Genomic DNA, 72,089 nt, shown 5'->3' on the forward strand with positions numbered 1-72,089 from the left:
ATGGCTGTAACCTTCCAGGCTCCTCTGTCCATGGGATTCTCCAAGCAAGAATACTGGAGTGGGTTGCCATTTCCTTCTTCAGTGAATCTTCCCGATCCAGGTTCAAACCCAGGTCTCCTGCATTGCAGGAAGATTTTTTACCATCTGAGCCACAGGGAAGCACCTACTCATCTTTAAAAGCCTTAGCTCACATGATCCCCTCTTCACAACTTTTTCTCACTACTGTCACCACTGTCAGAATTAATTTCTTCTTTAGAATGTTTTGAAATTACTTACAGTCTGCCCCTCTGACAGAATTTGATCTTTATAACTGCAATATCTAACAATACAAAGTGTACACTCAACAAATACTTATTGAACCACTTTAAATTTAATTGATGTCAATTGTGACATCATTTATTTTTATCTACTTCCAACTGGGCCATGTATCTCTTCTTTTTCTTGGCTTCCTGTTGTAGAAAATTATGATTTAGCCCCACCACCACCCTTCATGCCTTCTTTTCTTCTCTCCCCATTCTCCTAATATTATTATGTTACAACTATTTACAAAGTGAATATTCATTGTTTACTCTGTAACAATATATACATACATATACATATAGTAATGAATGAGTATGTCTCATTCCTTAATTTTTTTTCTTGTGGATAGATAATTTTGCTCTACCAAGTAAGCCAGCTGGACAATTTTTTTTTCTTATATATTTTTGATTAGCAACTACACCTTCTATCTGATTCATAGTTGGTCCTTGTCCCTCAAAACTCTTCACCACTAAAATTTCAACAATGCTAGCAAATCCTAAGTACAAATTTTGACTTTCTCAAAATCTACAGTGATCCTTTTGTTGAAGGATGAAATTTTCAAACACATATATGTGAAGCAAAGAAGCTAAATGTATTGCTTATTTAGCTATTCTTATGTCTCAATCTCTCAGTACAAAGCAAGACTTGATATCATAAAGGGTTTTAGGAACCATGGAGTTCAAGGATTGGCAGAGTTTCTGAAGCAGGAGTGTTTAGAGATTGGCTGACTTTCAGCCGTGGAGTTTAGGGATTAACTGACTTTCAGAAGCAGTTCCTGGAGTGATGCTGTTGCTGGCTGGCTGGCTGACCTTCAAAAGCGTGGGACTATCACTAATTGATTAGTATGGGTTTAATACTTGTTCTGTGGTTACTTGTTTATTACTTTGGACTAGGACCAAAGAACAGTCTTTCAATCCTCATTTCCAAATTAGGAGGCAAGATTTTTCCAGTTAGGGCATGCATCGGGATCACCTGGAGTGCCTGTTAAGACACAGATTGCTGGGCACCACCCCAGAATTTATTATTCATGAAGTTTGGAGTTGCAACCAACAATATGCATTTCTAACAAGTTCCCAGGTGATGACGTTCTGCTCCTGGAGAACTGTTCCCTTAGAACCATAAACAATGGTTTACTGTTGTTATGGGTTGAAAGAACAGTAGTGCTGGTAACCTACAAGATGAACAGGGCTGTGGTTGGATAGAGGAATGTCAAGGCAATGGATAGAGGCATGGACAGTGCAAAGGCTAACTGTGGGAGCTTTCTCAGGGGCTCAGGGTGGCAGGACTTGAGAACTGTCAGTGTGGAATGTCTGCAAGAAAGACACCAGAATGCCAGCTTTTGCTTTCCTCCTTCCACGTAATATACGAATGCCTTTCATTTCTAAATTGTTATTAGATAAAGGAAGTCACTTTACCATAATTTTTTTCCTTTTTGTAAACATAAAATACTTAAATAAAATAGAATTTTAATGTTAATTTCTCTTTTCTTCTCAGTGTATGTACATAAACTTTGCCCTTGCTAATTAGCAAATCCATTCCAGGTAGTAGACACCTTATACATCTCAGCAGGCAATTTAGTGCCTTAAGGAAAAGAAGATCTCAAGGGGGGAAAATGTGCATCATCAGTTCCTACCACATGAAAGATGTATGTTGAAAAATCAAGGTCCATGCCCAAATGTGCAATATATTTTTGTCTCAAATCCATTTCCAGCATAAGAAATATGGTTCCAACTAGATGGAGGATTTTTCTTCTCTTAAAAAATGTGATAGTTGCCAACTAGTGATGGAGTTTCCAGAATTCTTTTTCCAATACTTAACAGATGAATTTATTGGATGGAAAAGTTAGAGCAAATCCCAGCCTCTTTGGAAGGATGTCCAAACTCAGCAACAGTGATATCAGCTAAGTGTCACACGGAAGCGTGTACAAAAGGCAGGAAAAGAGTGGGGCAAGCATAAAACCACGAAAAAGGCAACAAAGCAGAGTGTCTTTAACCTTGATGGAGTATTGGAGTCAGAGTGTGAGACTCACCAACTCATCAGCGCTCTCGGGGGCTCATCAAGGCTCATCAATAAGGAGCAACAGTCTTCTCACTGAAGTAATGATGCTCAAGACCACAGCATGTGGTCCTCTCTGGTCTCTACAAAGCCTGTGACAATTCCTATCCTCCACAATACAGGTTTCCTCTACCAAGTATTACAAACCAATCATTTCTGAAAGCACCAGCAGCTTCAAGAGAAATTCCCCAAAATCGGAGACTGCCAATCTCTACATTTTGAAAATGTCAGAAAAAAAAAAAAAGAAAGAAAATGTTAGAATCTTTTGTAATGGTGGGAGAATATAAGGAATTGAGCCCAGAAATTCACACTCTTTCCTACTTTTAACTCTAAGCATCTGATCAATAGTTAGTGGCTTGCCCCAAGTTCGCTATACTGATTTCTGCCTCACTAATAGAGTGACTCATTTACCAAATGTGCACATTTTCAGCCAGAATGACATCTATTTTAACAACATTTTATTTTGAGTTTTTTTTTTTTTTCATGGAGAGTGAGCGAGCACTCTGTCAGTAGGATGTGTTTTTTAAGTTTCTCGAATGAATCTCCCAGAGAACTCCAGAAGGTTCACAATAGCACAGATTTTCTGTGCATGTACAATTTATACTCTTTCTTTTCACTGAGGGATGTGCTAGACTGTTCTGACTTCATTGATTCAACAAACATGTCTGTGTACCTACCTTGTCCTGGGCACAACCTTGTCTTGGTGCTGTGCTTACTAAATGAGTCAAGTCTACAGTCACCTTCAACTGTGGTCTCCTGTTTCCCTACTAGTTTCTTAAACTTGGCATCACACAATTAGAGTTCTGTTCTTTTGATTCAAAATAAACAGAGGCTTTCTTCCTTGTTTAAAAAATGCAAGCAGTATTGAACAAGTAACATGGTCATTTAAACTTCTCTACCATTAGCCCAGGAGTGTGAATACTTTCCAAGAAATAGACTTTTGGTTAGGGGAAGATGATGAGTCCAGGATCTAAAGGGTGGGAAGAAAAGCAAGCAAGTCTGGATGGAAGAAGGGGTCCATGTAATATTCATTTCACGTCTACCCTACTCAGGGCTTTAGTTGTGGTGCTTTTTTTTTTTTTTTTTTTTTTTTTTTTTTGGTGTATTGTCCAAATGTCTAGACTTGCTTCACAAAGTATGGTCCCTTAGCAAATGCTATCAACATACCTGGGAGTACTGGTTCAGATTCACAGAATGCAAAGTGTAACAGACAGGTGGAAAATCTATATGTGATTAACTGCCATCACCACCCCCATAAACCCAGCACTTTGCCAGTCCCTCCATCAAACATTTGTGGAATGTCTACCACACCTGCTATTGCCAGGTACTGCACACACAGTAGAATTAAACACACATGTCCCTCCTCCAGAGTTTATACTTTAGTGATGAAGATAGGTTTGAAAAGTAGTCATTTCACTATTTTGTGATGAGTGTTAAAAAAAATTAGAATATGTCTGTATCACAGGACAAAGTTAGGGTACCTAGCCTAGTCTAGGGAAGGCTATGAAAGAAGACAAGTAGGAATGAGTTAGATGGAGGGGATAAAGGTGAAGTGAAAATATCACTTGAAGCAGAGGGAACAACACATATGAAGGTCTAGAGTGAGAATGGGTGTGAAATAATAAAAATATATTGATCTCTGCCCCAGTTTCCTGCTAATGTTTGGCCTTTGACCCTACTTCCTCACATAGAGATCCCAAAGTCTTAGTAACTCCTAAAGTTTTGAGGGTGATAGAAGCATCTTACACAGGACTCCTAAATCCCTAAAACATTCCTGGGTTCTAGGAGCTTCTTTTGTTCTATAAAACAATTCTTAGTAGGCTCCAAGATGGCAATTGGTCACTAGAAAGACCAATCATGACTAGAAACTTGGAACTTTCAGCTCCATCTCCCACGTTCTGGGGAAAGAAAAGGGGCTAAAAATTAAATTAATAATGGATCGAGCCTACATGATAAAGCCTCCATAAAAATCTGTAAAGTACAGGATAGGCCATGCCTCAGTCCATTTAGAATATATCCACTGTATGCACAGAGAGATGTTTAGAACTTGACGATCATAATGAAACCACTTGGCAAAAAATCTACTCATAATTTTGAGGACTCAAAGAAGAAATTGAAAACTATTTTATTATATTAATGGGCAGGCTGTTAACTCTTTTCTTTCTAGTCCACACTACCTTTCTGTTTCCTTAGCCATCTGGAAGGCCTTCAGCATGTCTAGTGAAACTAACCTATATTTCTAGAAAACTACAATAAAAATCCAATTGAGTTCTGCTAGTCTGGCTCCAATGATGGACTGTTCTTCCTCCTATATTTCTTCTTCCTTCTGGCAATGTGTGTCTTCCCTAAAAATGGAGCTGAATCTTATTAAGTGAATGTAGAGTCTACAAAAGAGCATCCGCTTGTATCAGTAGGTCTATTTTGTTGGTGTTCGTCGTGTCCGACTCTTTGCGACCCCATGGAGTGTAGCACGCCAGGTTTCCCTGTCCTTCACCAACTCCCGGAGCTTGCCCAAACTCATGTCCATTGAATTGGTGATGCCATCCAACCATCTCATCCTCTGTCATCCCCTTCTCCTCCTGCCTTCAATCTTTCCCAGCATCAGGGTCTTTTCCAATGAGTCAGCTCATTTCCAATGAGTCAGCTCATCAGGTGGCCAAAGGATTGGAGCTTCAGCTTCAGCAACAGTCCTTTCAATGAATATTCAGGGTTGATCTCCTTTAGGATTGGCTGGTTTGACCCTGCTGTCCAAGGGACTCTCAAGAGTCTTCAGCACCGCAGTTTGAAGGCATCAATTCTTCAATGCTCTGCCTTTTTTATTGTCCAGTTCTCACATCCATACATTGGGAGGCAACAATCTCAACAGTTATTTTATTATTTTTAAGTTTTCAGTTGGAGGATAATTGCTTTGCAATGTTGTGTTGGTTTGTGCCATACAACAACATGAATCAGCCATAAATATACATATGTCTCCTCTGTCTTGAACCTTCCTCCCACTCCCCACCCCATCCCACCCTCTAGGTTGTTACAGAGCACTGGGTTGATCTCCCTGTGTTGTATAGCAACGTCTCACTAGCTATCCATTTTACATATGGTAGTGTAGACGTTTCAGCGCTACTCTCTCAATTCATTCCACCCGCTTCTTCCCCTCACTGTGTCCACAAGTCTGTTCTCTATGTCTGCCTCTCTATTCCTGCCCTGCAAATGGGTTCATCAGTACCATTTTTCTAGATTTCATATACATGTGCGTTATTATATGATATTTGTTTTTCTCTTTCTAAACAGTTATTTTAAAAGAAGGAATTTAATATTGACTATTGTACATTAGATATAAAAGAATTGTTACCTGAAAGAAAGCTCACAAAGGTGAGATAAAGTAACAACTGCAAGAAGCAGACATCACTTCTTGTTTAAACATAAACATAAATGAACATAAATATACATTTTTATTTTAAAAATGAAAGAGGTTGGAATAATCAAAACTTAGGCACCTGGAATAGGGGCTCTTCTGAAGTGGGAATGCTACTCAGCTAGTGCTGTGAGCATTGGAAACACTACAAACTGGATTCAATGCCAGTTACTGGAATGAACTGCTGTTGCTGAGATAAAAACGCTTCCCTGGGTAACTCTCGAAAGACATGGAGCTGAAAGGAAGCCCATAGCAAGCCAACAGGAAAAAGAAAGTCCATACTTCCTGCTCTAGCTCCGCAGTCCATCCACTCTAGCACTTCCTACTAGCAAAGCCAAGCAGAAATCAGGAGGCAAAGAAAAGATGATCTGCAGAGTTCCAGTCTCTGCATCAGAAAGAAGCGGGTAGAACAGTGAGTTTAAAGGTGAGAATAGTTAACACTTCTGCTGTTTGGTGGGGAAGAGGAGGTCTTTAGTGAAAAGTGAACTGTGCCTCTGAATTTCAAATCAACATCAGTGTTTCAAAACATAGAAAAAATAAAATGTCAACTATAAGTACAACCGATTTTATGTTAGCCATCCCTTGTACAGGCACAATAACCCATGATATAGCTCAATTTTCACTGAGATGGTGAATCTTTAAGCCAAATGTAGTAGATTTAATTACTGGTCCCAAGTGTTTCCTCCTTCATAATTGAATCATACAGCCACACCTCTGCCTAGCTTTATGGTGGACAGAATGTACTCTTTTACCTCTTGACTTTGTGCTCTGACATGTGACTTGCTTCAGTCTGTGAGATTTTAGGGAATGTGACCAGGCTAGAAATGAACTTGTAAAATTGAGCTTTTGTTCATTCCTGCTTACCATGAGAGTAACATGCCCCGGTGTAGCTGCTGCCCTTTCAACCTTGGCCCCAGAAAGAGATACAAAGATAGTACCCTATGCTCTGGGTAACCACAGGTCCAAAAAAGAGAGACACATAGGACAAACCTGAACTCAGCCAGAAGCCTGGAGTTCAGGCTAACCAGCCAAGCAACATTCAGCCTGCACACCCTTAATGTCAGAAGAAAATCTGTTATGTTAAGCTCTTGCGTTTTGGAGCCTGTTATGCAGCACTGTTATGGCAATAGCTGACTCAAGTATTAGGTTTCCCAGGTTTCACTGATGTATCACTAGATCTAATCAGGAAGCAGAAAACACACTGATTATTTAATAAAAAGAGATTTCATAAAAAGAATTGGTTATACAGTTGATTGAAAAGGCCAAGAAAGTCAACCAGAGGACATTGAGGCAATCCAGAGCTTGAGAACAAGAAACTGCTTCTATCCACCAGGCTGCAAGGAAAACCAGGGAGGTGAGGATCACTTGGTGGAAACTGAAACCTTGACAGGCTTCCCGGTGTTGACTGGAGCCAGAGAAGATACATGGCTACTGCCAGAGATGCCACCTAAGGCACAGAGAAGGTAACAAGAAATAGACAACCTGGCCTTATTAAACTTTGAGGTGATAATCTTTCTCCCCTTGCTTCTCTGAGTCCAAAACCTATTTGTTCATATCAGTTCAGTTCAGTTCAGTCGCTCAGTCATGTCCAACTCTTTGCAACCCCATGGACTGCAGCATGCCAGGCCTCCCTGTCCATCACGAACTCCCGGAGTTTATTCAAACTCATGTCCATTGAGTCAGTGATGCCATCCAACCATCTCATCCTCTGTTGTCCCCTTCTCCTCCTGCCTTCAATCTTTCCCAGCATCAGGGACTTTTAAAATGAGTCACCTGTTTGCATCAGGTGCCCAAAGTATAGGAGTTTCAGCTTCAACATCAGTCCTTCCAATGAACACCCAGGACTGATCTCCTTTAGGTTGGACTGGTTGGATCTCCTTGCAGTCCAAGGGACTCTCAAGAGTCTTCTCCAACACCACAGTTCAAAAGCATCAATTCTTCAGTGCTCAGCTGTCTTTATAAAGATCCAACTCTCACATCCTTATATGACTACTGGAAAAACCATAGCCTTGACTAGACGGACCTTTGTTGAAAAAGTAATGTCTCTGCTTTTTAATATGCTGTCTAGGTTGGCCATAGCTTTTCTTCCAAGCAGTAAGTGTCTTTTAATTTCATGGCTGCAATCACCATCTGCAGTGATTTTGGAGCCCAAAAAAAAATAAAGTCAGCTGCTGTTTCTGCTGTTTCCCATCTATTTGCCATGAAGTGATGGGACTGGATGCCATGATCTTTGTTTTCTGAATGTTGAGCTCCAAGCCAACTTTTTAACTTTCTTCTTTCACTTTCATCAAGAGAGTTTTTAGTTCCTCTTCACTTTCTGCCATAAGGGTGGTGTCATCTGCATATCTGAAGTTATTGATATTTCTCCCGGAAATCTTGATTCCAGCTTGTGCTTCATCCAGCCCAGAATTTTTCATGATGTACTCTGGATATAAGTTAAATAAGCAGGGTGACAATATACAGCCTTAACATATTCCTTTTCCTATTTGGAACCAGTCTGTTTTTCCATGTCCAGTTCTAACTGTTGCTTCCTGACCTGCATACAGATTTCTCAGTAGGAAGGTCAGGTGATCTGGTAGTCCCATCTCTTTCAGAATTTTCCAGTTTATTGTGATCCACACAGTCAAAGGCTTTGGCATAGTCAATAAAGCAGAAATAGATGTTTTTTTTTCGAATTCTCTTTCTTTTTCGATGATCCAGTGGATGTTGGCAATTTGATCTCTGGTTCCTCTGCCTTTTCTAAATCCAGCTTGAACATCTGGAAGTTCACAGTTCATGTATTGTTGAAGCCTGGCTTGGAGAATTTTGAGCATTACTTTATTAGTGTGTGAGATGAGTGCAATTGTGTGGTAGTTTGAGCATTTTTTGGCATTGCCTTTCTTTGGGATTGGAATGAAAACTGACATTTTCCAGTCCTGTGGCCACTGCTGAGTTTTCCAAATTTGTTGGCATATTGAGTGCAACACTTGCACAGCATCATCTTTTAGAATTTGAAAGAGCTCAACTGGAATTCCATCACTTCCACTAGCTTTGTTCATAGTGATGCTTCCTAAGGCCCACTTGACTTCACATTCCAGGATGTCTGGCTCTAGGTAAGTGATCACAGCATTGTGATTACCTGGATCATGAAGATCTTTTTTGTACAGGTCTTCTGTGTATTCTTGCCACCTCTCCTTAATATCTTCTTCTTCTGTTAGGTCCATACCATTTCTGTCCTTTATTGAGCCCATCTTTGCATAAAATTTGTTGATACGGGGGGTTTAAAAAATCTGATTAGTAAAACTATATTGAATAAGATAGCTAAGACTTGAGGCCAATATAGGCTTCCTAATAGTCTTCCCTCCCCCACTCACATACCCAAGAGCTCAGGCCTACAGAGCAGACACTCACCACCCACTCACCCCCAGCTGTGTAGAGGATCCTGGCCTGCCTCATCCTCTTTGAATGCAGCCATCCTATTAGTAGAGACAAAGTGAAGGAGGCCACCAGTGCATGCCACCCTTCACACATTACCTCCACCCAACAGCAGACCAGGGAGCACCCACCTCTCACCATCACACTGCATAGAGGCACACCATGCCTCTTTTTGTGGGAAGGAGCCAGAAAAGGGAGAAACACCACCAACAACAAAAAAATTTCTTCCTTTGCCTCAAACAGGCCCGGAAATGTCTACTTTATTGGCCAGGAAGAGGAGGGAAGGAGAGAAGGTTTCCGCCATAGGTCCACACCCTCCAAAAAACTCCTTCCAGCACCCCAGCAAAAGAGGAGGATTTGGCTTTGGGTGTACAGTGTGCTGCCTTTAGCTGTGTCCACTGAGGCTGCCCTGACAGGGCACCAGAGTGCATTGTGGAGTGGAGGCCATGGAAAAGATGTCAGTGGCTGCCTGAGCCTCAGTGGACCCAGCCAGGAGAAGCTGGAGGAGGAAAATCAAGAGAAAATAAACACCAGTTGACCAAAGAGCAGATGTCTAGGGACCCTAGTCATTTCCTATAAGGTTAACTGGAATTTAGGGTTTGGAAATAAAGTCCTTCCTCCCCCTTTCTGATAGATAAGAGAGTGGATCTTCACAATATTCAAAAGGGAGCAGCTGCCTGTTTTGGCAACCCTTTAGAGGAAAAAAGTGAATATGTGAAGTATTACTGCAAGAATATGAGGGAGAAATTTGAGTAGACAGCCAAGAAAGGGAAGAGTGGAGAACAGTAAATTTAGGAGCTCTCCATATGATGTGGTTTCTCAAAGATGGTGTATTAAAAAAAAAAAAAAGCAGGGAGCAAAGAGAGAGGGGCAGAAATGAAAGGCTTGGAACTGTGAGCATCAAACTGAGGAAAAACTTTTCTAAGAGACATTTAAAATGTAATCCAAGAAACAAGCCAAAGACCCAGAAAGGGCAGTTTATCTGGAGCTTGAAATGGAAAGAATCACAAGGAAATTCCCCTACTATATCAGACTCTCAATGGACCGAGAAATCTGCTGTGCTAATAGCTATGAACCAATTGCTTTGCATGAGATCCAGGCTAGTCCAAATGACTTTGTCAAACTTCAATTTCCCATTTTAAACACAGACCAAGTAATTTCAAGATGTATATAGCCTATTAGGTTGACTCATTGCAAAGAAGCCAAGTGAGTTTATACTCGCAAGGGTTTTCTCCGACAGTTCTGAGAAAGACTGAATTAGCCACGTCAGACACATGCTCTTCCCTCTTTGCCCTTCTCACCTTCAGGCTGCACTTTGCCTCCTGTCATTGCTCAATGCTGGAGAATGCTGTTACTGCGTCACTGTCCTTCTGCCTTATCTGGCGTATCTACCGATAGATTCGATGTAGCTGCAGAGAATTAATTGTTGATATAAATTTAAAAGTTTCTGTGACTTTTGATAACTCTGTTCTAGACTTAAGACTACTTATCACACTTGGATAAGGGCTGTGCCAATTCTTAGATAATCAAGCGGTATATTTTGCTGAAAGCAACCCTAAAAACTGCCATTTGGACTTGAAATTAAAACTAAATCAAATCCCAGCTGGTAAAAGCAACAATCGTTAAAAGGCATTAACGTTGAACTATGGCTAAGGAATCATTTAATCAAGCCTTACATATCTGAATTTCTAAATGATACCATCTGATAGCAGGGGGAACTCAGCCCTGTGCTCTCTGATGACCTAGATGGGTGGGATGGGGGCGGGGGAGTGATGGAGGGAAGCTCAAGAGGGAAGGGATATATTTATGCATATAGCTGATTCAAGTCATTGTACAGCAGACTAACACAACATTGTAAAGCAATCATCCTCCAATTAAAAATAAATATTTTTTGAAAATGATAACATCTGAAATAGATTGTCCTCTGCTCCTCAGTCAGGTGGAGGGATAGAGAGGCAGGCTGGTCAAAATATTCTGGACTGTGTTTTGGAAGCAAGGGAAAGAAACTACAATTTAAAGTGTCTTCCAAATGTTATACACTTTGCACACTGGTTTTTGTACTCTTTATCTCATTGTGTCATTGGTGTCACTACTGTTATTTTAAAAATACAGAAACTTAAAATCAAAGAGTTTATGTCATTCATTCAAGTTCATATAGCTGTTATATGGCGACTCCAGGATGTGTGTTCCAGGCTACGTAACTCTAAATCCATTTGCATTTTATTTTTCAGAAGTTAGTTATTAAACATTGTTCTGATGGATGTTTCTTTTCTCTTTAAGACACAACTCCTGGTCTCATCTCATTGAACCTCCCGGAAAGAAGTCACCACCCACTGAAACAAGAGATACTTCTCACAGATGTAAAAAACAAATTTATGTTTACTGGGGGTGGAGGGGAGAGATAAATTGGGAGATTGGGACTGACACATACATATACCGTTATTTATAAAATAGATAACTAATAAGACTGATAAATAGATTAAAAAGGCTGAGCACTGAAGAATTGATACTTTCAAATTGTGGCGCTGGAGAAGACTCTTGAGAATCCCTTGGACAGCAAGGAGATCAAACCAGTCCATCCCAAAGGAAATCAACCCTGAATATTCATTGGAAGGACTGATGTTGAAGTTGAAATGCCACTACTCTGGCCACCTGATGTGAAGAGGCGACTCATTGGAAAAGACCCTGATGCTGGGAAAGATTGAGGGCAGAAGGAGAAGGGGGTGACAGAGGATGAGATGGCTGGATGGCATCACCGACACAATGGACATGAGTCTGAGCAAACTCCAGGAGACAGTGAAGAACAGGAAAGCCCGGAGGACTGCAGTCCATGGGGTCGCAAAGAGTCAGAGATGACTTAGCAGCTGAACAACAATACCTACAGAGCACGGGGAGCCCAACGCAGCACTCTGCAGTGACCTGTACGGGAGAAGAATCTAGAATGGAGTGTGTGTATGTGTATAGCTGATGTTCCTCGCTGTACAGCAGAAGCTAACCCAAAGCTGTAAATCAACTATACTCTAATAAAAAAAAAAAAAAAAAACAGAAGAGACATTTCTGCAAGCCAGGAAGAATTCAATTAAGTCCAAAGGACAGCATGTCTAAGACACTATAATAGGTGTTGAGGACAGGGAACAGAGAATTAGGAACAGAAATGCAAATATGACATGGTTTCAGCCTTTTGTCTCAATTGTTCTTCCTGTGAAGTCTTTTCTGCACCTCCCTTCCTAGAATCTATTTTTCTACAGAATCTACAGTGAGGTCCTCACTGTCCTGGGACATCTTCTCCCATAGCATCTATAATATTTCATTACACTTTGAACCTATTAAACAAAGGAGAATCCAGCAATTGGTCCTCCTTAGGCAGGAGGAGAGGAAAAAATTGCAAATGAAGTTAACGCATTTTTCTCCCTACATTTGAGTGTCAGCTCCTTCAGGACAGGAATCGTAACTGTACTGAATGTCTAGTACAGAGTCTGGAGCGTTATCAGGGTTCAGCATGAACTAGCATGAACCAAAATGAATGACTTAAGTAATTCAATCTAGTAGTCTAGCAAAATAAACAACTAAGAAACAGGACAAATTAAACAAAGGACCAAGATGGTAACGATAACCCTGTATGCGAGACAGCAAGAGAGACACAGATGTGTTGAACAGTCTTTTGGACTCTATGGGAGAGGGCAAGGGTGGGATGATATGGGAGAATGGCATTGAAACATGTAAATTATCATATGTGAAATGAATCGCCAGTCCAGGTTCAATGCATGATACAAGATGCTCGGGGCTAGTGCACTGGGATGACCCAGAGGGATGGGATGGGGAGGGAGGTGGGAGGGGGGTTCAGGATGGGGAACACATGTACACCCATAGCGGATTCAAGTCAATGTATGGCAAAACCAATACAATGTTGTAAAGTAAAATAAATTAATTAATTAAAAAACAAACCAAATAAATAAATAAAAATAAAATGAAGATTAAAAAATAAAAAAATAAGCAAAGGACCAACTCAACAGATAAGATTTTTCCAAATGGGGGTGTGCTACTGAAAAAAAATATGCTAAAACAAGCCCCCCAAAGTTGAAATATCAGAGAGAAGAATCAATAACATATGCAGTATAACATTATCTGTTACCTTTTTCTGGTCGTCTTCTAAAAGCATCTTGTAAAGATCATAATTTATTCTGCCCCAGTGTTCCATAATCACAAACCACAGGCAAGGTACGCAGTGTTCACTGTAACAATATTTGTATTTGAATCTCTTCCCCTCAGCTCATCTTCTGTTATCTGGCTTCACATCTCCTGATGCTGCATCTGGGAATGCCGCATGAAAGGAATCAGACACCTTATTGTATTCATGGCAATATTAACGGCCTGGTGGCTCAGACAGTAAAGAATCTGCCTGCAAAGTGGGAGACCCAAGTTTGATCCCTGAGTCAGGTAGACCCCCCGGAGAAGGGCATAGCAATCCACTCCAGTATTCTTGCCTGGAAAGTCCCATGGACAGAGGAGCCTGGTGGGCCCCAGTGCACAGGTCACAAAGACTTAGACACAACTGAGTGACTAACACTCTCACTTTCTATTTATTGAGTACCTACTATGGGTCAGGCACCTGGTAGGTCCCTGACAGATTTTCTTATTTCATCTTCACAGTTCAGTTCAGTTCAGTAGCTCCATCGTGTTTGATTCTTCGCAACCTCATGGGTTGCAGCACACCAGGTTTCCCTGTCCATCACCAACTCCTGAAGCTTGCTCAAACTCATGTCCATTGAATCGGTGACGCCATCCAACCATCTCATCCTCTGTTGTCCCCTTCTCCTCCTGCCTTCAATCTTGCCCAGCATCAAGGTCTTTCTAATGAGTCAGTTCTTCGCATCAGGTGGCCAAAGTTTCAGTTTCAGCATCAGTCCTTCCAATGAATATTCAGGACGGATTTCCTTTAGGATTGACTGGTTTGATCTCCTTGCAGTTTAAGGGACTCTCCAGAGTCTTCTCCAACACCACAGTTCAAAAGCATCAGGGTGACAACACACAGCCTTGACATATTCCTTTCCCAATTTGGAACCAGTCTGTTGTTCCATGTCTGATTCTAACTATTGCTTCTTAACCTGCATACAGATTTCTGAGGAGACCGGTAAGGTGGTCTGGTATTCCCATCTCTTTAAGAATTCTCCACAGTTTGTTGTGATCCACACAGTCAAAGGTTTTGGCATAGTCATTAAGAAGAAATAGATGTTTTTCTGGAATTCTCTTGCTTTCTCAATGATCCAACGGATATTGGCAATTTGCTCTCTAGTTCCTCTGCCTTTTATAAATCCAGCTGGAACATCTGGAAGCTCACGGTTGATATACTGTAGAAGCCCGGCTTGGAGAATTTTGAGCATTACTTTGCTAGCGTGTGAGATGAGTGCAATTGTGTGGTAGTTAAAGCATTCTTTGGCATTGCCTTTCTTTGGGATTGGAATGAAAACTGACCTTTTTCAATTCTATGGCCACTGCTGAGATTTCCAAATTTGCTGGCATATTGAGTGTAGCACTTTCACAGCATCATATTTTAGGATTTGAAAGAGCTCAACTGAAATTCCGTCACCTCCACAAGCTTTGTTTGTAGTGATGTTTTGTAAGGCCCACTTGACTTCACATTCCAGGGTGTCTGGCTGTAGGTGAGTGATCACACGATCGTGGTTATCTGGGTCATGAAAATCTGTTTATTCATCTTCACAACAACCCTAAATACGCGTGCATCAGATTTCCTTTTACAGATGGTGATTTCAAAAACCAGGTTAAGTAATTTCCCCCCAAACTCCACAGTAACAGGAAGCAGAATGAAGAAGTGAATTTTAGTTTCTCTGACTTCAGGGCCAGGGCACTTAAAGACCCACCTGATCAATGGCCTTAGAATTAATTTTTCAGGAAGTAAAGGATATTAAACACCAACTCAAATTCTTCACTCTCAGAGAAAAGGGATCCTCCTCGTAGTGGGTCCTGCTGCTCTAAACTGCCCTTTTGAGGAGAAGTGGCAACTCTGGTATACAGTTTCAGCCCAGCTCATCTGCCTTCAGGAACAACATTTGTCCATAGGTACAGTTGAGAAGATGGGGCTGAAATGAAGTGTCGCTTTGCTTTGGAGGGCCATATTCTGTGTCAGAGAAAAGGGTCTGATATTTTGCACTGAGTCTACAGCAGGCTCAGGAGGAAGCATTTTCCCCTCTCACAGTTGTAAATGCTCTACCCAAATGCAGGCATGTAAATAACCAGAATAACTAGAGTCAAACTCAAGCCTCCAGGGAGGGAATTCATAAGCACTGTGCAAAGTGGTTTATAAATGTCATGTTATTATTTCTTAAAATGGGTTAGGCAGGTGTTTATCCACGCTTTTTTATAGACCAAAATGGTTCTGCATTCCAGAATCTTTCTCCCGTAGACTGGAAATGGTTACAGGCTGTCTCCAAAGGAGAAAATGAATGCATAAAAGCACATGGTGTGTTAGAGCTGGCAGGAGCCTCAGAGTTCAGCTCACCCAGCCATCAGCCAGCCGGGGCCAGGGGAGCCGGTGACTTGCCTCGGGACACATCCTGGACGCAGCAATAGATGAGCTCTGCCGGAAACCCAGCTCTGCTGCTCTCAATCCAGGATGACTTTTATCACACCCCTGGGGAAGCAATGTTAATTCAGGGAAGCAAGAGTCCGTGTGTCATAGACTGACTCGGAATGCTAATGCAAAGTCAATATGCCACGGTGTTTTTTTTTAAAGTATGTATAAAGATTTTTACATAAACAATGCAAGGTGATTTTTTTTAATTTAAAAATATAGATAAAGAAAATGTGAATGGACGGGAAAAAACAATCATCTTACCACGAGAGACAGTCACTGATGAAACCTTGGCATCCATGCCTCTGGACATTTCTATGCTTGTGTGTGCTTATAAAGTGATTCGCTTACACACATGAGACCACGTTATAAACATTCTTTGATAACCAGCTTAGTAGTGTATTTTAGACATCTTTCCAGGCGGATGTATCTTCATTTATGTTATTTTTTATGGCTGACTAGCAGTCCCTGGCATGACTACATAATTTATTAAGCCAGTTCCCTAAGGCAAGACTCTGACACTTTTTTCACTAACAAAAGCAACAAACACAGGATAACTAAATGGGCTCAGCCCCCCGCCGGCGCTGTTTCCTCCCAGCTGTGTCTGCACGGACAAGTGACTAACCTCCCAGCCACCTCCTCTAGCAGCCACCACGCCTCTCTTGCAGGGGTTGTGTGGTGTCTTAGTGGAGGGAACACAGCCAGCACGTTAGTTGCTTTCGTTCTTATTATTTACTTGTATGGAATGTTACTATTATCAACAAAATCTTTTTTAAAATTTATTTTATTGAGGTATATTGAATCATAATGCACTGCTGAATTCTGCTGTACAGTGATTCAGTTATGCTTATACTTACAGTCCTTTTTATATTCTTTTCCATGATGGTTTGTCATAGAATATAGAATACCATTCCTGTGCTATGCAGTAGGACGTTGTGATTTATCTATCCTATATATAATAGTTTGCGTCTGCTAATCCCAAACTCCCAGTCCTTCCCTCCCTCACCTCCCCCCCATCTCTTGCCAACCACAAATCTATTCTTTATGTCTGTAACTCTGCCTGTGTTTCATAGATATGTTCATTTCTGCTATATTTTAGATCCCATATGTAAGTGATATCATATGGTATTTTTCTTTTTTTTTTACATATTTCACTAGTATAATATCTCTAGGTCCCTCTATGGTGCTGAAAATGGCATTATTTCACTTTTTATGGCTGAGTAGTATTCCACTGTATGATATATATGTACCATGTCTTTATCCATTCATCTCCTGATGGACATTTAGGTTGTTACCATGTCTTGGCTATTGTGAATAGTGCTGGTATGAAGATTGGCTGCATGTATCCATTGGTCTGGATCTATGCCTAGGAGAGGGATTGCTAGATCATATGAAAACTCTATTTTTAGTTTTTTGAAGAACCTCCACACTGTTTTCCACAGTGGCTACACAAATTCACATTCCCACTGACAATGTAGGAGGGTTATAAAAATCTTTCTAGCTAGATTTTTGTCCATACTCTCAATTATTTCCTGAGAGTAAGTGCTAGAAATTGCGTGATTAAATAAAAACATATTAATAGATTTTTGCATTTAGTGCCAATTGCCCTCTTAAAAGATTGTACCTATTTACTTTCCTGTGGGGAAAAAAATGCTCATTACTTCACATCTTTTCCACAGCAGTCATTATGATTTTTTAAAAATAATTTTTACCAAATTGAGTGGTTATAAATCTAGATCATTACTGTTTCAATTTTATTTCTTTGTGTGTTGAGAAGTTAAACAATTTCCATCTGTATTTTGGACATAACATCTCTCTTCCTTTCCTTCTCTCTCTTTTTTTGTTTCCTTCATTTTTTAACTTGTCTTTGACACAATTTGATCTCTCTGAAATTGGTCATAAAGTTCAATTAGCAGCTGCTCTAGCCCTTCAGATAAGGGGGGAAAAAAAAAGTCTACTAGACTGTTATAAACACCATAAGGACAGAAACGTGGACTGTTTTCCTTCCTGTTATCACTCTCCATAACGCTTGGTTGTGAAATGTTCCCAGTAAACCCTGATGGAATGGCTGAATGAATGGATGCCTGGATGATGGGTGGAAGACCGTAAGAATTTTTTCCTAGAGCAGCCTGCAGCAACTGTTAGGGCCTAGGTACCAGCTGTTCCAAGCCTTCCCTTCAATTCATTTAAAGAATGATACCCAAGCTGGAGTCACCCCTCTCACTACCAGAAGCTCCTTCCCATCCCTCTGGGAGAGTTATCTTGTTATGAGACCACATATATCACCAAGCACACAAGCAACTCTGATTCAGTTTATCTGAGGAGGACAGCCTGAGTAAGCAGTAAGTATTCATCAGATAGCTGATCTTACCTTTCATTTTCATCATTAAATCTATATTGTGAATCTACCCAGTAAAGAAACGAGGGCCCAAGGAGAAACAAATATAGGAAGAACATGGAGGGGGGACAAGCTGTGATGCTGTCCCCATCCTCAAGGACAGGAGTCCATCCAGGTGTTACAGGAGCCAGCAGGTAAGTAACTGTGGTAACGCAGCCGAAAATGATGGGACACAACCTTGATCTTAAGGGGACAGTTACTCCACCGCTCTAGCTCATTGCTGCTATACCAAGAATGTGGGTGTAGAGTTGCCAGAATCTGGAATGTGGTGTGAAAGAGCCTGATTGAACGTTGGGTTAGTTTTGCAACCATTATGTAGGTCCAACAAAAGGTAAGCTCTGTCATTCATTTGCAATCTCTACCCAGGAAACCATTCAACTTCAGCTTCTTCAGTGTTACTGGTCAGGGCATAGACTTGGATTACCATGATATTGAATGATTTGCCTTGGAAATGAACAGAGATCATTCTGTCGTTTTTGAGATTGCATCCAAGTACTGCATTTCAGACTCTTTTGTTGACTATGATGGCTACTCCATTTCTTCTAAGGGATTCCTGCCCACAGTAGTAGATATAATGGTCATCTGAGTTAAATTCACCCATTCCAGTCCATCTTAGTTCACTGATTCCTAGAATGTTGACGTTCACTCTTGCCATCTCCTGTTTGACCACTTCAAATTTGCCTTGATTCATGGACCTAACATTCCAGGTTTCTATGCAATATTGCTCTTTACAGCATCAGACCTTGCTTCTATCACCAGTCACATCCACAACTGGGTGTTGTTTTTGCTTTGGCTCCACCCCTTCATTCTTTCTGGAGTTATTTCTCCACTGATCTCCAGTAGCATATGCCAAAGGCTTTGACTGTGTGGATCACAATAAACTGTGGAAAATTCTTCAAGAGTTGGGAATACCAGACCACCAGACCTGCCTCTTAAGAAACCTGTATGCAGGTCAGGAAACAACAGTTAGAACTGGACATGGAAAAACAGACTGGTTCCAAATAGGAAAAAGAGTACGTCAAGGTTGTATATTGTCACCCCGCTTATTTAACTTATATGCAGAGTATATCATGAGAAACGCTGGGCTGGATGAAGCACAAGCTGGAATCAAGATTGCTGGGAGAAATACCAATAACATCAGATATGCAGATGACACCACCCTTATGGCAGAAAGGGAAGAGGAACTAAAAAGCCCCTTGATGAAAGTGAAAGAGGAGAGTGAAAAAGTTGGCTTAAAGCTTAACATTCAGAAAACTAAGATCATGGCATGCAGTCCCATAACTTCATGGCAAATAGATGGGGAAACAGTGGCTGACTTTATTTTTTGGGGCTCCAAAATCACTGCAGATGGTGATTGCAGCCATGAAATTAAAAGACGCTTACTCCTTGGAAGAAAAGTTATGACCAACCTAGACAGCATATTAAAAAGCAGAGACATTACTTTGCCAACAAAAGATCATCTAGTCAAGCCTGTGGTTTTTCCAGTAGTCATGTATGGATGTGAGAGTTGGACTATAAAGAAAGCTGAGTGCTGAAGAATTGATGCTTTTGAACTGTGGTGTTAGAAGAGACTCTTGAGAGTCCCTTGGACTGCAAGGAGATCCAACCAGTCCAACCTAAAGGAGATCAATCCTGGGTGTTCATTGGAGGGACTGAAGTTGAAGCTGAAACTCCAATACTTTGGCAACCTGATGCGAAGAGCTGACTCATTTGAAAAGACCCTAATGCTGGGAAAGATTGAAGGCAAGAGGAGAAGGGGACGACAGAGGATGAGATGGTTGGATGGCATCACCGACTCAATGGACATGGGTTTGGGTGAACTACGGGAGTTGGTGATGGACAGGGAGGCCTGGCGTGCTGTGGTTCATGGAGTCACAGAAGGTTGGACACGACAGTGACTGAACTGAACTGACTGACTGACCCAGGAAACTGACAACTCAGAAAACAAAGCAGCCATGCTGCAAATGAGGGGTGCAGTTGGTAAAGAGAAGAGGATGCCAGGGAAGGAGCAGTGCTTACAAGAGAGGCAGCTGAAGGCAGAAGGAAGGCAGGAACCTCATTTTGTAGGGCAGATGTTCAGATAGGTTGAAAGGACCATTGAATAAATCCCTCAGTCTTTCAAAAGCTATAACCAACAAAGAACTGGTGTGCAGAGCATGGATGCTGAGTTAGGCAGAATGCATTAGGCCAAGTGGATCTATAACTATTGTGAATAGAGGACCTGGCAGATTCAGTAAGACCTTACAGGGCTACAGTTTGGGGGAAGTTGGCAAGCCCCAGTCTCTGCAGGACGGAAAGTCCTCTCCAACCTCCACCGAATCACAGGTGCACCTCTTATCCTATTTTTTCACCCTGAAAGTCACCAAGGATACCGCCAGTTTTGGCCACCCACAGGCAGGCATGCCATGGCAGCCTCAACCAGCCTCACAAAAATCAGAAGACTCGTGAGCCTGACATTGCAGAATATATACCGGGAGGCTCCCATTTTCAAAGCTGCTGCCTATCCTCTTCCACTTTAAACAACAAACTCGTGTATGATGTTCTATTTTTTGGTTTGAAAATGCTCCAGCTGAGTACTTGCATGGTTACCATGGCAACTATCAGGTAGCATCCTCTTGTGCCTGAAGCTGAGACTGCCAGCAAGAAAGCCAATACAGTAGTATATTGTTTCTTCCTGGACTAATCTTTTAAACTGTAGCCTGTAGAGTTCCCATAATATATTCAATCAGAAGCTTGAGTGGTTTATTGAATTTAATGTGGCATGGCTCTCCTCTGTCGGTGCAATCCATTCAGTAGCGGGCCTTTATTTTGCATTTTCTCCTTGGCAGTGAAAAGTGCAGAGCCTACTGTGGTGCAGGTTTTGTGATTTCGGAGATTTTAAGAAAGAAAATGGATTTGTACACACAAACAGACACTGTCTTTTTAATCTCACACTAGTTGAAGAATTATTCATCTTATTTTGACTGGACCCAGGTGGGCTATTTGCCAAACATCTGATTTCTAGATATTGTATATATCACCAGGGGAGAGCTAAAATATTTCTGTGATTGGTGAACCCTCTAAGGAGACAAGAAGTAAAAGTCAGCTGGTTCAGTCAAACAGTGGCTGGTCAATTCCAAGTCCTCCAGGGTGTACCCTCCATCTGTGTCCTAAGAGAGAGACCATGTTCCCCACCTCCCCACCCCAGCCTCCTGGGTGAGAGAGAGGCGAGGTAAACAGAGGGTGTGGCCACGCTTACTGAGAAAGGCCCAGCATAGTAGGACATCATGAATGGAAGTGCTCTTTGGGGTCAAAACAGTGAGAGGCTCCATTGTTCCAGAAGCTTGAAGAGCAGATGAGAGACTAGACTAGAAGATTTAATGAATTGCTGTGCACTTGTGCTCAGACCTTTAAACGTCTGAGAGAAGTGTGTGTAAACACTGGAATCCCTTTTTGTGTTATGCTTCTTCGAGTGTGAAACTGCTCAGGATGGGATTGGACTGAATGGACATAGCTTGGTACATATTACAATTTTTTAATTGAAATTTTAAATGTTTATAATAATTTAATACTGTTATCAAATTGCTGGGCTTAGTCACTCAGTTGTATCTGACCCTTTGTGACCCCATGGACTGTACCCCACCAGGCTTCTCTGTCCATGGGGATTCTCCAGGCAAGAATACTGGAGTGGGTTGCCATTCCCTTCTCCAACCCAAGAGATCTTCCCGACCCAGGAATCGAACCTGCGTCTCCTGCTTTGCAGGCAGATTCTTTACCGTCTGAGCCACCTGGGGAGCCCATCAAACTACTGACTAGTTATAAAATCTTAATATTAGGATTTCATTCAGTGGATGTTAACTGAACACCCCCACAGTTTTAATTTTTTTTAATTGAGAGGCACAAACACTTCCATCATTGATCCAAGCATGAACCTTTTTGGTAGTTTATTATTTACTTACTTACTAATAACTTAGGAATTCCTGTGCACCCATCAGCCTCTAGTCACAGTTCTAGATGTTGTGGGAAGTACCGAGATGAAGGAAACAGGTCACACCTTTCAAGATGTGAAATTTGATGTGATAGCTGTGATAATTTGGTGTGATAGGCTGATAGCGGTTTCCAAGTGAAATCACTCAGTCGTCTCTGACTCTTTGCAACCCCATGGACTGTAGCCTACCAGGCTCCTCAATCCATGGCATTTTCCAGGCAACAATACTGGAGTATGTTGCCATTTCCTTCTCCTACTCCTAGTAACCTGTGACTATCATTTCATTCAGGGAAAAAAAAAAAAGTCTTTGCAAATATGAGTACAGTAAGGATCTAAAAATGAGTAGATAACTGAATTCTCTATTGTTGTTGCTATTCAATCTCTAAGTTGTGTCCAAGTCTTTGCGACTCCATGGACTACAGCACACCTGTCTCCCTGTCTTCCACTGTCTCACGGAATTTGCTCAAATTCATTTCCATTGAGTCAGTGATGCTGTCTAACTATCTATCCTCTGCCGCCCTCTTCTCCTTTTGCCTTCAGTCTTTCCCAGCATCAGGGTGTTTTCCAACGAGTCAGACATTCTCATCAGGTAGTCAAAGTACTGGAGCATCAGCATCAGTCCTTCCAATGAATATTCAGGACTGATCTTCTTTGGGGTTGACTGGTTTGATCTCCTTGCAGTCCAAGGGACTCTCAAGAGTCTTCTCCAGCACCACAATTCCAAACCATCAATTCTTCAGCACTCAGCTTATTTTATGGTCCAAATCTCACACCCGTACATGACTACTGGAAAAACCATAGCTTTGACTATACAGACCTTTGTCAGCAAAGTGATATCTCTGCTTTTTAACATGCAAAGTTTGTCATAGTTTTTCTTCCAAGGAGCAGGCATCTTTTAATTTCATGGCTGCTGTGCCTAGCCCAAGAAAATAAAGTCTGTCACTGTTTCCACTAGAATTCTCTGAGTGGACCCTAAATATCATCAGAGAGAGATGGAGCTTTGTCTCACCCAAACAGAAGATAAGGCAATGTGAAGACAGAGGCAGAAATTTGAGTGATGTGAATACAAACCCAATGAACACCAAGAAATTCCAGCAGACATCAGAGGTTGGAAGAGGCATGGAGAAAATTCTCCTCTAGAACCTCCGGCAGAAGTATTGCCCTACTGCTACCTTGGATTCAGACTTCTGGGCTCCAGAATTGTGGGAGAATACATTTTTGTTGTTTCAAACCAGTATGGTTGTGATAATCTGTTACAGCAGCTACAGGAAACTAATACATGTGCATTATATCTTTAGTTCTCCAAACAATACTATGGGGCAGGGACCATAATCACCTCCATTTCATATATGAGGTGACTGAGTCTCAATGTGTTAGAAAACCATCCCAAAGTCTTAGATCGAATTAGGGACATTCAAGAGATTCAAACACTAAACACTGAAAAATACATCAACTCACACCTTAGGTAATGAAAACATACTCACACAATCTGATCTCTAAAGTACAGATCATCTATGTGTGCTGAAATCAAGGCTGCTCCTTTCTAGACTTTCTAATAGAAAAACTCTGAATAGTTTACCAGAAGCCTCACTTTTCTCTTCCCTTTGGGCCTTTATACTGGTACTCTAAGCCATACTGCATCTACCCAATAAGAAAATTGCTGCGTTTTATCTCTTTCTGGTATTCAAGATGTCAAAGTAGGGACATGGTAAGTTCTCTGGTGCAAAACTCCAGATTTCCTTGTCTCTTCCAGTTGGAGCCGTGACCAACCACTCTGGCAACACAGGAGCCAAAAATTTGTATATCATCTCTGTGAAAGGGAGCAAGGGATGACTAAATAGACTTCCTGCAGCTGGTGTGGGTGACATGGGGATGGCCACAGTGAATAAAGGCAAACCAGAGCTCAGAAAGAAGGTACATCCAGCAGTGGTAATTCAACAATGAAAGTCATACCGGAGAAAAGATAGTGTGTTTCTTTATTTTGAAGATAACACAGGAATTATACATAGTAAACAATAAGGGAGAGATGAAAGGTTCTGCCATCACAGGACCAGATGCAAAGGAGTGTGCAGACTTGTGGCCCAAGATTGCATCCAGCACTGACAGCATTGCATGATTCTTCAGTGTATTTGTAAAAAAAAAAAAGAATTAAAATTAAAAATGATTTGCTCCCTGCCTGCATCCAACTGAAAAGACAAGAAAAGAAAATAGCTTTGTTTGCCTAACACAAAAATGTGTAAAATACCTTCAGGAAACATGGAGTCAACCAGCAAAGCTGTTTATATCAGAGTCACAGAGAGGAAAGCAGAACTTTGTTCCAAGCCCAAAGACTGCAGAGAACAAGGGAAATCAGACCTGGACTTCATCCAGTCAGAAGCTGGTGGAGATGACTAGGAAAGAATATTTAGATTAGTGACCAGGGGTCATGGGTGACTTTGAACCTATGGGGTTTGGGTGAGGATAATGGTAGCTGAGGGACTTAAGGAAGAACTGGGAGGTGTGGAAACGGAAGCAGCTGAGATAAGCTTCTCCCTGGAGATGCCTGGCAGCAGAAGAAAGAGGACGGAATGAGGGTGAGGGGGCAAGTGGGTGGGTGGGCATCAGAGGGTCAAGCCTCTCCTCTGCAGGAGAGAACTGGTGAGGGAGGGCCCAAAAGAGACCGGAAAGGAAGACACTGATTTCTTTTAGCCCAGGGTGTAAGCCAAGTCTAGCAAGACCTAGATTCCAAAGCACATGGATCAAAATCAGCTCAGAAATTCTCAGAGTGTTCCAGGGCAGCACTCGAGGGCCCTGCAGGAGGCCTAAAGTCAGATTTCAGAAACACTAATGCTCTGATGATGTCTGTTCTTTAGTTTCTGCATGAGTCAATACCTTCATTCAAAAAATATTTAACTAATATTTAAAGTAGCTAAAACAGAAATCATGCATTTCCTTCTCACCCTGGCACAGAGGCTGTGTGTAATAAACATGAGCTGAAGGAAGGAGTGGTGTCTAATAGCACAATTCTGCCACATATGTGAGCTCTGTGACCTTGGGCAAGTTACCCAGGCCGCTTCCCTGATCTCCAAAGTGCAGACAGTAATATCTCAGTCACAGAGTACTCACAAGCACCAGTGGAGGTAATGGTGTGAAGCATGTAGCTGAACAGCCTGCAGCTCATACATGAAGGTCTTCTCAAGCTGTCGAGACCATGTCGTGAGAAGCTCTGCAGCAGAGTGGTCAGGGCAGAAACTGTGAGGCAAGCACACCTGACCTCCATCCAGTTCAGCAGCTCACTGGCTACATGATCATGGACCATTGACTTCACCTCCATAAAGATGGTCTTTCACTGATAAAATGTGGATAATAATATTCACGTGTTTAGGGGTATTGTGAGGAGTGAATGAGATATCACATGGAGATCTGGCCTCTCTCTCCTTTGACATAAATATGCAAATTTTAATGCAATGTTTCACTTTTAAATGGAAAAAGAAAATGAACTCTCCAGCAAAAGCTGTTTGGATGTGTTCTCTTATTTTTTAAATAAACATTGCTCTGATTTCTTTCTTTAGTTTAAAAGATAAATATTAATAGATCCGTACCCATAAATTTCATATCATCCCTTTCTAGATGAAAAAGCATTCCCAGTCTCTCTATTCTGAATGAGGTAGAACTTGACAAATTCACATGTATCTGTGACAACATAAAACTCCATAATGTTCCTTAGTCTAGTCTCTCTCTGGTTGGTTTCAGCAGCTCCAGGTGTGTAAAATGAAAAAGGTTCACACTTTCTCTACCCCAGATGATGTGAGATGAATTGGAAGGATAGCAAGTAAGACTTGAGAAGATTTGAGAATGTACCTTCTCACAGTTCACACAGCCCCCGAGTGTCAATCCATAATTTAATTTCTAGCTGCTTATTGAAGACATGAAAATGAAAATATAACAATTAGATCTGACACTTCAGGGTCTAAAATCCCACGAGATTCTGCTTGATTAGAAATGGTCCGTGCAGAAACTTTCAAAACATGAAATTAGTTTGACTATATTACAAACTCTTCTCACACATACTAATAACAGACAAATGAACTTGATACCAGATCACAGAGATAGTTGTAGCAAGCATGCTGATTCAATGTTCTGAGTAATAAACTGGAAACAGCCATGTGTCCTAACCACCACCCCATGCACATGTACAGTGCATAGTGACTGAGTGTTCACGAGACTTGGAAATGTTTAAAATAAGATCCCTGACATATAGAAGCTCAGGGCTCAGTGGGGAAGAAAAATTCATAAGGATTCAATTTACATGTTAAATAGAGGGGTCATGGGTGATTGGAATACACAGTTTATGTAGAATGAAGATCTTAAGCTGAATTCACTGTTTTGCAAAATATTTAATTATTTGGCTCTTAATTCACTAGCTACAGATTGAAAATAATGGTTGATGGAGATCAATTTTTAGCAAAATTGTTGTGTTTTTCAGCCGCCAAATCATGTCTTACTCTTTGTGACCCCATGGACTGCAGCACACCAGGCTCCCCTGTCCTCCACTCACTGTCCCCTAAGTTTGCTCAAATTCATGTCCATTGAGTCAGTTATGCTATGTAACCACCTGATCCTCTTCCATCCCAGTCTTCTTTTGCCTTCAATCTTTCCCAGTATCAGTGTCTTTTCCAGTGAGTCAGCTCTTCACATCAGGTGGCCAAAGGATTGGAGCTTCAGCTTCAGCATCAGTCCTTCCACTGACTATTCAGGGTTGATTTCTATTAAGATTGACTTGTTTGATCTCCTTGCTGACCAAGGGACTCTCAAGAGTCTTCTCCAGCACCACAGTTCAAAAGCATCAATTCTTCGGCACTCAGCCTTCTTTATGGTCCAATTCTCACTCTTGTATATCACTACTGGAAAAACCTATACGGATCCTTGTTGGCAAAGTGATGTCTCTGCTTTTCAATACGCTGTCTAGGTTTGTCATAGCTTTCCAAGGAGCAAGCATCTTTTAATTTAATGGCTGTAGTCACCATCCACAGTGATTTTGGAGTCCAAGAAAATGAAACCTGTCACTAGTTCCACTTTTTCTCTATTTGTTTAAAGTGGTGGCACTGGATGCCATAATCTTAGTTTTTTGAATGTTGAGTTTTAAATCCGCTTTTTCACTCTCCTCTTTCATCCTCCTCAAAAGGCTCTTTAGTTCCTCTTTGCCTTCTGCTACTAGAGTGCTATCATCTGTATATCTGAGGTCGATGTTACTTCTCCTGGCCATTTTGATTCCAGCTTGTGTTTTATCCAGCCTGGCATTTCACATTTAGCAAAACAGTAAGCCCTAATTCTGCATTCTTCTTTTTAAAGATATCCACCTCTTCTGCCTCTAATGGGAAATTGAGGTCTCAGTGCTACAACATTCTGAAAAATCTATTGAAAAATAGATTTGAAAAATAAGTATGATGAAAAATAGAAATTCAGACAACCTATTGTTTAGTTGTTCTCAACTGCACCAAAATAATAATTTGAGTGGTGGAGTGCTGCCAGGTCTGTTTCTCATTAACTTGGTTAGTAGGTACACTAATTACAAAATAAGTGAATTCAGAGATAGTAAAAGGCTGCAAGAAAATAAATCACTCAGAAATTAAGGAAACAATACCATTCACCATTGCAACAAAAAGAATAAAATACTTAGGAGTATATCTACCTAAAGAAACAAAAGACCTATACATAGAAAACTATAAAACACTGATGAAAGAAATCAAAGAGGACACAAACAGATGGAGAAACATACCGTGTTCATGGATTGGAAGAATCAATATTGTCAAAATGGCTATTCTACCCAAAGCAATCTATAGATTCAATGCAATCCCTATCAAGCTACCAACGGTATTTTTCACAGAACTAGAACAAATAATTTCACAATTTGTATGGAAATACAAAAAACCTCGAATAGCCAAAGCAATCTTAAGAAAGAAGAATGGAACTGGAGGAATCAACCTGCCTGACTTCAGACTCTACTACAAAGCCACAGTCATCAAGACAGTATGGTACTGGCACAAAGACAGAAATATAGACCAATGGAACAGAATAGAAAGCCCAGAGATAAATCCACGAACCTATGGACACCTTATCTTTGACAAAGGAGGCAAGGATATACAACGGAAAAAAGACAACCTCTTTAACAAGTGGTGCTGGGAAAACTGGTCAACCACTTGTAAAAGAATGAAACTAGAACACTTTCTAACACCATACACAAAAATAAACTCAAAATGGATTAAAGATCTAAATGTAAGACCAGAAACTATAAAACTCCTAGAGGAGAACATAGGCAAAACACTCTCCGACATAAATCACAGCAAGATCCTCTATGACCCACCTCCCAGAATATTGGAAATAAAAGCAAAACTAAACAAATGGGACCTAATGAAACTTAAAAGCTTTTGCACTACAAAGGAAACTATAAGTAAGGTGAAAAGACAGCCCTCAGATTGGGAGAAAATAATAGCAAATGAAGAAACAGACAAAGGATTAATCTCAAAAATATACAAGCAAATCCTGCAGCTCAATTCCAGAAAAATAAATGACCCAATCAAAAAATGGGCCAAAGAACTAAACAGACATTTCTCCAAAGAAGACATACAGATGGCTAACAAACACATGAAAAGATGCTCAACATCACTCATTATTAGAGAAATGCAAATCAAAACCACAATGAGGTATCATTACACGCCAGTCAGGATGGCTGCTATCCAAAAGTCTACAAGCAATAAATGCTGGAGAGGGTGTGGAGAAAAGGGAGCCCTCTTACACTGTTGGTGGGAATGCAAACTAGTACAGCCGCTATGGAAAACAGTGTGGAGATTTCTTAAAAAACTGGAAATAGAACTGCCATATGACCCAGCAATACCACTCCTGGGCATACACACCAAGGAAACCAGATCTGAAAGAGACACATGCACCCCAATGTTTATCGCAACACTGTTTATAATAGCCAGGACATGGAAGCAACCTAGATGCCCATCAGCAGATGAATGGATAAGGAAGCTGTGGTACATATACACCATGGAATATTACTCAGCCATTAAAAAGAATTCATTTGAACCAGTTCTAATGAGATGGATGAAGCTGGAGCCCATTATACAGAGTGAAGTAAGCCAGAAAGATAAAGAACATTACAGCATACTAACACATATATATGGAATTTAGAAAGGTGATAATGATAACCCTATATGCAAAACAGAAAAAGAGACACAGAAATACAGAACAGACTTTTGAACTCTGTGGGAGAATGTGAGGGTGGGATATTTCAAAAGAACAGCATGTATACTATCTATGGTGAAACAGATCACCAGCCCAGGTGGGATGCATGAGACAAGTGCTCGGGCCTGGTGCACTGGGAAGACCCAGAAGAATCGGGTGGAGAGGGAGGTGGGAGGGGGGATCGGGATGGGGAATACGTGTAAATCCATGGCTGATTCATATCAATGTATGACAAAACCCACTGAAATGTTGTGAAGTAATTAGCCTCCAACCAATAAAAAAAATAAATAAATAAGATAATAAAAAAAAAAAAAAGAAAAGAAATCACTCAAGAATTACAAAGAATAATATTACTGGAACAGAGGAAAGAGTTGGTTAAATGGAAATTTCCAAGAAATCAGCACTTTTTGTGGTTTTTTGTTTTTTTAAATTCAAGGTTTAGATGTACTTTGAAAGTGTTTGAACTGGAAAGCTCAGAAGCTGGTTCTAATCCTGCCTCTGACTTTATCTACATCTGGACAAGTCACCACCTTTGGTGTCATTTTCCAAAGCCTATAAAATGAGGAGTTGGTATTGATCAGAACTTTTTTGGATGCCAGTAAAAGAAATCCAATTCAAACTGGCTTAATTTACAAGAGGGGAGGCATTATTGATATAGACTACTGAAAAGGGCTTAACAGCTTCAGGCATAGCTGGATCTAGGAGCTTTAAATTATGCCACCAGGGAATGATAGCTCTCCTTTGGTTAGCTCTAATTTGTATTGTGTTGGCTTCATCCTCAGGCATGTTATCCCTCTATGATGACAAGATCTCTCCTCTCAGCTCCAAGCTTACTTCCTAAAACTTAAAACCCAGAGAAAAGAGTTTATTGTGCACCATAGTTCCAGGGGGGGGAAAAAAAATCCCAGAACTGAGTTTCATTGAATTTGATTGACTTGAGTCACATTCCTAAACCACTCACTGTATGAACAGGGAATGCAGTGTTTCAACTGGCCAGACCTAGGTGACATGCTGGGCTCTGGAGCCAGGAGTAGAGTCCATACCTACAGAGCCTGAGAGTGAGGGAAGATTGATTTCCGGAGAAAAACCAAGGGTCAGCTATAGAATAGAGGGAAAGTGGGGTTTGAAAGTTCAGAACAACAGATGTCCACTGTAGGATAAAACAACTGCCTCTAAGGCCCCTTGAACCCCTAAAATTGCCCCTTGAAACTTTTTCTTTATTAGGTAAGGAGATCATTACCCAGAAAGTTGGAATAATTCACCCATCTCACAGCTAATTAATGATAGACATTGAATCCTGATCCCTTAACTCACCATATTGTGTTTTAATATCTTTTCAAGGGTTCTAATTCCAGGGATCACAATACACTCAACATAAAACGGTTCACAAAGTGTGAACTCTACCACCTCAGGCAAGTATCCTAATGAAGATCATTTCCTATATTTCTTCTGAAGATGCTCTGATCACTTATCGTAGGTGTAGCAGAAAGTCTCAGCCTTGCCTAATTTGGTTGGCTGAGCCTACTCCAAATGCTGGCACCTGGTTCTAGTCCAGCTGAAGATGCCTTGAGTTCTCATTTTAAATGTCTAAGAAGAACACAGTTTGTGGTTACCATAGCAACAGTCTAGCGGTGACTCCTGTGTGGAGATGGGAATACTCACAACAATACTGTTTCTTCTTCTTGATCTAGACTAGCTCTGCAGTGGACCCAGGCAAGGATGATTTTCTTTTTTAAGCTTCTCAGATGATAATGTTTGATCAGTGTTAGGAGCCCTGATCTAGCCCTTTAAATTCTTATTAAGGCAGGTTTAGCTGAGAGTTCAAATAGTTCATTCAATCCCACACCTTTTGTTTCACTTCAGAGCTTCCCCTAGTGCATATCTGGTGACTTATTTTAAATTGCATTTTTTCTGTCTTCTCAAAGGAAAGGATATTGTCCACTCTGGGATATTGTGTGATTTCTGGCTTTCCAAGGTGCAAACTCATGAATATTCTTAATTAGAACTGTGGTTTCTCCATCTCTTTCAAATTGGGCTGTGTTGGAACTTAATTGCAGCAAGAGACTTGGAACATCTGGCAGGTCTGAAGCAGCCATGATCTGTGGTTCTGAATATACCGTATGAATTACCAGCAGAGTGATGCATCACTATGATTGCTGATATGCTGTGGAGATGCGGAGGAAGAAGGAAGCAAAGCAAATAATGACCTCTCAATTAAGTTTTCCAAAAGGCTCAGATGATTAACTGGCTACAGGCAAAGTTTACTTCTCAATCACAGACATAAGCAACAACATAAAACAGGCACACCTGCCATCTCAATAATTTGGGGATGGTGAAAAGAAACATCTCATTTTTTTTAACATTAGCAGGCTGTCCAATGTTTGGCAGCTCTTTTTTAAGGGATTTTTATTTTTCTTCCTTCATTTGTGTGAGCTTGAAATAAGTTCTATTCAGTCTCTTATTATTGACTTGATTTATGTCAAAACATTGTACTGGTGATGACCTTGGCAGGAATAGACATCTTCAAGAGAATATGGCTTGTTATTTAAGATGTGATCCTTAGAAACTGGGTGAGAAATGTTTAGTAGAGAGATTCCACCTGATTTTTTAGTTCTTAATGGATTAAATTTAAATGTTTATGATTGAAAATCATGTTGAGAGTTTTGGTAAATAATGAGAATTTGTTCAATAAATACGGAGCATACACTATTTGCAAACTTTTAAAATGCTACAAGGAATATAAAGATGCATGTTCTTGGGATGTTTACAATATGTAAGAGGAGATGGGAGAGCCATTATTAGTCAGACTACTAGGCCAGATGTGATAATGTATGATAGTATTTCAAAGTAAGTAGACTTTGAACTTGGCAGGGGAGAGCAATCATGTAAAAGGACCAGTAGAAGCAAAAATTCACAAGAGACAAAGAGTGTGGCAAGAAAATTCACAAGACAAAGGGTGTGGCCAGAAAAATTCACAAGAGACAGGCAGTGGCAGCTAAGACCCATTGAGTGCCTATAGGGTGAGAAGCAAGGCACAGATTTTTTTACATGTTATCACAGTTCATTCTTGAAACAACCTCCTGAGCTTATTCCCAGATAATTCTCACATAAGTAGACTGAAGCTCTTTTTAAAAATTTATTTATCATTCTTCACAACTTTGTGTTAATTTCTGCTATACAAAGAAGTCGATCAGCAATATGTATACATCCATGCCCTCCCCCAGGGACCTCCGTCCCCACCACCATCCCGCCTCTCTAGGTCACCACAAACACCAGGGTGAGCTCCCTGTGCTATGGAGCAGCTTCCTAGCAGCTACATTGCCCGTGGTGTTGGTATATGCCAACGCTACTCTCCCAGTTCATCCCACGCTGCCCTTCCCCGCCACGTCCTCACTTCTGTTTGTTATGTCTGCATCTCTGTCCTGCCCTGGAACTAATTCACCTGTACCAGTTCTCTAGATCCCACATACTTGAGTTAATATGCAATCCTTGCTTTTCTCTTTCTGATTTATTTCACGCTGTATGACAGACTCTAGCCCTGTCCACATCTTGACTCCCTTTCTGACACAAATCCATACCCTTGGGTGGGTCTTTGGTGCTTTGTCTTCTTCCCCAATACCTTGTGAGATATCTTTCCTAAACCAATGCAGGGTTCTCGTTGGGAGGAGGTCAAGGAGGATAGATCAATGCAATTGAGTGAGCCTGGAAGTGGGAAGATACGTGTTGAGGCCATGGCCCAGGCGCAGCATGAGCTGATAATGACTTGACCTAGATTCCAGCAGTAAACGTAGGAGAATAGAGGGAACACATGAGACCTTAAGGACAAAATATTTTTCAAAAGATAGCAAGGAGAGCTTTTCTAGCTTGTAGATTTGTTTGTACCATGAAAACCACTTCTGTTCTCAATGAGGTTTAGGGTAATTTTTTCCTTCCTCTTCCAAAAGCTATAGTTCCATCTAAGTTTTGGCCAGAAGGCTGTATTCTCTCTAGTTATAAAATAGAATATCAGCAGGTGGTCTCAGAAAAGAATTTTCCTAACATGCTGTACACTTTGTCAGGAAAATTTTTTCAGACTGCTAGCTTTTTTTTTTTTTCCTTAAATCATAACTTCGTTTCCAGATATTTAAACCTTTATTTCCATTTAGCTTGCTTTGAAAAGCAGCAGATTAGCTGGAGCCCAAGATTGTCTATGATGAGCTGAGCGGCAGAGAACACGGCCACAGTAAGGGAGCTGAGAACGCGAGTCATTTGTCTTTTCAGCAGGCACACACAAATGATCCTTTCCTGCCATATGTTCCAGAGAATTCTTTTATTTCCCTTCAGGTATTTGACCCCCTATTGAATAGCGGCATTGATCAAAGTTGAAGCTGCCAAGTGACTGATAGAATAGCTTCAGTTTTCAGTAAATCAAATGTTAAAAAAGAATCAAAAGTAAAATTCTTGATGTTTAATTCCCATTCCTGAGTCCCTGGCTTATGTGAACATGAGGATATTGCTTAACAATCTTATGCTTCTGGTTTCTTTTCTTCCTTTCTTTTTAAAAAATGCACACAGCCAAGGAATTCTACAATAAGAAATTTTTTTGACTTCTACTGACCTTGGAGATGGAACTCCTTCAGTAAAAATGGTGATTTGAAATAAAGCTCCTTGTGTCTATTTCTAAAGAATTATGACTTGGAAGGTTCATGTGAGGTGAAGGGGAACAAGAAGAAATAGACATCAAGTTGAGACGCTGTGCCAAACATCTGGAGGAGTGAGAGCATTATGGGAAAACAGATGGCGGGAAGCTTGGCCAGATAAAATTAAAGGCAAGGCCGCACAGCATCTGATTAGCTAAGAGAATTCTCTTTGAAAGGAAAATATCTATAAAACCTGTACTTTGAATAGTCTCTTGACACAAAAAATGCTTAAAAAAATTATACAGTTCTTATCAGGCCTTGAGGTTTACTTTGAAGGTTTTCATTTACTAATTACTATATGTATTGTTTTGTTTGCTTTTTAATTAGAAACAAGATCCTAATTGATTACCAAAAGGCTTATAGATAAAGACCTACACTAAAAATTATTTCTATGCTATTTTAATTAACCTACTGAAATCCTGTTTGAAAACTCAGGGTCTAAGTCATTTTTGGATGTGAGTGAAATATCTGTGTTTGTCAAGGAAAGCTGATAACACTTCTTTGGGAATTGGCTTTACCTCTTCAAGAAAGAGCTTACTTTCACATATGAACATTTTATCCATTAGCTAAAGCAAGCAGAGGGCTGAAGGCTCGTAAGCCTTGCAAAGGTAGATTAAAATATTTAAGATCTGATTTTAAGAAATGTGTTGGGTCAAAAAAAACACTATAAAAAGTAAATTAATAATTATGTCAAGAATGTATAATAATATCAAAACAAGATTACCAAGATGGCTTCACATTTATATAACAAAATACAGTGCTGTATTTATTGTGACAATATAACTTGAGCCCTCCAAAATCAAGATGCCCAAGATTTAGAGATGTCTTAAAATAGCGCTGCTAGTAAGAAAGTACACACATTCTTCTGCAATACAGTACATCCCTTTTGTTGCCTGAAAGGAAAGAAGTGCCCTTTCCTTTAACATCCAAATGAAATAGTTGGCCTCTTCAATCCATGAACTGGGAGATGAACAGCCTGCTCCTCCAGATTTCAGGGTATCCCCCAGTGGTCCCCCAGAGGTAGCATCCTAATTACCTCTTGCTCAGACTTCCTGCTTCTTCTGAATTCTTGATACCTATAAGGCTGGGAGGGATTGGGGGCAGGAGGAGAAGGGGATGACAGAGGATAAGATGGCTGGATGGCATCACCGACTCGATGGACATGAGTTTGAGTAAACTCCAGGAGTTGGTGATGGACAGGGAGGCCTGGCGTGCTGTGATTCATGGGGTCACAAAGAGTCAGACACGACTGAGCGGCTGAACTGACTGACTGACTGACTTGTCCTTCTCCTGTGACTTCTCTCTTCTTCCAGTGCTATGTGCAGCCACCTTGGTCTTCATTTCTTCCAAAATACACTGCTAATGAAAAAGCCATTGTGCACAACAGACTCTTCTGAGTGTTTGGGAAGAATGAAGAGGAACTGGCCTCCTGTGGAATAATAAACAACTGAACATCAGCTACAGGACACCAGTGCACTTGCAGTTCCTCAGCCATCTCCACAGGGGAAATTTTTTTACCATCACTTTCTCCCCTTGTGGCACAACTGGTAAAGAATCTGCCTGCAATGTGGGAGAACTGGGTTCAATCCCTGGGTTGGGAAGATCCCGTGGAGAAAGGATTCTTCTGGCCTGAAGAATTCCATGACTGTGTAGCCCATCCGGTCGCAAAGTGTCAGACACAACTGAGCAACTTTCACTTTCACTTTTTCTTGCCTTGGGTATCAACGCCTGCTACCAAATTGGCAGGACTTTCATCCCTATCAAGATTCCCATTTTGTAACTCTCCTCTTCCAGCTCCCAGCATCTTGCCTACCAGAGAAAAAGTGAGCATTCCCGTTACAGACCACCTGGCTCACCCCACCTGGTGCTGTCTTTTGCACACAAATGATGCCCATTATTGGACGCTCTTGGCAAAGACATCTTTTGCCCTTCGTTAAATTCTGCTACATCCTTGAAACGTAGAAGATGCTAAATAATCTTTTTTGGAACCGTAATCATTACCTTCCTGAAAGATTTCCAAAGAAGAACCACGTGCTCAAATTAACAAATGGCATATGTTCCAGTAAGCCTTCTTCCTCTGATTTTTTTGCAGGGGAAGGGCTAAGGCAAAAAAAAAAAAAAAAAAGCCCTAGGAGATTCAACTCCTTTGTTGCCTAACAGAAAATACAGAGTGGAAAGAGTCACAAGACACAGCTTTTGCTTTCCCAGATCAACATATTTCAACTCAAAATACTGATTGAGTGCAGGGTAGGGAATTAGAGAATGGGTTATACAGTAAAGCCAATCATCATTAGAAGAGTTAAATAAAAAGAGACAAACACGGGAATGAGAAGCCAACTAAAGCCCCAGGGAGAAGATGATGCATGAGCTGGGCCTTGATGGAGAAGTGGGATCATTTCCCAGAAATGCTGGGGAACCATTTTCTTCCATTTCATTTGATTCTGGACATCTTGACTGAAACTATAGCCTTAAAAGTCCATTTTATCTAGATGTGGTTTAAAGGACAAAACCACAGTGTTGGTTTACTCCACAAAGACTAAAGAAAATATTCACTGATTTTCACCAAATTTGCTAAACTCTCTGAGACTCAAGGTACTCTTTGACTCCAAAGTGAGCTAAGTGCACTGATTTTTCCCATTTAATCAATGATGATCATTTACAACCGGCTACAGACGAGCACTAGGCTAGGAGATAGGATATGAGGGAACATATGCAGTAAGACATGGGCTCTCTGAGAGCTGAGTGACAGGTGATATAGATGCATGTTAAAAATTGCAAGACAAGGCAGTAAACGGTGACTTGGAGACGGGCAGGGAGATCACAAAGGGTGGACCAAGCCCTCCTCAGGGACGTTGTGATGGTTCTAAGAGGAGGGGACATCTCAACTCCTTCTCAAAAGATCAGAGGAGATCATTGGATAGAGATGAGATGGAGAGCATTCCAGAAAAAAGAGGCAGCCTGGGCAAAGGTGGAGCGCACGTTGAGGGCTCTGCAGTTGAAGCTGTGCGGGAGGAGAGCTGAGAAGGAGGCTGGAAGAACTGGGCTGTGTGCTTTAGGGTGCTCATGCTCCAAACAGGTTCTAGAGGATCCTGTGGATGCCCCCGAGAGGACCAAAACTGGTCAAGGTCAACAAGGTGAATGATTTCAGGAGATAGGCTGAGCGTGCCCGGACCCTGTCCACACCCACACCCACTTCCACAGAGCAGGGCTGCTTCAGTGTTTCATAGAAGATTCCATATTACATTTCATTTAGGGGGAAAAGGAAACCAAAAGACACCAACAAAGCAGGTGACAATGACAACTGTAGATGTGTGGTTGAGAAGGACAATTCCAGCATCAGTCACAAAGAGAAGGGAAGACACAGAGACCAATAAGTTGTTTATTCCTGTGGTTCAGGCAAGAGATGATGAAACCTTGAATGAAGGTGTATCAGAGATCAGAAACAGAATGCAATCGTTACAGGATTGTCAAATGTATTTCAGGGCCACCTTGTAGAGCAGGAAAATGTTCCAGAGGGCTAAGATTGTGCTGGGTGAGGAGGGAGAAGTGCATAGTGCGCAAAAGGGCTTATTCATTTCACTTAGACCTATGCACAGGAGAGGCCATATGGTTTTACGGTCAACTGGTTAGATGGTCCGTTTAGGACTGTCTTCATGACCCGGGCTCCCTTACTGGTGGAATCCAGCTGACAGCTGGTCACTGGGGATGGAACAGTCAAAATGTATCCAACATGGATTGGGAATCCCGCCCCTCAAATTTAGTCAATTCTCTGCCTCAGATGCAAATAAGGTTCTCCATGCAGAACCAGGGGATAACATGCTCTGGTGAGTGGCCTCCCGAGTCTCTTTAAGACACCCCTGAGTTCACAGGTGTGGCCGTCCTCTGCCTGCTCCAGGAGTACCACGTGCCTGCCCATGGCCTGCTCTAGGCCTGTGCTCTCTCTCTTCCTCAGTCCCTCAACCTTGCTGCCTCACATCCCCTTCCCCAAGATCCCTGACCTTGTGTATTACCAGTCATCCTCTCCCACACAGTCTGGTAAAGACTCCAGAACTAAAGGATGGAGGAGGAAAAGGGAAGGGAGCCCATCACTGTAGCCGAGCTAAGGTTAGAACTGTGAAATACAATTAGACACTCAGTGAACTACAAAGATTAAATTGCTAGCCAGCCTCCTCTAGTTCACCATGCTAAACAGTGTTTCTCAAATTTGTCACATTTCAACATAGATACAGTTATAGAAGTTGATATACATGTACATGGAAAAAACTGAAATGTAAGTCAGTCAGTCATATATGACTCTTGTGACCCCCATAGACTGCAGCTTGCCAGGCTCCTCTGTCCATGGAATTCTCCAGGCCAGAATACTGGAGTGAGTTGCCCATTCCCTTCTCCAGGGGATTTTCCTGACCCAGGGATCAAACCTGTGTCTCCTGTGTCTCCTGCATTGTAGGCAGATTCTTTACCCTTTGAGCAAGTAAAATCTAAAATAGAGCAAAAGAAATCTGGAAACCAAAAAAAAAAAAAAGAATCACTATGCAATATATCTGAAACTAACACAATCCTATAAGTCAATTATACTTCAACAAATCCATATATGTGTGCAATCAGAAAAAAATTTTCTAAATAAAATAGAGCCAAAGAAACCAAGACCCAGGATACTACGGGAGATTCATGGAGGGGCAGGAAATGTTTTTGACCTACAGAGCATCCTTAGTGATCCATATCCTTCATCTGCTATGTCTTCTTCACTGGAGGGAAGATGAGTCTGGTTGACAAGAAAGTAACCCCAGAGGTAGTATTTGGTAAAGGGGAACATTTTGTTAACTTAAGAGATCATCCTCCATCAAAGCCAACAGTCTCTATTTCTTTTTCAATAATTTCTACTCCATCCTTCAAATGCTCTCACATTCTCTATAAATCTCCCCCCTTTTCACACTAATCCATAATGATTTACTGCTCTCTGAACTACCATTATGCTGAAGTGGTTAAGATCTGCGGGTCTTGGGATCACTCAGGTTTGAGTTTGAATTCTCGTCCTGATGTAAATTTATTGAGTGAATGCTGGCAAGTTATTTAACCTCTCTGAGCCTCAGGGTCATAAAACCTAATATTCATAGACCATTGACTCCACATCAGGCACCGTTTCAAGCAGGATACTTACTTTTTCTCATTTAAAATCAACTCTGTAAAGTAAGTTCCATGATGATTCTTATTTCACAAATGAGGAAATAGAAGCAAAGGGAGGGATATCAGTGCTCCAAGAGTCCCACTGCCAGTAACAAAGGCTGGATATAACAACCACATATCTGGGGGAAATGGTTCTCTGCAGCCGGGAGAGGCCAGGCCACAGCTGGACCCAGGACCTTGGGATCTGAATCCGGAGTCTGGCCCACCCACCGTGCCCTACTGCCTCTGCACACCTATGCACCTTTGGTTGGTGGTTAGGATTCAAGAGGTATGCGCGTGGCATCCTTAGTCCTTAGCATGGGGCCTGGCACATAGCAAATACTTTTTAAATGGGAACCGTAATGACTAGGAGTCTGATTGTGATGATGATGGTTATTTGCTCAGTCATGTCCAACACTTTGTGACCCCTCTTTGTGACTATAGCCTGGCAGACTCCTCTGTCCATGGAATTCTCCTCGCAAGAATACTGGAGTGGGTTGCCATTCCCTTCTCCAGGGAATCTTCCCAACCCAGGGATCAAACCCACATCTCCTGGGTCTCCTGCATTGCATGTGGATTCTGTACCATCTGAGCTACCAGGGAAGCCCTTGTGGATTTTGTTTTCGACCACTTAACACTTAGATGTTTTCTTCGCTCTGTATCTGTTCCGTCATCTTCCCATCTTGTAGTGTCCCTGGAGAAGGAGCCAGTCTCCTATCTAATCCCCATAGCACAATGCTGGGAACATATGTGCCAGCATCCATGGATTATCGATAATTCTAGATTGAGGCAGTGTGTGTTGCTGTGGGTTTTCCCCAGTTTAATCCAAAAGGATCAGTATTATGGCAGAGTATGGGCCTATACACATTCCTGTCTTTATGTCTTCATAATACGCCCTGGCTTGAAAATGTAGATGAGTCACTGACCCTGCCATAAACCCAGAAGGAGAGAAAGACAGAGAACAAGAAAGGAGACGGCAGTGGAAGAGGGAGGAAGAGAGAGAGGTAGAGACAAAGAGAGGAAAATCTGCCTCCTTTTGAAGTACCTTTAAGCATCCTTAAGAGAAACTGATACTCTGATGACGCTTCCTCTATCTGTCCCAAACCCTGCCTTCCAAGGGTGATTGCAGTTTGTACTAAGAACATGTAGAGAAAACTTTGATCCCTTTTAAACATCAGACAGTGGTTAAAAAAAAAAAAAATCAAGACCGTGGCAGTCATGAAACTGCCATTCTGCTCTAACAGAGTCAGTATTGCCACCTTAGGAATTGAGGACGGAAGTCCTCTGCGAAGTTGTCAAGGAGGTTCTATTTTTGGCCCCCAGTCTGTTTCCGCAGTGATTAGAAAAAGCCAGCCAGAACACAAAAAGTGGTTGAGGGCATCTGAAATATCCATGAAAGGGACACGGAAAGCACTTACATGTGTCAGATGGAGGAGACAATTTGAAACAAAGGGAAAATCTGGAGGCAGATTATTTAACATTCATTTATGCATTCATTCAACAAATATTTGCTGAGTGCCTGTTTGGTCCCGAGCCCTGCATGGGGTGATCCTATGGAGGGTATAAATATTAAACAGGTTCAACTTCTGCCCTTATCTTACAGTCAAGTGGGGGAGATAAGACATGCACATATTTATTATTTAGTGGTATCGTGTAAATGTCTGAGGTGGAAATCTGTGGGCTAAAGGGCTATATTAGTCATTCGACCGAGAGTGAGGACACAAATCAGCCTGGCCCACGGCATCATCAGCCAGCACATGGCCTCAGCCTTCTGGCCTTTCCATAAACGAACAGCACACAGGTCCTCACTCCTTCAGAGGAAGCAACGGCTGCATGAATTACACTCAAAAGGCTGTATTCAGTGGCCAAGGATTTTAAGACCCTTAAAGGGGCAGATTCAGAATTTCAGAGAGGCGGGGTCCCGAGGTGGTTTAGCACAGAGGCTTTGGAGGTGCCGTCCTGGGTTTGCTCTCAACCCTGCCTGCTGGCTTCTTGACAATGGACCTCTTGAAACCTTTGTCTCCCCTTCAGTAAAATGTCAGTTATGAAGATTCCATGATACAACGTGCTCTGAAATAGAGTACGCAGGAACAGACTCCTGGTCGGAAATGGAGTGCTCTGAAGACAGACGTTAAGTTGACAAGGTCATTTTGGGTTCACAGCATTCTGTCCTACCATACTAGGCTCTAGTCCTGCAGTCTATTCTTAGTTCCTCCTTTTGTGATGTGTGATACTAGTTTAGCCATCGCATTGTTCTCTTCCCCATTTTTTTGTTGCGGTAGCAAAATATAGCTAACATAAACTTTGCCATTGTAGCCGTGTTTAAATGCATAGCTCAGTGGCATGGTGTACATTCACACTGTGAGTGCAACCATCCCCGCCACTCATCCCCAGAACGTTCATCTTTCAAAACTGAAACAGTACACCCATTAAATGTTAACTCCCCATTCCCCTCTTTTTCCAGCCCCTAGCAACCATCATTCTACTTTCTGCCTCTATGAATGTGACCATTTTAAGTACCATATACAAGTAGAAATGTACAACATTGATCATTTTGTGTCCATCACTTTTCACTTAGCATAATGTCTTCAAGGCTTATCCATGTTGTAGCATGTATAATAATTTAATTCCCTTTTTAAGATGGACTAATATTCCATTGAATAATATATATCACATTATGTTTATTCATGCATCCATTGGTGGGCATTGGAGTTATTTCCACCTTTTGGCTCTTGTGAATAATGCTGCTATGAACATTAGGATACAAATATCTGTTCAATCTTTCTTCATTTAAAAAATATATTAATGCTGTATTTTAAAAATCTCTTTTATCCCTTGGAGTGACAATATATGGGTTGTTAAGGTAGTTTCTCATTAAACCATTCTGTGATCTTGGTGGGAGTATTAGGAAAGTTATTTTATTTTGGTCCTATAATGTAATTCTTCAATAAATCTCTATAATTGTAAGGCAAACACCCTTGCAACCAGCATATTTTGTCAATACAGATTGGCTATATTTTAAAATAAATTACTAAATGTAGAAAATGTTGAACAGATACTATTGCTGAACTTTAAGAAGCAATACATGTTTTCTTTAGCAGTAAATAAGGCTTGTAGAAATAGGAATTGACTAACAATGTCCCACGGGCCAGAATCCAGCCCACTGCCTGCTTTTTCACTGGCTTGCAAACTAAGAAAGGGTTTCATACTTTTCTAATGGTTGAAAAAAATCGTAAGAAAAGTAGTACTTCATAACATGAAAATTTCAAAAATTCAAATTCAAGTGCCCATAAAGAGTTTAATCAGGACGCACCGACACGCGCTCATTTCTATATTGTCTGTGGCTGCTTTTGAGCCACAGTGGCAGAGCTGAGTAGTTGTGACAGAAACTGTAAAGCCCTTGAGTCCTAAATATTTATGATCTAGCCCTTTAGAGAAAAAGAATTTGCCAACCACTGATATAAATCACTGATCTACTCTCACTTCCTCATTTGTAATTGAGCAAACCAAGGCCCAGTAAGCTTCCTGTCGGACTGGCGATCACAAAGCATAGAGTCACCGTGAGGAGTCCAGTGGGCCCAACAGCCCACCCCACGTTCCTAAACTACACCCCAGTGTGTTCCTGGGGTAAAGCCCAGCGTCTTACCTTCCAGCTGCACATCATGAACCAGTATCATCACTGCATCACATTAACAGTGCAAGAAATTGTTTCTCTGTTCTTAATTTCCTCTGCTGAATGCTAGGGGGAAAAGAGATATATGCTTAGTTATTAACTTCTTTGTGAGAGTCACACCGGTTCATATCTTTCTAGGAGGACCTTTGTCTTTAATTTCTTAAGCACTATTTCATTTGATGAAATACTTCCCAATTACTTTCAGGATAAAGCTTAAGTGACTAAATGTGTTATAAAGCTCTTCCTGACCCTGCTCCAACTTAACCTCCTCAGTCTTATTTCTCTATCCTTGCCTTCCGTGCTGCTCTCTTTGTCTTCCGCGCTCAGAAGAATTCAGCAAACTCCCAGTACCCACTGCAGATGAATCTTACCTTTGCGTCTTTGTTCACGCTCTCCCTTGACCAGGGACACATGAGTCTGCTCATCCATCCAGCAAGGTCCTCTTCATCTTCCAAGATCCACCTCAAGTGCCTCAGCCCTTGAGTGGCCTCCCCAGGTCCTGCCACAGGCAGAAGTAGTAACTCTTTCTCTCACTGCAGATGGTGGTCCAAATCATTTGAGGAATTCTGTACTAAAACATCTGAATTTATTATGGGATTAGACAAGAAGTTATCTCTATAGATCAGCAGACAATATGACATCAAAGGGGTGGGCCCACAGACATTTTCCAAGCTTTTAATTCACAGAGATATTATTTAATGTATATGCAGAGTACATCATGTGAAATGCCAGACTAGATGAAGCACAAACTGGTATCAGCTTGTGGGAGAAATATCAATAACCTCAATATATGCAGATGACACCACCTTTATGGCAGAAAGCAAAGAGGAACTAGAGAGCCTCTTGATGAAAGTGAAAGAGGAGAGTGAAAAGCTGGCTTAGAACTCAACTTTCAAAAAACTAAGATCATGGCATCTGGCCCCATCACCTAATGGCAATAGTGAAAGACTAATATTTTCTTGGGCTCCAAAATCACTGTGGTTGGTGACTGCAGCCATTAAATTAAAAGACGCTTGCTCCTTGGAAGAAAAGCTATGACAAACCTAAAGAGCATACCAAAAAGCAGAACATACCTTTGCCAACAGAGGTCTGTATAGTCAAAACTATGGTTTTTCCAGTAGTCATGTATGGATGTGAGAGTTGGACCATAAAGAAAGCTGAGCACCAAAGAATTGATACTTTTAAACTGTGGTGTTGGAGAAGACTCCTGAGAGTCCCTTGGACTGCAAGGAGATCCAACCAGTCCATCCTAAAGGAGATCAGTCCTGGGTGTTCATTGGAAGGGCTGATGCTGAAGCTGAAACTCCAATACTTTGGCCACCTCATGTGAAGAACTGACTCATTGGAAAAGACCCTGATGCTGGGAAGGATTGAAGGCAGGAGGAGAAGAGGATGGCAGAGGATGAGATGGTAGGATGGTATCACTGACTCGATGGACATGAGTTTCAGCAAGCTCTAGGAGTTGGTGATGGACAGGGAAGCCTGGAGTGCTGCAGTCCATGGCGTCCCAAAGAGTCGAACACAAGTGAGTGAGTGAACAACAACAAAATGACTCAGTGCCGTTCGGTCATCATTAGTCACAAGAGCTTGGACTGGCCTCATGTGCTCCATAATGTGGAGATATCGTAACTACAGTTTCTGAGTCATGATGCTTTATACTAATATGTACAAAGCAGTATGTTATGAAAATAAAATGTTTTGTAATGTTTATTTTGAATAAACATTCTAAAAGTTAGAATAATAAACTCAGAGCCTCATTTTGTTTGATTCTCACCCGATAAATAATCCTGCCAGAACTGAACTGTGCATTTGAGTTTTCTTCATTCTTTTTAAAAATTATTTATTTATTTATTTACTTTGACTGTGCTGGGTCTTCGTTGATGCAAGGGCTTTCTCTAATTGTGGTAAGAGGAGGCTACTCTATAGTTGTGCGTCGGCGTCTCATTTAAGTGGATTTTCCTGTTGCAGAGCACGGGCAAGAGGGCACCGCTCAGTAGTTGTGGCTCCTGGGCTTACTTGCTCCGAGGCATGTGGGATCTTCCCGGACCAGGGATCGAGCCCATATCTCTTGCATTGGCAGTTAGATACTTTACCATTGAGCCACCAGGGAAGCCCCATGAGTTTTCTTCATTCTTGTTGAGCTGATAAGACTTCAATGTCAACACAACTCAGCTCATAAAAAACTTCCTAAAGATGGCATAACATACAAGTGAGACTACAGGGAGGTTTGGGTTTTTTGTTTTTTTGGTTTTTTTTTTTTTTTGGTATAAATTATGGATTTAGGTCTTGATGTGTTACAATGAGTTATGTCATTATAGTGACTGGAGGCTTCCCAGGTAGGGCTAATGATACAGAACCCACCAGCCAAAGCAGGAGACACAGGAGACTCAGGTTCAATCCCCGGGTCGGGAAGATCCTCTGGAGGAGGGCATGGAAACCGACTCCAGAATTCTTGCCTAGAGAATCCCATGGACAGAGGAGCCTGACGGGCTACCGTTCCATCTACAGGGTCACAAAGAGTGGGACATGTCTGAGCTGACTTAGCAAACAAGCATAGGGACTGGAGGGAAAACATCCGTAGTATGTTCAATAGGCTCTTCAGGTCATTTCTAGCATCATTTCATTGCCACCTTCTTGATTGTCTTTCTCTTCCCTTGTGTGCGTTGACCACAGAGACAATGGAATTCCCACTGGGGTGAACTTTGGAATGGCCATCCATGTGTCACTACTCCTAAAATTTTCTCTAAAGATAATTGTAAAGGTCAAAAAATTGACTTCTTGTCAGAACACCTTGGATCCAGGCTTTTATTCCTACCATTGATGGTTATTTTGTCAAGTCAGTCTCTTTTGGCTATTTTCTTACCAGTAAAATAGTCATAGCAATTCCTATCTCCCAGTTTGTTTTTTGAGAATTAAGTTGTGTGATTTTTTTTCAGAGTTGGGCACACTTAGGAGTATGACACTTGTTCAGAGAGTAATTCATCTCAAACACATCCTGCCAAATGGTCACTGAGTCCCGATGAAGTGCCATTCTGCATTATGCCCAGTGACGAGGAAGCGACCACCCCACCTCCAGCTGGCAGAAAGACAGAAAAGAAATAAATGTCTAAGAAGAAATTGTGGTGGATGACACAAAGGAACAGATGAGCACCTCTGAGGGAGAAAACACCTTTGAGGGGTTGACCTGTAAGCATCAACCACAGAAAGGAGATGGGTTCCAAGTGAATGATTAAAAAATAATCAAAGCCATCCTCTAGCGGGACCAGAAAGACACTGTTCTCTCTGACAGCAGAGGTGTCTCCTCGTCTATGCCACATATAGAGGGAGGGCCTGCATGATGTGTCTGCTTTTTCTAGGTGAGACTTCAAGGCAGGAGTGGGGAGTAGAAGTATTGAAAACATCAGGAAGCACACCATCCTTCTATGGCACTGTCTAGGAATCATGAGTGAAGAAGGATTATATATACATTATATATATACTCTATGTATACATATGTACACATTCTCTATAGCATAATTGTTGAGAGTAGAGAGTCTGTCTTTCCCAAGCAACCCCAAGTCATTACTCCATTTGGGATAGTGGAGCTACACTTTCTAGATTCACTCAGTAAACATTTATTTGGAGGCACACATGATGGATGCCTGGGACTGTGATTGGCACTGGAGAAAGACAGAACCCCTGCCTCCTGGTAGCTCAGAACCCAGCCTAGAGTAGACGAGTCACAGAGGGATCCAGGGCAGGACCAGGGATCCGGTGGGACACAGGGCAGCATGAAGGAGGAAGTGAGTTCAAAGCTGATGGACCCACAGAGAGAACTGGCTCAAAGCAGAGGGGATGGCCGCTGGCAGGCTTCCCAGAGCAGACGTGTAAACATCAGCGAGCACAACCATTCAGGATACTGTAGCTGGTTCCATACAGTTGGAGCAGAATCTTTGCATTTCAGAAGACAAAGAAGAAGAAAAAGCAGCTCATAGAGATGGGCTTTGCATGCCCTTCTAAAGATCTAGGATTATGTCCTAAGGGTTATGGATTACTAATAAATCATTCTAAACAGAGGAGCGATGGATCACTTTTGTATCCATGAAAATGTTACTATATTTTACATTTAATTTTTAAAATTTCTATGTACATATAAATGTATCAACCATAAATGTGCAGCTCAATAATCTACAAATTATTTTGTAGGAGGGGATTTTGTGATTCTATAGTAATTTACGGTCATTTTGGTCCTGGCTGCTTGCTAAATCACTTCATTCGTGTCTAACTCTTTGCAACACTATGGACAGTAGTCTGCCAGGCTCCTCTGGTCATGGGGTTCTCTAAGCAAGAATACTGAAGTGGTTTGCCATGACCTTCTCCAGGGGATCTTCCTGACCCAGGAATCAAACCTGCATTTCTTACATCTTCTGCATTGGCAGGTGGGTTCTTTACCACTAGTGCCACTCTGGAAGCCCTGTTATCTCCTTATTTGTTACTATAGGTGTTTAGTTCTTCCTCTGAGAAAGTGAAAGTGAAGTCGCTCAGTCGTGTCCGCCTCTTTGCGACCCCATGGACTGTAGCCTACCAGGCTCCTCCATTCATGGGATTTTCTAGGCAAGAACACTGGAGTGGGTTATCATTTCCTTCTCCAGGAGATCTTCCCGACCCAGGGATCGAACCTGGGTCTGAAGACAAGCTTAAATCTGAAGCTTCAACTGCCAATGAAGACATTTATTCTGGTCAAAATTATGATAGATTCCTCCTAAATCTGAAGGATGTAGAATTCAGTAAACATGATATTCCTAAGGGCAGTGTGGTTGTCAGATTTCATTCTGGCAAAGGGGTAACAAAGGTGGGTGGGGGAGGCACTACCCTGTTTGCTGGGGGATGGGTAGGACAAATGAAGAAATGAGACCACCAAGGCAGAGAACCCAGGAGGTGTCCTGCATCCAGGCCTTCTGGAAACGGATCACCCTGGAGGACCCTACTTTCCCCTAGAACTAGGTCCTTTTGGTTTTTTTCAATTCCACTTCCCAGTGGCGTGAATTAATTGACTCCACTGATAAAGGTCAGTGTCTTTTTGCCGTGGCTCCCCCTCTGCCCTGGGCATCTTCCTCGGCCTTTTATGTTTACCTCTAAGTTCTGCTCATTTCTAACCACCCTTACAGTGTTACTCTCTCTGTGAGCTCCTCCTCCTGCTACCATCTGCTGCTGCTTCAGCCACGAAACACACTCCCTTTGGAGTGGCTTGTTGCTCTCAATCACTGACCTTGTTGGGCTAGGTGGGCCACTTCCCTACGCGCTGGCCAGCCTGTAGTCTGACTTTGCTGGTGCCTCTCTTGGTCCGGTCTCTGGGACCAGGGTGATAGGACAGGTGAGGCAGAATATGATTCCTCCATGTGAGGGGTTGCTTGGGCTGCTCCCCACGCAAGGTCTGTGAGCACGACTTCCCTCCAGATCTGGGATCGATGCAGAAATTCATAGATCCGTTTTCCACAGAGGCTACAACCCACCTTAAAGTAGTTCTATGTCAGCTTTAGAGTCCAAAAAAGAGCAGGACAAGAGTCTAGGGCTGATGATTGCTTCAAAGCAAGAAGTAGAATGAATCCTATTACTGCATTTTTATCCCCTTACAAGGCTCTCTGAGCATTGCTTTAAAAGTATGTGAGCCAGGTCAGGTTTCCCTGCTTAAAGCTTTCTAAAGCTTTTGCACTGCACTCAGAATAAATCTACCCTCCTCCCCATGGCCACTCAGGTGCTGCCTGATCCAACCTTTCCTCTTCTTCAACATCAGCATGGGAGTCGTCTCCGCTCACTCACCAGCCTTCAGCCAGGCCGGCCTCCCTTCTGTCACTCAAACACGAGAGCTCAGAGAACTTATACCTGCTGGTCCCTCCATCTGGAACCCTTCCTTCAGCTCCCAGGGGATTAGATCCTTTATGTCCCAACTTGAATGTCACCTCCCCCAGGAGATCTTCCCTGACCAGCTGAATCAGAAACTCAGAGGGTGGTGTGAAATGACATCCAGGCTTGACGGCAAGACAAGAAAAATTTAAACTTAAAAAAATATTGTCTCTGCCCTCTGGCCTCCTCTCACCCCTCCACTGTGCATCGTGTTTCTCCATTATGCATCTACTCATCAGCAGAAATTCCTGCTCAACCATGTCTCCTAAGACAATTCCCTAAAGATGACATTCCTTCTTGATAAAAGATCACTGGCACTCGGATCTGGATCATGCAAACTGTCAATAGGAAGTCATTTGATGTACAGCCCTCTGTCTCAAAAAAAGCTTATATGACAGTGTCTTGACTTCTAACAGGCGGTACACTTCTCAGAGTTTTCTGAGTTGCTGTTCCTGGGTTATAATCTTCAAATTTGGCTCAAATAAGAATTCCACTTCTTTCATAGATTGACTATTGATTAATTTTCATCAACAACGGGCACAACACACACTGAATTTTGAGAATCTTGTCTAAGAGAGCACATGGAAAGAATTCTAGTTAAAGTCAGGGAGAGTCTGAGTTCTAAAGGATGCACTACTACAAATTTATCAGATAAGTAAATATATATAGATAGATAGATAAAGATATATACATATATATCTTTATGCACTGTTTATGTGATAAGTGCTATAAAGAAAACAGGATAAAAACAAAAACCAATGATGCTAGTGTGCTGTGAACCCTGAGTTTCCCCCAAATCCATTCATTCATTTGTTAAAGAGGCCCTGGCCTTGGCCAAGTGTAATTGATGTAGGATGGTCAGAGAAGGCATTCTGTGGTCCTGAATCTGCACTGATTTGAGATGTGAGTCAGGAGCTGTCTGAGGATCTGAAAGGAGGGTGGTCCAAGCAGAAAGGTTTAAGCAGAAAAGAGCTCAGCATATTTGAGAAACAAAAAGGAGACTAGTGTGTCTAGAGCACAGAGCTGGGATGCAGAGAGAAAGCTGAGAGTGCAGAAGGAGGCGTGAGCTATATGGACATGGCCGGCGGGTAGCTTGCATTTCATTCTCCTTGCAATAGGCAGTCCTCAGAGTATTTTAAACAGTCAGGTGGCATGAATGGATTCTTGGTTTTAAAAGATCACTGTGGATGCTCTGTGGAGAATGGATCATTAAGGTAGAAATGTAACTGATAATTTTTGCTTAAATATTTAACTGTTTAACTTTGTTTTATTGAAGTATAGTTGACTTACAATGTTTCAGTATATAGCAAAGTGATTCAATTATATGTATGCATATATAAAAATATATACAGTATTTATCAGATTCTTTTTCATTTTAACTTAGCATAAGATATTGAATATAGTTCCCTATGCTATACAGTAAGTCCTTGTTGTTTATCTATTTTATCTAGAATGGTGTGTATCTGTTAATCCCAAATTCTCAATTTATCTCTCTCTCGCCTTCTTTCCCTTTCAGTAACCATAAATCTTTTTCTATGTCTGTGGGTCTTTTTCTGTTTTGTAAATAAGTTCCTGTGTATCATCTTTTCAGATTCCACATATGATATCCTATGATATTTTTAATAACACATTCATGAGGCTTGCAGTGTACTCAGCACTACTTTAAACCCTTTGTAAGCTGTTACTCACCAAATCCTATAACACCCCATGAGGTAGATACATCACTCATTCCATTTTTTGAATGAGACAACTGAGATTCAGAGCGCCAATAACTTTTCTCAGATTGGACAGCTGGTAAATGGCAGACGCAGGACTCAGACTTAGGCAGCAGGAATTCAGAGTCTGGGCTTGTAACCACCATGCTTTAAATAGGTATACTATTCACGCCTTCCCTCCTGACAAAGGATGGCTTTGAGCTTAAAATAGTATGCTCTGGTAAAGTGCTTTGAATATTAAGAAGGGTACTATATGACTTTAACAATGCCATTATATTGTATAAATGTAACTCATTAAACAAAGTATAATGAATTGGCTGCTAATCTTCTGTATATTGTGGTTAAAAGCAGCACTAATATTTGCAGCAAGAAAAACAATTAGCACGTTCATTAAGTAGAGTCCTGCTCATACACTTCACTCATTAACTTTAATCATCTATGAGATGCTTAAACTAAACTAACCTGTCAGCCCCAGAGTCATTAGTGTTTGTCTTCAAAAGATGATGCTTTAATTTTTAGGGTATGTTTTAATTTTACAGACTAACAAAGAAGCCAGCACAGTCACTAATTTCCCTTAATGGTACTCATGATCAAGATATTGAATATTATTTAAGCTAAGAAATCATTATCCTTCACAATAGCACCATTAACTGGATCCTAATTAATAGCAGCATTTCTTTCCCTTCTCTTTTCCAAATCTTCTATCTCCTATTTGGCCTTTAAATAGTAATATACATTCTTAAACAGAATATATCAATATTTCTAAGATGGTATAATTCTTAAGTCTAAATCAACACAAAGAGTTCCATATATGACACCAGATAACAAAGAAAATTTAGGAAAGTAGTTCTTAATGTTTTGAGTATGATAGATACGTTTGGTGGACTTCCTTATAGCTCAGATGGTAAAGAATCTGCCTGCAATGCAGGAGATCTGGGTTCCATCCCTGGGTCAGGAAGATCCCCTGTAGAAGGAAATGGCAATCCACTCAGGTATTCTTGTCTGGAGAATGCCATGGACAGAGGAGCCTGGTGGGCTACAGTCCATGGGGTCACAAAGAGTCAGACATGGCTAAGTGACACACACAGATACCTTTGAGAATCTGAGTATACTATGGACCTCCTTCCAAGAAAAAAATGTACATGTATACAATTTCACTAGATTCACAAAACTTCTAAAGTGTATCCTTGCATCACTAGGAATCCCAGGGTAAGAATCTATGCTCTAATTTAACTTGCCTGTTTAGAAGCAACTGAAGTTTATATTTATTTGATGATAAAAGCGAATCTTAGAAGAATACTAACTAACAGACATAGAAGGGAGAAGTAGAAAACTCACTGCTAAGAAAATTTGAATATGGAGTTGATATGGGATGGTTTTAGGATAGGAATGCTCTTATTTTTAGGAGATATTTGTTAACGTATTTGAGGATAAAAGGTCAAAAGACTGAAATTTACATTGAAAAGTTTTAATAAGATAAACAGATGATAGATGGATAGAGACATACGTATATACATACAGTTATGGACTGAATTGTGATTTCCCCTTTAAATTCATATGTTGAAGCCATAATCACCAATGTGACTATACTTTGAGATGGCTTTTAAAGAAGTAATTAAGGTTATATAATGCCATAAGAATGGGGTCTTTCAAAAAATGGGCCAAAGAACTAAACAGACATTTCTCCAAAGAAGACATACAGATGGCTAACAAACACATGAAAAGATGCTCAACATCACTCATTATCAGAGAAATGCAAATCAAAACCACAATGAGGTACCATTACATGCCAGTCAGAATGGCTGCTATCCAAAAGTCTACAAGCAATAATGCTGGAGAAGGTGTGGAGAAAAAGGAATGCTCTTACACTGTTGGTGGGAATGCAAACTAGTACAGCCACTATGGAGAACAGTGTGGAGATTTCTTAAAAAAGTGGAAATAGAACTGCCATATGACCCAGCAATTCCACTGCTGGGCATACACACAGAGGAAACCAGATCTGAAAGAGACATGTGTACCCCAATGTTCATCGCAACACTGTTTATAATAGCCAGGACATGGAAGCAACCTAGATGCCCATCAGCAGACGAATGGATAAGGAAGCTGTGGTACATATACACCATGGAATATTACTCAGCCGTTAAAAAGAATTCATTTGCATCAGTTCTAATGAGATGGGTGAAACTGGAGCCCATTATGCAGAGTGAAGTAAGCCAGAAAGATAAAGACCAATACAGTATACTAACGCATATATATGGAATTTAGAAAGATGGTAATGATAACCCTATATGCAAAGCAGAAAAAGAGACACAGATGTACAGAACAGACTTTTGGACTCTGTGGGAGAAGGTGAGGGGGGGATGTTTCGAGAGAACAGCATTGAAACATGTATATTATCAAGGGTGAAACAGATCACCAGCCCAGGTTGGATGCATGAGACCAGTGCTCAGGGCTGGTGCACTGGGAAGACCCAGAGGGATGGGATGGGGAGGGAGGTGGGAGGGGGGATCGGGATGGGGAATACATGTAAATCCATGGCTGATTCATGTCAATGTATGGCAAAAACCACTACAATATTGTAAAGTAATTAGCCTCCAACTAATAAAAATAAATGGAAAAAAAAAAAGAATGGGGTCTTTATCAAGTAAGACTGATGTCCTTACAAGAAAAGAAAGAGACAGGAGTATACATGCACAAAGAAAAGACCATGTGAGGACAAAACTGGATGGCAATAAACTTCACTACTGAAGAAAATAAACTTTTTTGTTTAAGCCACCCAGTTTATGGTATTGTGTCATGGCAGTTCTAACAGAGTAAGATAAATTGGATGGATAGATAGAGATATTAAATGTAGGGAAATGTTAATAACTAAAGAAACTAGATTGCAGGTATGTGGTTGTTACTTTACTATTGCTGCAAATTTTCTGTTTGGAAGTTTGCTAATAAAAATTAAGAGGGGGGACCTCCTTGCTTTTGAGCATTTGGGATATTGGAAAAGAAAGCATGAATGTAATATTAAAGTCTAGGGGGGAAAGTAGGATTTACATGGATATTTATTCTTGAATAGAAGCTGATATGAGAAGATTCCACGGAAAAGAAGTTTCAGAGTTGTTCTAGAAATAAGATTGGGGAAGAGGTTAATAAAAAAGGAATGCCTCAGGTTAGAATCCTCATTGTCTCAACCCATTTTAATTTCAAGTAAACGGAAACTTATTACAGATTTTCTTTATTTAATATGTTCTGTGTACAGCTATAACTATCAACTTTGATCACCAGAGTATTAAATTTTGAAGAAGCTGTTTAAAAATATTGATTTGATTTATGGCTTGCCAGAGTTTGAGGATATTACCAGTAGATAAGGCAAGCAGAACTGATGTGGAATGAGGCCCTTCCACTGCAAATGTAGGATCACTGGATAAAAGGGCTTTTAATACATTGTTAGGACATAAAAGGAAATAATGCATAAATGGAGAGATGTACTACAGTCTTGAATGGAAAAGCTATTGTAAAGACATCAATTTTCTCCAAATCTATACATAGGATCAATGTAATTCCCATCAAAATCTCAATCAGATGTTTACACATCTCGATTCTAAGATTTGTATTAAAAACCAAGGTTGCCAACAGTAGAAAACAAAAACAAGCTACATAAAAAGAGGAAGAAAAAGATTGGGTGCCTTGTCCCAGCAGATGCTAAGTTCTGGTTACAAAAATGTATCATAGCGTGCTGTGGGAAAAACAAATAAATAAACTAGTCCAGAAACTGAACCACATATATATATTGATATATCATAGAAGGCACTTTGCATATTACTGAAAAATAGGGGGATTTGCAAATAACTGGTGCTTGGACCATTGACCATGTTTATTGGACATAGAGCTAAGTCTCTCACAATATAGCCAAAAAAACTACTTAATTCAGGTTAAAATTTCAAATAAAACTTCTTTTTTGTAAATTTAGGTTAAGGAAAGAACTTACTTCATTATAACCAGATATATAGACAAACTACAAAGGAAAACACTGATACTTTTGACTACACCAAAGTTTAAAATTTCTGTACGTTAAAAGGCCTTCTTGAACAGATGACAATAATCAATTCATGGGTAGAAGATATTTGCAATTCATATAGTAAACAGAGGCTTAGTATGCAAAATATTTTGAACTCCTCAAAGTAAAAAGAAAACTAAGTTAATAGGCAACGGCAGAATAAACATTCAATGAAGGGAAAACAGAGTCAAAAAAGTATGAAAATGTTGTTCCTTTATTAGAAATCAAGGAAATGCAGATTGAAACCACAGAAAGGTGCCATTTACACTCACTAGATGGACAGAAAATGTAAAGTCATACCGTCCCACGTGTTGGCAAGGATGAGGGGCAACAGCAGAACTTACACACACTGATGTGTGACTCATCCACATTTTCCAATAAAGTTAAAAAATTCATATACCCTGTGGTTCAGCAGTTTAATTTCAAGCAAATACCGTAACAAAAAGCTTTCCTGTGTGCACCAAAAGACACACACAAGAATATCCATATAGTGTTGTCCATAATAGCAGACAACTGGAAACAAACTCAGTGGTCATGCTGAAACTCAGTCGCTCAGTCGTGTCCGATTCTGCAACCCCACCACGCTCCTCTGTCAGTGGAATTCTCCAGGCAAGAATACTGGAGTGGTTTGCCATTTCCCGCTCCAGAGGATCTTCCTGACCCAGGGATCGAACCCTGTCCTTCCGCATTGCAGGCAGATTCTTTACCTTCTGAGCCACCACAGAGGGCTAAATGGTCACAATGACACTGAATAAATATCATTATCTAGATAGATAGATATACCCCTTAATATTTTAATTTGTACTTCCTATGAAGGTTTTTCTCTTATGTATCCACTGTATAGCACAGTTATCAACATCAAGAAATTTAACAAGGATGGAATATTTTTATCTTATCATCTGTCCATAGTCAATTTTTCCTATTTTTTCAATAATATATCTTTATCTTCCAGTACAGGATCCAATCAAGGATCACACACTACACTTATTTATCATGTTGCTTTATTCTCCTTTAATTTGTAAGAGTTTCTCAAATTTTCCTTTCTTAATCTTTCTTGATATCAACATTTTTAAGAATATTGAGCAGTAATTAAACAAAAATTCTCCATCTGTTTTTTATTTCATATTTGTAGTTTTTTAATTTTTATATTTAAATCTTCAGTTAATGTACAATTTATTCTTGTATGTAGTGTGAGCAATGATTCTAATTTTATCTTTTTCCAACTGGTTATCCAGTTGTCATGCTTCAACACCATTTGGTTGAAAAAAAGCTAATCTTCTTCCCAATAACTTGAGATACCACCTTTCCCATGTACTAGAATCCTTGATATAGGCAGTTTATGTATGAATTTCCCTTTTTTTAACTTTGATACTATCTCTTTTTTTAATGTTTATTTTTATTTATTTGACCCAACCGGGGCTTAGTTGGTGGCACATGGGATCTTTGATCTTCACTGTGGTATGCGGGATCACCGGGGATCAAACCTGGGCCCTCTGCCTCGGGACCAAGCAGTCTTAGCCACTGGGCCACCAGGGACGTCCCTGAACTTGCTATTCTGTTACCAGTTACTCTAAATAATCACAGAGGCTTTGGAGTGTTCTCAGATAACTGGTAGAGTTAGTCTTTTCTCATACTTCTTCCTTTTCAGTGTTTTTCTAAATATTCTCATGTGTTAATTTTCCTCTATTAAGTTTAGAATCAATTTATCTAGCTGTGAAAAGAAGCTTGTTGGTATTGGTGCTTTTATTAGGATTGCATTAAATTTATAAATTAATTTAGGGATATATAGCATCTTGATTATGCTGAGATGATCTAAGCAAAACAAGAAATGTCTGTCCATTTGCTCAAGTCTGCTTTTTTGAACATTTTTGATCTACAAAAATGGCATTTTAATACAGCTAAACCTAATGAATGGAGAAAATTTATCATGCCTTTGGATAGGAGACTCAATGTAATGAGGATGTCACTTCTTCCCAACTTAAAGCACAAATTTAATAAAACTCTAATTATAGTCTCAGCAGCAATTTCATTGCCCTTGATAATAATTATAAAATTCATTTGGAAAGGTAAAAAGTCAAAGAAGATAAGAAAGAGAAGGATGTTGGAGACTTGCTCTATTAGAAGCCAAGATTTCCCATAAAGTCAAAATAATAAAGACAGTGTGATATGGGTGTGTAGATAGACAGATGGACCAGTGGAAGAAAAGAGAGAATCCAGAATCAGAAACATGGTGTATTAATCAGGGTAAGTTAGTAACAAATATGTCCAGAAATTTCAAAAGTTTAGCACTTACAGTTTACTTCTTGTTCATACTGAGTGCACTCTTACTACAGATGACCACAAGACAATTTAACAATCCAAGCAGTTCCTTTCTTGTCTGCCATCTCAACATTCTTCAGGGAAGCTGAGAGATTGATCAATGAATTTTCAGTCTCACCTCAGAATTGACACGCGTGCTTTCCGCTCACAGGTCATTGGTCATTGCTAGTTACACGGCCCTGCAGAACTGAGAGCAGATGGGAGATTGCATCCTTAGGTATCCAGGAAGGACAGGATAATCAGATATTGGTGAGTGCTAGTAATGTCTAGGGATTCCCTGGTGTCTCAGGGGTAAAATATCTGCCCAGCGCCGGAGATGCAGGTTCAATGCCTAGGTCAGGAAGATCCCCTGGAGGAGGAAATGGCAACCCACTCCATTATTCTTGCCTGGGAAATCCCATGGACAGAGGAGCCTTGGGGCTATAATCCATGGGGTTGCAAAGGGTTGGATATGACTGAGCATGCACAGTAATGTCTATCTCATACAGGAACCTAGCATCTGAAAACGGTGACATACAGATAGGTAAGAAAAAAGTGGAGTATGCAAAAACTCATAATGGATAAATTGGTTTTCATATAGAAAATAGTACTAAATTAAATCTCTATTTCACACTTTGCCCAAGCATCCCAAATGAAGATTTAAATGTAAAACACCAAACACTAACGGTCTTATTAGAAATTAGAAGTTATTCTCTTTACTAAATCTAGTAAGAAAGACAAAAAGAACCAGTTTTACTAGAAATTAGACGTTACTCTCTTTACTAAATCTGATAAGAAAGACAAAAAGCACCAGTTATATAGAAAAGGATTGATAAATTTCACTAGGAACAAAAGAAAACACAAATAATGTTTAAAAATTAACTGTAGACTTTAAGGAGATATTTGCAGTATATAAAAACAACAGATTGTTATTAAGAAATTTAACTCCCTCAATAAGTATGAAAAAAAAATTTTTTTAACACAAAAAAAGATGATTATATAATTGGGCAATTCTATTTCTAGGTACAAAGATGAATACTGGAGTATTGTTGGTATTAAATAAAAATTAGAAACAACAAAAATGTTCAAAGATAGAAATGGATAAATAATCCATTAAATGCATAAATAATCTGCAGCATATCAGTACTTCCCTGGTGGTCCAGTGGCTAAAACTTCGCCTTGCAGTGCAGGGGGCATGGGTTTGATCCTTGGTTGGGGAGTTAAGACCCCCTATATCTCTAGGCCAAAATATAAAAATAAAAACCAAAACATAAAACAGAAGTACTATTGTAACAAATTCAATAAAGACTTTAAAAATGGTCCACATTAAAAAAAAAGTCTTTTAAAAAATAAATATACAATAGAATTCTAAACCATGATTAAAATAAAGATCTAGATCCACTCATATCAATACAGAAAGGGGTTAGAAAACACAATGCTGAATAAAAATGCAAGTTGTAGAATATGTATAGTAATGATGTCATTTACTCTCTATATTCTGAATAACTCTGTGTATCTAGTATGTGGTTTGTTCATGCATACACATGTACCTAGTCCAATATAAAATTTTGAAAATGAAGAACACACATCAACTTCAAGATAAGGGTGGATGACAGAGGATGAGATGGTTGGATGGCATCACCGACTCAATGGTCATGAGTTTGGGTAAACTCCAGGAGTTGGTGATGGACAGGGATACCTGGCGTGCTGTGGTTCATGGGGTCACAAAAAGTCAGACACGACTGAGCAACTGAACTGAACTGAACTTGAGGCGAGAGAGGAATGGGCTTGGAAAAGTCCTTCCCAACTCTATTCAGAGTGCTTTGATCTCCCCACCACTGCCCCATAAAAGATTTGGACTAAACATTGCAGAATACCAGCATTTATTAAATCTCGATAGTTAGTAACAGTGTTTGTTATGTAGCTCTCTATACTTTTCTGTTTGTTAGATACATTTCTCAATAAGAAGGGAAAATAAAGGAAAGTAGAAAGCATTAGAAGACCTGATTTGTTAAATGTTTTCTATGTGATCAAAACAGAGCCCCCTAATTAGAACAAATGCACAGACACTACATGCATAGGTTTTCACAAACACTATATTTATTCATCAGAGACCAAGCTAAATTGGAAGTTTAAGAAGCCTGAGTTTGTCTCTCTGAGGTCAGGCCTTACTTTTCCCACTGGCTTCCTTTTAAGGACACAGTAAATGTTGCAGTGTTTATCAGAACAGATCCTGCCTGGGCACTGGAAACCTTCAGAGGTGCATTTATGTTTTCAGGTCACAGGAATACAATCTAGTCCATAAAAGCAATAATTTAAATAACGGCACCCCAATGACCTTTGCAGAGTAAGCGATCTCACAAATAGTCCTGTTTTATGGTTACTAATATGCACATGTCATATTCCTGCTGCTAAGAGGCTTTGAATTCCTGAGAGGGAAAAATGATTATAAAATACTATCTAACATACTTTTCCCCCTATTTTTGGACATCAGTAGCATTTTAATAGCTGCCATAATTTTGGTTACACTGTAAAGAGACCCATATATCATTTACGAAGCTACCCAGACATCTGTTTCTTGCATTTAGGTAATTAGTTTTAGACCAAGTTATGGTGAATGATGTATGTTCATTTGACCATCTGCCTCCATAATACAGCTTACTTTCAGGACATGGCTCTTGTTCTACGTCATATCCTCAGTACTCACTGCATAGGTGCTTTGCCCAAAATTCTGCTTCTATTTTCTGACCATTTGTATCTTTACTCCTTCCATTAAGATTTACAGAGCAGACCCACAACGAACACAAGACAGATTTAGTTTCAGAAAGATTTAGGAGATGCAGTCAAATCCCTTTAAAGATAGACTGGTCAAATAGTTACAAATGGACGTTTTTATATGTGATGTGGTTTTTCCTAAATCAACAAATCTTATTATATGTTGTACGTCACGGTAACAATGACAACTAAGAGCAGCGCTCTGAAAGGACTCTGAAGTGTCAGGGCGAATGTCAGACATTCCTTTTGGGGAAGAACAACATTTCTCAGGATAGTACTGTGGGACCAGCTATGAAATCGTCTTGAATTTCCTGTTATGTTCAAAACTCACATGTGTTGGTATGGCAGCCTTTCTTGCTCCTTGTTCCATTAGCCTTGGAAAAGTGGATTACCATGTTATTCACTAGGGGTTAGTTGGTTGGGGAAAACAAAAAAACAAAAAAGAAAGGGAGGAGGGGGGAGTGAGTCTTATTTTCCGATTTGAATTATAGGATGCAGTGTGTGTGTTTTAATCTGAGACTTAATTTTCCATAATAATATTCAAACATCACTTTGCTGGGCATCATTTCTATTTTCAATTGCCATGCTGCTGTTCCTTCCTCACAAGAATTATGGGTGAATAATTCACCCTAATTTTCACTTCTCTATATTTTCTGTGTTTTTTATAATAAGCACATATTAATTCTATAAGTAGGAGAAAGAAGCACTTTAATTCAAAAATGTTTTAGGATTTGCCAAAATATTGTGATTTCATCCCATAATTTTATTTCTTCCTTATCTGGTTCTACCACTCACAGATGTAATGTGATAGTAACTGGGAATTCCTTTATATCCACTGCTTTACCGCAAATTTTAGGTAACTATGTCATACTAGCTACAAATTCTTTACTTTGTCCCTGTTGTTACTAAGAGATTACAACACTCAATTGGCAAATGTTAACAAGTAGCAAAGCAAATGTAAACACCATTTGCTCTGCTGATATTTTAATAGGCTTTCTTTGCTGTAAGGTCTCTTGACACCATAACATGATAGATATGCAAATATCACTTAAATAGCCAAATAACAATATAATGTAAATGGATCAATAATTAGATGCCCACAAATTTAATATACTATAAGATTCAGCTAAAATAAAGAATGGAACAATAAAATGTGATTTTATCTACTAGATTAGACCAGGCTGAATAGATAAATACACAAATTTTAAAGGTCAATAACCATAGAATCACAAGCATTCTTAAATGTGCTATATTTTTTTTTCTTCAAGACCTTACTCAAATTTTACCTCTCCCCTGAGGCTTTTCCTATTATTTCTAGAATGGTCTCTCTTTCTCTGGCTTTTTCTATAACTGTGTCATTTTATTATAGCACTCACCACGGCCTCATAGTGTATTGTCCCCACACTGAGGGACATCATAATTATGCATATTTTAACATTTCTGAAATTGAAATGCCTACTATAATTTATACGTGTATTTCACGTGGTGCTGTTTTTCCTTCTCTCCCTCCTGCTCCCTCCACTCAGCTCTCATTAAATCAGTGGAAGGATTTACAGCTGATCAAGCCTGGGAATAGCCTTGCAATCCACTCACCTGGAGGACAAGTGTCACATCTGTTGATTCCTGTGTTCTGCAAGAACGTGAACCACAGTGCTTACAGGATAGTGGTTGTTGTGCATGTCTGACTCTTTGTGACCCCATGGACTGCAGCATGCCAGGCTTCCCTGTCCTTCACCATCTCCAGGAGCTTGCTCAAACTCATGTCCAGTGGAAATTAATAACCTCAGGCTCTCTAAGGAAAAAGGAAAATTTCAAAGAGGTGACCAGCATCAGGAGGAATTTTTTTAAATTGTATAATTGGAGTCATATCCAACAATTTCTCTTTCATCTCTCAAAATTCACATTAGGATTAAGTCTCAATCTCAAATGATTCTACGATACTGTATTAGTCTGCACGGCACCAAACAAATCAGACTTAATCTATTTTATGTAAATGACTTAAAGGTCAAAGCTCCAACTTGCTTTTCTTTCTCTAATGGACACTCTGCTGAACTGTCCAGAGGCCTCTACCATCTCAAGAGTGAAGCACTGATATCCTGACTGCTAGGAGTGTGGATGGCTAACAACTCAATATTGAATCCTGCTGTAGAGATTGGTTTTTGTTAAAGAAAATTGCCTAACCTAAGCACACATCACCCTCCTGGGAACAGGCCACGTCTAATGACTGTCAGAGATATAAAAGGCACATCTCCTGCCCCAGTTGGAGATAATATTGCAGAAACACCCCCAACTCCAGAGCAAACCATGGGCTTGGCTGGGGTCTTGGTCACAAATGTACCACATCTTACTTTACACTCTCTTGATTCCTTCTCTTTCCCAAGAGAGTTTATGCAAGGCAATCCTCTTGCATGGTTGGTGGGAATATGAATTGATTTAGCCACTATGGAAAACAGTATGGAGATTTCCTTTAAAAACTAGAAATAAAACTACAATATGACCCAACAATCCCACTACTGGGCATATACCCTGAGGAAATATACCATAATTTATATTTGGGTAAATATACTGGGCATATACCATAATTAAAAAAGACACATGCACTCCAATGTTCATTGCATCATTAGTTACAATAGTGATGACATGGAAACAACCTAGATGTCCATAGACAGATGAGTGGATAAAGAAGTTGTGGTACATATACACCACGGAATATTACTCAACCATAAAAAGGAACACATTTGACTCAGTTCTAATAAGGTGGATGAACCTAGAGCCTATTAAATATAGTGAAGTAAGTCAGAAAGAGAAAGACAAATATCATATATTAATACATATATTAGGAAGATGTACTGATGAACCTATCTTCAGGGCAGCAATAGAGATGTAGCAGACACAGAGAACAGATTTATGGACACAGTGAGGAAAGGAGAGGGTGGGATAGATTGAGAGAGGAGTATTGAAATACATGCATTACCACATGTTAAATCAGATAGCCAATGGAAATTTACTGTATGATGTAGGGAGCTCTGGGACAACCTAGAGGGATGGGATGAGGGGTGGAAGGAAGGTTCAAGAGGAGTGGACATATGTATACCTATGGCTGATTCATGTTAATATCTGGCAGAAACCAACACAATTCAGTTCAGTTCAGTCACTTAGTTGCGTCCGATTCTTTGTGACACCATGAACTGCAGCATGCCAGGCCTCCCTGTCCATCACCAACTCCTGGCATTTACCCAAACTCATGTCCATTGAGTCGATGACGCCATCCAACCATCTCATCCTCTGTCGTCCCCTTCTCCTCCTGCCCTCAATCTTTCCCAGCATCAGAGTCTTTTCAGATGAGTCAGTTCTTCACATCAGGTGGCCAAAGTATTGGAGTTTCAGCTTCAACATCAGTCCTTCCAGTGAACACCCAGGACTGATCTCCTTTAGGATGGACTGGTTGGATCTCCTTGCAGTCCAAGGGACTCTCAGGAGTCTTCTTCAACACCACAGTTCAAAAGCATCAATTCTTTGGCACTCAGCTTTCTTTATAGTCCAACTCTCACATCCATACATGACTACTGGAAAAACCATAGCCTTGACTAGATGGACCTTTGTTGACAAAGTAATGTCTCTGCTTTTTAATATGCTGTCTAGGTTGGTCATAACTTTCCTTCCAAAGAACAAGCGTCTTTTAATTTCATGGCTGCAATCACAATCTGCAGTGATTTTGGAGCTCCCAAAAATAAAGTCTGTCATAGTTTCCACTGTTTCCCCATCTATTTGACAAGAAGTGACGGGACCGGACGCCATGATCTTTGTTTTCTGAATGTTGAGTTTCAAGCCAGCGTTTTCACTTTCCTCTTTCGCTTTCATCAAGAGGCTCTTTAGTTCTTCTTCACTTTCTGCCATAAGGGTGGTGTCATCTGCATATCTGAGGTTATTGATATTTCTCCCGGCAACCTTGATTCCAACTTGTGCTTCTTCCAGCCCAGCATTTCTCATGATGTACTCTGCATACAAATTAAATAAGCAGGGTGACAATACACAGCCTTGATGTTCTGCTTTTCCTATTTGGAACCAGTCTGTTGTTCCATGTCCAGTTCTAACTGTTACTTCCTGACCTGCATACAGATTTCTCAAGAGGCAGGTCAGGTGGTCTGGTATTCCCATTTCTTTCATAATTTTCCAAAGTTTATTGTCATCCACATAGTCAAAGGCTTTGGCATAGTCAATAAAGCAAAAATAGATATTTTTCTGGAACTCTCTTGCTTTTTCGATGATCCAGCGGATGTTAGCAATTTGATCTCTGGTTCCTCTGCCTTTTCTAAAACCAGCTTGAACATCTGGAAAGCAATTATCCTCCAATTAAAAATAAACAATTTTTTTTAAAAGCGTCTATCCAGAGATTACCATTACCCAAGAAACCTGATCAGTGACAGTTGATGTGTTAGGAGTGGTCCCAAAAAGTGAGCCAAAGATTATATTTTGGAGCTGGACAATCCACAAACCAGTTAATAATAATAATTCTTATTACTGGGGGAGGTGAAGCATGGATAAAACTTAGCATGTGGCAAAACGTTCACTGTTGGTGAACTGGGATGGCATACTAGCAAAATGGAATGGTTAGCCTGTCTAGTAAATGAGGCACTTGCAAAATACAGAAAAAAGAGGAATAATAAGGGTAATTCATCACCAATTAAAGACTAAGTGTGAAGTCAAAGCCTGCTTTGCAAAATGACTCTCATCTCTTGCCTCTGGAAGAGAGACAAGGCTGAGAATGAAGTCCACAGCCTGTTAAGAACAAGAGTAGCATAATTCCCAATAATTCAACATCCCTGGCAGCTCTGATACGCCAAGGTCAAGACTCTGAGTAGGAAGGAACGGGACCTTGAGATCTGAGATAGGAATATCTGGGTTGGTACACTCAACAATCCTGAGACCCCAGAGTCCCCTGAACCCCTCTGGACGTGACCTGCTTTTCCCTGTTAAAGGCCCATGCTCCTTCTCCCCCCACTCCCACCTTGATGGAAGACAAAGCAGAGGGAATCTACTCTTACAAGATAACATGGGCTCTATTCAGCATCTTCCCTGACCTCCCTTCTGGGCACTCAAATAACTAGAATTAAATCACAACAAAATTTGGCCTGGGAAGAGCTGGGCATGCTAAGAGAGGAAAGAGGTCAAAGGCCGAAGAAGCTACGGGTCCTGGACAAATATGTGCTAACAGAGACCCAGAGAGTATGTGTGAGACTGATGGCCAGGGATGAAAGAGGGGAGAGCATAAAAGCAGATAAGGGAGAATGTATAGGTATGAGAGTAGCACGGGATTTAACACTTGAACAGAACCCAGTTGGACAGAGATAATATATGTTACCAGCAGGTTTTTCAGGAAGCAAAGGCCTACACTAAGTGATGTAGAAATACTGTGCTGTAAAGTCAAAGGAAGGATTAAGGGCATCAGAAAAGTGGGCAATAATGGGTATACCAGATAAAACTAGAAAATCCTCCTGCTGACTCTGATCCACAAGAAGGCCTAGAAAGCATACTACTTAATAAGAATGAATTCACTGGTGCGAAGGGCAATAACATTGTTAAGAAGCTCCATGGTGGCCAATCTCTATAGATCCCACCTGACAAATAGGGGTATCATTACAAAATTGACCTCCTCAGTAGTTATGGGGATCACTGGATCCCCAAAAATAAAGGAGAGGGAGCAAGTGGCACTTAGGCATCTGAAGCAAAGTGGGTGCTATTATTGCAATAAGTGGCAAGGTCAGAGAGGCAGCCAAGCAGGGCTTGGCCCTTAGAAAAGGATAGGGATGCTTAAAAGAACAAGGGCTCCCTAGAAATAATAGAAGTAGGGACTACAATTTACTCCAATTAAACTTCTACTTACAAGTGTCTCCTGGAGAAAGAGGGACATGGAATCTCAAATGAGCTGTTCCCAGGACATCCATTAATCAGGTAGACCTGAATGTCCTGAGAGGAAGGTTCTAGCAGACTCTGTGTGCTGACCCCAGCTCCTCCTTCTAGGACTGAAGAACTCAGTCCCCCAGATGCTAAGAGAGTTTGCAACTGCCAGCTCATAACTGAGTCTTTCCCTGGAGACTGTCCTCTACCAAGAGCACCATCACACCCAATATAACACCCCACCCTGACCCCGGGTGTAGCCACATTCCTTTACTCATCAGCAAGGAAATAGGCAAGCCCATCTTCTTTGCCCTAATTTGGACAGCTATGCAGAGTTGTTCTAGATCCAGAGGTTTCCTTGGAATCATCCACTATCTTGGTGACTGTCTCATAGCCCAAATTTTCTCTCTGCTGTATCCTTCTTCCTTCACCTAGCTACCACAAATGCCGGTCACAAGAGCATCTCCCAGTATTCTGTAGGCAAATCTTTGCCCCAAGTCTGCTTCATAGAGAGCCTGACATGCCACATCCCCCTCTACCCCCGCCACAACTGACATAAGCAGCTTCTAACTACATGTCTTTGGACTTGCTAGAGCAGAAACACCTTGAGAAAGAAAAGATATATGCATATTTCTCATTTTCCACCCCATACTGATAAACTCATAGTCTTCATGAATGGGCCCCAAGAGTGTGTATTTTTTAAAGCACTCTGTACAAATTCTGTTTTGTAGCTTAATTTAGGAACAACTCCTACATCAAGAAGTCAGCCTCAAATCAGCCTATAACGTAGATCTTATCCCATCTTCCTGTTTCAGCGTATTACATAATAGAGAAGCAAAAATGGTCAAAAGTAGGGTACCATCTAAATAAAACATGCAAAGCTAGTGTCAGTTCTCAGGGGAAGCTTCTATATTTTTGACTATTGGACACTATGATTGTTGAAACTCATCCCAATTCCTCCTTGACTCAAAAAGTCAAAACAGGGTTTGTAGACAACCTCTGGCTTTTAAGAGAACTTTTTCATTTGTGTTTCCAAATGTTAACTTCACCCCTGACTGTCTCTCCTTTTAGCAATACAATTTCCCTTTCACCCCAATTTCCTCCTCTATTTCTTGTGATATTTTATATTTCACAAATTACTGTAGGCAGCCTAAAATCCATTTTTGATTCTTGTGAGGAACAAGTGGAGAATCGATTAAATGGAGAAGGAGAAAGAGAAAAAAGCTCAAGTTTGTGCCACAAGTAGAGGTAATAGTGGGATATACAGGACTTGAATTAGTCAGAGTATAGATGATCACATGCTGCTTTTATCAGGCTTTTTTTAGAATGAGAACTTCACGGAGTGTTTTTCTTAACATTGGACAGTTAAATTTGCAATGTGTATACAAAGGTGAAAGGGTGAGAAGGAATGGGAAGATGCGCTTGGCCTTGGTTGGTGTGTACCCCATTGCTCTAACTGAAGGTTCAAGTTTCAGAGTTTGTCTTTAGGCAAGACCACTCCCCCCAGGCCCCACCTGTCCTTCAGACCCAGAATACTTAACATCTGTACTGAAGCTGGTGGGGTGGAGAAGGTGTAGGGGGCAGGACTGAGGGATATGTTTAGAAATCATCCTTACTTTGTCCACGGAATCATATTTATTGTAATTGCAGATCCCTAAATTCTTGTCTGATTCCATTATTTTTCTACCCAGTAGCCCTTGTGTGTTTTATATTAAGATTCCGTGTCATGGGAGGGAAAGTGAAAAGCTTTCTCTGGAACAAATTTGAAATAGAAACCTAAAAATGTTTTTGTTTTTTTTCTTTCAGGCTGAATACATGTCCTAAATGAAAGTGCCAAAAAGTCTGACAGTACGTTTGTGATTATAAGTTTTTTCTCTCCTTCTGTAGTTGGTAATTACTTGGGAGAATAAAGCTACGCCTTCCCAATGTATCAGAATTTTAGAAAAAAATGGCTTGCACACGTTAAGTTTATTTTTTTCTCTCTGGAAGGTAAATGATCATGATTAATAGCAATTCCACTGGTGGGACTCCTGTGCCACTTGACCCCCTAAGGAAAAATGAGAAAATAAAATCAAGCTAAAATGCATTTGTCTTCATCTCAAGTATGTGTTATTCACTTCTATTTATTTAATTGTGTGTTTTATCAGTCTTTGGCTGGGGTTACCTATAATATTCTTGCATCTCCTAGAAGATTTGCAATGGCCCAGCTTCACTTCAGAGCTTGCTCTGGGCTAAGCTTATCATCCAGCCTGGCTTCCTACCCTCAGGCACCCTCCAGTCACTTCTCAGTCACTCAGTCATACCTGACTCTTTGCGGGCCCATGAACTTTAACCTGCCAAGCTCCTCTGTCCATGAGATGTTCCAGGCAAGAATGCTAGAGTGGATTTCCTCCTCCAGGGGAATCTTCCTGACTCAGGGATTGAACCCAGGTCTCCTGTGTCTCCCGCACTGGAGGCAGATTCTTTCCCACTGCGCCACCTGGGAAGCCCAAAAGCCATCTGGTCCCTTATAGACAGCCTAAGGCAGGGAAGCAAGCACCAGTCCCTCAGTCCATACCAAAGTGTGGGGTGAACTTCAAGGGTTCTTGCTAAATTCACTAAAGGGCTTGATGGTATGTAAATGCTATACTAGTCAGCTTACAAGAGCTAAGAAGTCAGAACCCTGAGGGGTATTAAGGCATAAGATAAACTTCCTCCTGTAGCAGAAGTGATTTTTGAGAAAACTGACCAATATTTACCTGGCTTATCTGGAGAAAAAATATAACCTCACCTTTGTATGGCATGTTATTATTCATGATGAACTTTCACCATATCATTCATAGGGTTGAATGATAAAACTGTGAAAGAGGCAGAACTGTTGCTATCAATTTCTTTACACAACCACCTTCTCTGCCTCAACTTCTGCTCTGACATTTATGGATTTATTCAATATATTTAAGATACACAAAATAATTAACTGGTTTTATTGATCACTCTAGTAAATGATGCTAAGACATCATCTTCACATCCTTTTGGACAGAATGACCACTTCAAGATCTCAGCTTTCTCATCTTAAAATTGAGGGGTTGTTGATATCACTTCTATGTGGGATCTAAAATATGACACAAAAGAACAGATCTACAAAGCAGATTGATAGACATAGAGAACAGACAGGTGGTTGCCAAGTGTGGGGAGCGGGAGTGGAGGAAAGCTGGATTGGGAGTCTGGGCTCAGCAGGTACACGCTATTTTATATGTGGAATGTATAAACATGTTCCCACTGTGCTGCATGGGGGACTATATTCAATATTCTGTGACAAACCATAAAGGGAAGGAATATATAAAAGAATATGTATGTATGTATAACTGAAGCACTTTGCAGTACAGCAGAAATTAATACAACATTGTAAATCAACTACACTTGAATAAAATTAATTCTTTAAAAAACAAAGTATATACCCTTAGGAAACTCTCAAACATGTGCACAAAGGAAGGTGAACAAAGATGCCTATGAAAGCATTACCAGTAGTAATGGAACAGTCAGAACAACACAATTGTCCATTAATGGGGCAATTGATAAATAAGTTGTGTTTTTTTTTTTAACAAGGGTTGGTATTATAGGATTGCTTAGCATCCATCTAGCTCTAATACTCTCTTGACATATAAAAACTTCTAACCAGAGTACAGACATGAGCAGTCCACAGCAGAAAGCACAGGACCACAATGGGCATAAGACACAGGAAATTCTCCCATAAACAAAGAACTGTATTAACTGGACAGGTTATAGCCTGTAAAAGAAAATAAAAAATAAGCGCCATGAAGCAGAGAGACAGCATGCGGTCAAGGCTGTTAGTGATGACACACAGACCATCTGGTTTGGGTGATCTGTCCATAAAATTTGTAATAGTGATGGGTTAAATCGGGTATAGCAGGATATGTAGGGAGAGCATCAGTGAATCCACTGGGGGGTGACTAAAGCAGATTATGCATTTCAAGAATGAACAGACATCCATACAGGAGAAGATCTGTTACTGATAATAAGATCTGGCTTCTGTGACAATGGTGGAAAATTCCATTTTTCCATTTACCTTGCTGGTCTCCCTTCTCAGACTCTTTTGCTGACTCTTCCTCCTCTGTTACAATCTCTAAGCACAGTTGTGCCCCAGGGCTCAGTCCTAGGGCCCTCACTTATGCCATGCATCCATAAATTATCAGATCTAGACTCATGCCTTTAAATAGCATCTATATGGTAAAGACTCCCATATGTTTTCTCTAGATCTGACTGCTCTATTGAGCTTCAGCTTCATATCCAATGGCTGATTAAGCATCTCAAATGTATCATGACCAAAATAGACTCACAATCTCCTCTCTAACTCCAGACGCTACCAACCCAAATCTCCTTCCTCCCCCAATCTTCCAATCTCAGCAAATGACATTATCTTCCATTAGCTGCTTAAACCTAAAAATCTGCGTATCATCTATGATTCTTTTTCCCTCCACCTTGACAACCAGTTCACAAAACATCAGCCTCTGCCTATCAACATATCCTGAATCCATCCATTTTTATCCATTCCCACTGCTATCATAATCCAAATTACCATCATCTCCCATCTAGAATACCATAAAAAAAGTCATAGTACCTCTAGTTGCCAGACATAATATCCAATCTCTAGGTGTAGATACTTGACCATAACTAGGTCAATCACATTCCTCTCCCAGGAATTTGAATCTTAATCAAGGGAACACATAGAAGTCACCCTCTGTCATGTTCCTATTTTAAGAAGTTAGCTAAAACAATGCTGACACCACAAGAAACAACACAAGGCTTCCTGATCCTGAGATTCTAGAGCTTTCTTGGCATTGTTCCTCTGAAGCATCATCATTTAGCTTTTCTTTTGGTTTGGTAAGTCACCCAATATCCTCTAGAGAATGATGCAGCAGAATGTTTCCTTGGGGGCTCCCTGAGGAATCCACAAATGAACTCTAGCTGCGTGCTTGCTGTGACAGATGACCAAAAACCCTGATTAGAACAGCACCAGTCCTGATATCAGCGAACAAGACTTCTCTATTTTAATTACTATCATATCCTTCATGCCTAGTACAAAGCCTCACTAATACTATAGAAGCATTAAGAAACTGTGTGTGAAGTGAGCGATTGAATGTTATCCAAGAAGGAGAGCAGGGAGTTCCAGAGAGAAAAAGCATCTCATTGAGATAAGAGAAAGCATATATTAAAGAAACTACAAAGAGGTCAGTCTGGATGTGTCCTAGAAACCCAGAGAGGGGTGGTCAAAGATAAAGCTAGGGAGATAAACAGTCAGGAGTCACATATGGCTATAATCCTCATGAAAGTGTGAACTTCATGGAGGAAAGGGCATATCTTTTTAAAATTTTAGGCAGGGGAGAAAATGATAAAACTTTGCGTTCAGAAAGAACACTCTGGCTGCAGTTTGTAGGCTTGGGTTACCGAGGTGATGGACTACAAATAAAGATACCAATTTAGGGACTTCCAGGCGGTTCAGTGGTTAAAGACTCTGGGCTTCCAATGCAGGTGGCATGGGTTTGATCATCCCTGGTTGGGGAACTAAGATCCTGCAGGCCATGTGGCATGGCCAAAAAATAAATGTTAATTTTTTTAAGTATAAAAGAGGTAATCTAGGCAAGAAGACTTGGTGGCTAGCCTAAGGTAGTAGTAGTATACAGCTGTATTTTGAGAGGGATTTTTAAGAAGTAAAATTATGATGATGGACACTAACAGGTAAGGATAATGTCCTGGTATTTGACTTGTCTGCCAAATGGGTAGAGAGGCCACTGACTAAACTAGGGAACATAGGGGAAGGAGCAGGTATCAAGGGGATGGCAATGAGTTGAGTTGTGGATGTTTAGGTTTCTATAAAACATGAACTATAGAGTCCAAGAAGTATCTGGGGGCACATGGATCTAGAGCTAATGGGAAATATGGGAGCTGAAGATGTGAGTTAGGCAGTCATTAGCATAAAGACATAATGAAGACATAGGAGCAAGTAAGATTAAGCAGCAAGGTCGTGTAAGGAATAGAAGTCCCAGGACAAAACCCTGGGGAGAGGTACACCAACATTTAGAAACAGGTAGAAGAAGAGTAACTCCAGGTGGTGATAGGGGTAAAGAACTTGTTTCCCAATGCAGGAGACATAAGAGAAGCAGGTTCAATCCCTGGGTTGAGAAGATCCCCTGAAGAAGGAAATGACAACCCACTCCTGTATTCTTGCTTGAGAATCCCATGGACAGAGGAGCCTGGCAGGCTACAGTCCATGGGGTCACAAAGAGTCAGACACGACTGAAGAGACTTAGCAATATTGAAAAGGAGTGGCTAAAAAAAAAAATTAGGAGACACAGAAACATTTTAAAATCAATAAAAGGGACAATTCCAAGAAGGAAGGAGCAGTTAAAAGCTACTCTGTAAACAAATGAATAAGGACCTCAAGTCTGCATCACATTTAGCAACAAGGGTATCACTAGGATTCCTCGAGAATGATTCCAAGGAAGGAAATGGAAAGGAGTCAGTGGGGGTGGGATAAAAGGGAGGTGCTAGAGAATTGAGGGCAGAACCTCTCCTAGGAGTTCATCCTTGAAGAGGAGGA

The 72,089-nt window shown here is 40.6% G+C and overlaps 1 pseudogene; it reads left to right on the forward strand.

Annotated features, from left to right (window-relative positions):
- Nucleotides 1–23,821: 23,821 nt before the first annotated feature.
- LOC122698949 lies at nucleotides 23,822–24,248 on the forward strand (annotated as a pseudogene).
- The last annotated feature ends 47,841 nt before the right edge of the window (nucleotides 24,249–72,089 follow it).

This window comes from Cervus elaphus, chromosome 8, assembly GCF_910594005.1.
Source record: "Cervus elaphus chromosome 8, mCerEla1.1, whole genome shotgun sequence".
NCBI classification, from domain to species: domain Eukaryota; kingdom Metazoa; phylum Chordata; class Mammalia; order Artiodactyla; family Cervidae; genus Cervus; species Cervus elaphus.